At 59.9% G+C, this 59,546-nt stretch overlaps 2 protein-coding genes across 7 annotated transcripts; both read right to left on the reverse strand.

The window, feature by feature from the left end:
- Nucleotides 1–2,746: 2,746 nt before the first annotated feature.
- On the reverse strand, nt 2,747–7,650 carry ELF3 (E74 like ETS transcription factor 3). 2 transcript variants are annotated; one of them, XM_048328515.1, is made up of 9 exons: nt 7,450–7,638; nt 6,517–6,685; nt 5,706–5,927; nt 5,394–5,477; nt 5,187–5,300; nt 4,974–5,063; nt 4,290–4,406; nt 3,947–4,142; nt 2,747–3,819 (listed from the first exon to the last, which is right to left on the reverse strand). In XM_048328515.1, exons 2-9 carry the CDS (start codon nt 6,677–6,679, stop codon nt 3,699–3,701), a joined length of 1,107 nt encoding a protein of 368 aa, XP_048184472.1. In that variant the 5' UTR covers nt 6,680–6,685; nt 7,450–7,638; the 3' UTR covers nt 2,747–3,698. The 2 variants fall into 2 exon arrangements, with proteins under 2 accessions (XP_048184472.1, XP_048184473.1); XM_048328516.1 differs by lacking the exon at nt 4,290–4,406 and having other exon boundaries at nt 7,450–7,650.
- Nucleotides 7,651–11,787: 4,137 nt separating this feature from the next.
- On the reverse strand, nt 11,788–58,741 carry KIF21B (kinesin family member 21B). Of its 5 annotated transcripts, XR_007208134.1 has the most exons (36): nt 58,658–58,741; nt 43,053–43,275; nt 42,522–42,704; nt 40,292–40,441; nt 39,928–40,062; nt 39,430–39,597; nt 38,829–38,944; nt 38,079–38,274; nt 36,939–37,128; nt 36,765–36,828; nt 35,725–35,949; nt 35,398–35,479; nt 34,804–34,921; nt 34,318–34,509; nt 33,550–33,749; nt 33,288–33,395; nt 32,826–32,894; nt 32,207–32,436; nt 31,655–31,802; nt 31,362–31,556; nt 30,460–30,561; nt 30,178–30,343; nt 29,845–29,905; nt 29,481–29,538; nt 28,809–29,014; nt 28,278–28,352; nt 28,015–28,128; nt 27,346–27,384; nt 25,117–25,253; nt 24,682–24,862; nt 22,918–23,082; nt 22,239–22,356; nt 21,366–21,536; nt 20,697–20,896; nt 20,009–20,271; nt 11,788–19,432 (listed from the first exon to the last, which is right to left on the reverse strand). XR_007208134.1 is itself a non-coding variant. In XM_048327950.1 (35 exons), the coding sequence occupies exons 1-35, from the start codon at nt 58,693–58,695 to the stop codon at nt 19,378–19,380; spliced, it is 4,878 nt and encodes a 1,625-aa protein (XP_048183907.1). In that variant the 5' UTR covers nt 58,696–58,741; the 3' UTR covers nt 11,788–19,377. The 5 variants fall into 5 exon arrangements, 4 of the variants coding, with proteins under 4 accessions (XP_048183907.1, XP_048183904.1, XP_048183908.1 ...); XM_048327950.1 differs by lacking the exon at nt 20,009–20,271; XM_048327947.1 differs by having other exon boundaries at nt 11,788–20,271.
- Nucleotides 58,742–59,546: the final 805 nt, after the last annotated feature.

Consider the following 59,546-nt stretch of genomic DNA (forward strand, 5'->3'; position numbering starts at 1 on the left):
GGATGGGGCTTGGAGCACCCTGGGATAGTGGAAGGTGTCCCTGCCCATGGCAGAGGGGGTAGATCACGATGTCTGTGAATTCCCTTCCAAACCATTTTCAGGCTTTATGATCCACAGACCCTGCCTCTGCCCCAAGCCTCCCTCCTGGTGTGCCACCCCCTGAGCGATGGCAGTGGGGTGGCAGTGATGGGCAGTGGGGACACTGGGGGCACAGGAGGCGAGGCAGGCAGGTTCCCTGCTGCTGTTGGAGCTGGTTAAACATTGTCCCAGGCCAGTTAGGTAACACAAACTGCAGCGGGGAAGAAATGAAACTGCTTGAGCAAACAAGGCGCACTTGGCAGGGCACCAGGCTGCGTGACAAAGTGCTCCCCTCTCACTGCCAACCTGCTGGGGTTATCTATTTACGGAGAATAAACACCTCGCCCACAACCCCAAACTCGAGGGACAGCAGCCAGGAGCACAGCCGGCTCCTGCGAGACCCAGCCTGGGGCTGGGCTTGCCCCGCTCCCTGCTCTCCTCCCGGACACGCTGATGGCCACCGTGACTGGCCTGGCCCCTCCCCCGTGTGCTGCTTGTCCAGGCAGCAAGATCGACACTGTCCCTGCTGCCACCCCTCCAGCCTGCTCTCTGCAGCAGCTCCAGGAGGTCAGGGATGGAGCTGGATCACCCTCCACTCACTGAAGCCAGCAGACACCAGCCAGGAAAACCTGTTCCCTGGGGAGGGTTACGCAAGGACCCTGACGGAGGTCTGGCTGCAGCCCAGACCATGGACTGGCTCCAGGTTCACACCCAGGGATTGGGGCCTCTCCTTGCACCACAGGGCAGCCCTGGTCACCTCATCCTAGCGTGTATCTGGGAGCAATACAACTCAGCCCAGCATACTGGAAGGCAAGGAAGAGAAGTCTTCTGTATGAGACCAGGCATCCCAGGTGGACCAGCAGGGCAACTCCACATATAAACAGCAGTCGAACCCACAAAAAAGAAGTTGGGTCTGGCCCATGGGCACCTTCTGCCCCTGCAAAGCAGGTGGGTCATGCCCTTGATGTTGCTGCAGCATCTCTAGGAGGATGCTCAAGCCACCAACCTCACACTCAAGCTGAGGCCAGGCAGACTGGGAGCAATTCCAGCTGCTTCAGCCAGTACAGCTCATGGGGGACAGCCCAGGTGGTCTGTGAGAGACCTTGCTTTGAAGGGTTTACTGCTCTCTTTTGCAACGTGTCCCACTCCTGCAAGTGCAGGATGGGGGATGTTGAACGGTACCGTGGCTCTGGCAGTAATGAAGGGAACATGGGCAGATAGGACAGGGAGAATGGTTTAAAATTAATAGAGGAGAGATTTAGATTAGATCTTAGGAAAAAATTCTTCCCCATGGGGGTGGTGATGCCCTGGCACAGGGTGCCCAGAGCAGCTGTGGCTGCCCCATCCCTGGAAGTGTCCAAGGCCAGGTTGGATGTGGCTTTGAGCAACCTGGGATAGTGGAAGGCATCCCTGCCATGGCAGGGGTGTGGAATGAGATGAGCTTTATGGCCCCTACCAAACCAAGCTGTTCTAGGATTCTATGATTCTGTGATTCTATGATAATGGCTGGATCCCCCTGCCAAAAATGCATCTCAGGCTTTGCAAAGCACCTTTACTGTCTAGGCAGCAAAACCTCCCCTCACCCTCCTGCTGGTGGTCTGGCTTCTTTCCTTAGTCCCTCCAGAAAGTGGCTGAAACCACTGAGAAGGATGTGGCATGGCTTTTGCCTGGGCATCCCAGACCTGGTCCAGCTCCAAACTCAGAGGACAGGTCCCACGGCTTTTCTCTTTGGGGGCAAGCAGGAACTGAGCAGTGCCCAGTGCCCTACATGCCCCAAATTCAGCAGGTCCTGGTGCCCAGCAGTGTTCAGAGGGACTCATTGTGGAATGCAGTGTGTGCCAGCCAGGAGCCACGCAGGGACTGCTGTTTGCCATGTTCAGGGTAGGAACATATCTGAGAGTCTGCTTGGAGTTCAACACCCTGAACTCCTTCTTGCCACCCCAAGATGTATCCCAGCACCCCTGGGACAACCTCCCATCTCCTCACAGCTGGGCTGGATGGGGGAAGCAAGATGGCATTGGGCAAGAAGGGGAACATGATGTGTTTGGGCTGCTCACACTGCCAGGTCATTGCAGTCCCCTCTCCTGAGATCTGGTCCTTGATGCCACCCCGGTTTTAGAAGGGGCCAGAAAACAGCCAGGCTGGAAGATGAGCAAGCATTAATCATAGTGTAGTGCCTGTGCTGCTTCTGGATATCCCTTCATGTGTCCCTGGCCAGAGAGAGCTGAAGGTCCTCCCACAGGCTGTGACCCCCAGCCAGCTGGGGATGTTAATGTGGAGGGTGCTGAGAGAGACCCCTCCCCAGATCCCCCTCCCCAGATCCCCCAGGGCTTTGCTTCCCATCAGCCTGCAGCTGGTGAACTCTGGCTTGGAGCCAGTGCTCCAGGAATGGCGAGTGCCAGGGCTAGAATTCTAAAGGGTTCTCAGAGGGGCCAAGGTTTGGGAGCGGGTGTAAGATGCCCCTCCATGGGGGGCTTTGAGCCAGGCTGGGACAAGCCCACCTCACCCTGAGAAGACCCTGTGACCCTGTGCCAGGATGACCAGGCAGGTCCAGGCCACAGCAGGCAGGAGATGGTGGCAGATCACGTTCATGCCATGGGACATCCCAAGTAACACGAGCCTGGTTCTCACCATGTCTTTAAGAAAAACAAGAAAAATTACAGGTAGGTACAAAACCCCAACAAACCAACCATTTATTCATCTTATATTCCCATTTGAAATGGAGGAAACCACATGCACCTGCCGGGTGCCTGGCTTGGTTGGAGTCCCCTTCTGTGGCTGGCACAGCACCAGTCTGTGCCCTGTGACATCACTTCAGTCCAGCTGAGCATCACCACCAGCCACCACACACCCGTGTGCCCCACGATGCACACTCTCACACAGGAACATCTTACTCATGGAAAAATAGATCTGTACATTCACTCTGTGCTCTTTTTGGGTCTTACATAAATTAGAAGCTCCTTTTGGGGAAAAGGCCTGTCTCTAGACACAGCCCAGCAGCTGGGCTGGAAATGCAGCATGGCCCTGCTGTCCCACATCCTCTTCTCATTGAGGGCCTTCTGGGGCCAGGTGAAGCTCCACAATGTTCCCATCTTCTCTCAGCAGGTGCCACATTGAGAAGCTGCTACACAAAGGGGGTCTCACCCAGCCCACAGGACAGGGGGCACCTTCCTCACGGTGCAAGCAGTGAGAGGGAAGACCCCAGAGCTGGGATCTGTCCAGACACAGGTGATACAGACGTGCTGCTCCTCTGCCCAGTCAGGAGGTGGGTGACAGCAGGAGACCTGCTGGGCTCTCACAGCGGGGCTTGAAATTCTCTTCCCCTTTGCATCTGTTCAGGCTTTGAAACAGCCCCAGTCCCTGCGGCTCCAGGTGGAGGTAGGAATCCAGCAAGGGAAGTCACAGTTTGCAATAACCTACTGGAGCCAAAATGTTGGCTCTGAACACCTCGGTGCTGGCAGCCACCCGCACACACGAGCATGCCCCTGCGAGGGTCGGAGTTCCACACGCTGCATGGGGCAGCGGCTTCCAGGTACAGCTGCAGGCAAAGTTTCCTGTCAAGGAGCCCAGCTCAGGGCTGGCCCTGAGGGGCTTCTCAGACCCTGGCTCATCCAGGACTCCTACAGCTCCTTGTCCCTGTTGAGCACCTCCTCTTCCTTCCAGCCGCTGGAGTTCTTCCCAAACTTGTACACCAGCCGTCGCCCATCCACTCTCTCCAAGATCTCTCGTTTGTAGTAATATCTGCAGGAGATGGAGGTGGAATCAGGGCTCTGGATGCAGCCCCAGGCACTGAGGAGCTGCTGGAGGGCTGGTGGGGCTGAGCCAGCTGTGTGGGGCAGGTGCCCCCAGGACAAAGCAGGGCACTTACCGCATGGCTCTGCTCAGCTTCTCGTAGGTCATGCTGCTGTTTTTCTTCTTCTGGCCCCAGAGCTGAGCCACTGCCTCCGAGCGCAGGAACTTGAAGACCCCTTCCCGCCGGTCCTCCCACTTCATTAGCCCCTCATTCAGCTCGGGGTGGATCAGGATGTCCCGGATGAACTCCCACAGGTGGGTACCTCTTGGGGCTGAAAGAGGAGATTGAGCTGTAAAGGAAGGAGGCTCCTGCAGGTCCTTGTACTTTGGATCTCCCTAAATGCCCCTGCCAAGGCCCATGGCCCTTCCTCCCATCACCCCCATGAAGCCAAGAGCCAAGGGCTGAAGGGTTCACATACAGTGCTTGCTCTTCCTGTTCTCCAGGCAGTCTCTGCTCTCCTTGCTGAGTTTTCGGGGCCGTCCCCGTTTCCGCTTGCCGTGTTTGCTGTCCCCTTTTTTGCTGCCTGAAAAGTGCTCTGTGCACACAGAGAGGGGCACATGTCAGGCTGGCCAGTGCATGCTGGGCCACAGCCTCCCCCTCCCTGTCCTCCTGGGGACCAGAAGTGCCCTCTTTTCAGGCCCAGGTACCAGGGAAATACCCCCTGAGAACAAGGTCGCCCCATTCCCTCCAGCCTCATTCCACCCTCATCCCTGACAGTATGCTTAGGGCAGCATGCTGTTCCTTCCCCAAACCCTACTGCTTCCTTGCATTCCTGGTAATTCCCAGTACCATCACCAGCTGGGATCAATACCAAACACTCATTTCTGTGCCCAGGATCTCTGGCTGCAGTCTTCACCCACCTGCCACCACCCACCCCTTTCCCCCAGTATGACCACTGCCCAGCTATCCCAGTCCTGCCCTTCACCCTGCTCAGTGGAGAGAAACAGAAGCAGAGCACTCAGGGAAACAGACCTTTCCCTCCCTCCCAGTGTGAGGATGGGTGTTCAGGTGTTGTCCCTAAATCACTGCCAGGTAGGATGTGCAGAACTGCCTGGGACCCAGCCCTCTCCTCCCAGCTCCTGTGTGGAAGCTAACAACTCACCATCAGGGAAGAGCTTTGATTCTGCAGGGTCAAGGTCGAGGTCACTTCCACCGGAGTCCTGAGAGTTGGGGCTGTGGGACATCACAGGCCCTGAGAGGCAAAGGATCAGGGCTCAGACCGCTGAGCATCTGGAGACTTTTCTCCTGGTTCCCACCACTTCCCCCACCACCAGAGTGCTGCAAGACCCAAACCCACCCTTGTCAAAACACTGACCTGAGACATCAGAGCTGCCTGGGGACATGGCACCCGGCAAGCAGGTGAAGTCTGTGAAAGGGTTTGTGGGCTTTAAGTCCTCCAGGGAGTCCTTGGCACAGGGATTTCCCAGCTCTGGAAGGGGCAGAGAAGGGAAGAAGGGATTAGCCTTGCTGCCATCGGTATGTGATCCCTGGGAAAAAGGCTGGGCCAGGGCCCCTCTCTTACCCAGGTGGCTGGAGTTCAGGAAGGTCTGGGAAGTTGCATCCTCTTTTTCCAGCAAATCAATGATCCAGTTCAGCTCATCAGAGGCTACAGGGGTGAAGGACTGGGATTAGCAATGCCTGTTCCATTTGAAGGGGAATAGTGCACACTGGGAGCTGAGCCCAGCCGTGCCTGGACTCTGGTCTGTGCCCCCACACCCTCCCACACAGCCCCTGCAGTGCCTGGGAAGCAGGGGATGCTGGGCTAGTGGAGGGCTCTCAGCCTCATTCCTCAAGCTGCCAGGCCTGCAGATGGAGGAGACTTTGGTTCACTCACTGATCTCGTGCAGGCGGTCGTAGAGCTCGTCCCCGAGGGGCCCAAAGATGAGGCGCATCTGGTCTCTGCTGCAGTGGCAGAGCGTGTGCCCATCCATGTTGCAGCAGGAGAAGTCGATGGAGCTGGCGTCGTACTTGTTCTTCTCCACATGGTAGCTGATCCACTCCAGCACCTGCACCTTGGTCCAGAAGTACGGGAGCTCGCTGAACCACTCCGGCTTGTCTGCAAGGGATGGAGAGCAGGGCTCAGAGCAGGCCGTGCCGGCACCGTGTGCCTCGTGTGGGCTGCCGGTGGCCACTGGACACCTGCTCTGGTCCAGTGGCAATCCTGCGGGGCACAGCAGGGCCCACACTTGAAGAGCTGTAGGACTAAAGGGTCCTTAGCGCCCTGCCCTGCAGACAGCAGTGACCCCGCACTGCCCGCACCGCTGGTTTCGGTGCCATTTGTCCTGTTGGTGCTGCTCTGCTGGGGTTTCTCATGCCCCCCTGAGCACCATCACATGATGGGCCCCCATCACCAGGATTATACTTCCAAACTCCAGCTCCTGGTGAGCCCTGGCAGCCTGTCCCCTGGCCTGTGCTGCGGGAGGAGGACAATGATTCCCCCATCTCCTGTATAAGTCACACGTGCTCCCAGCAGCCGTACCTAGGGCCACCCAGGGTCTCCTCCCACAGCCTTTTGGCCTTTCCCTGGGGAAACTGAGGCATGGTAGAAGCTGCTGACCTGTCCCAGTGGGACAAGGACCTTACAGTGCTCTTCCTAGCCAGCGGCACTGCCTCACAACTGCCCTACTGCCACTCCCCTGTCCTACCTGTGCTCTGTGTGGGGGGCTGGCTGGCGGGGAGGCTCAGCCCCAGGCTGCTGTCATCCCCGAGGTGTCCCAGCATGTCCAAGGTTGGCTGCACCTCGTCCGGCTGGTACATGGCACTGATGTAGTTAGAGAAGATGTTGCTGATCTCACACGATCCTGCCATGGAGCTCTGTGCCGAGAGATGACAGTGAGCCCCAGCCCTGTGCAGGCAGGGGGACCCAGGCCTGCAGCACCTGCAGCACCCCAGAGTCAGGCTGGGTGAGGTTGGGCCGTCCCTCCCTCCACCCATCGTCGCCTCTCAGGTCACTTCTGCAGAAATATCCACCCAGCACCTGCTGGTTGGGGCTGGGGCCTGACTCACCACCTCCTCAGGGGCCAGGAGAGAGGGAGGCTGAGCCGGAGCGAGCTGGGGACGTGGCGTCACTGTGCTTGTGAAGAGCCCTGTCCCCAGCAGCCTGGCCTCACCCTGCCGGCAGCCAGCAAGAGGTGACAGCAAGAAGGTGGCTGGCAGAGAACAGCAACACACAGCCCCTCGGTGCGTGGGGGCTACGGGCACTTGGCCACTCCTGAGCCCCATGGCACAGCCAGCTGCCCCGCTGCCCACCGCTGGACTTCAGCACCAGCAGCTCCAGTCCTCTCAACCAGTCGCCATAAGCACATCCCAAAAACTGCAGCCAGGACAGGACCAAGCCCCTGCCCGGCCCTCACAAAAAGCCAAATCGTGCTGTCTGCTTTATAAACCCTGGGGGCTGGAGGGAGCTGCCGTCCCGCTGGCCCCCGAAGGGCATCAGCTGCGGTGGGAGAGCAAACGTGGAGCGAGAAAAGACCAAAGCGCATCCCCCGGTGAGAGCGAAGGTGCACGGGGAGGAGAGCAAAGCAGCTGTCCTGGCCTCAGGGACGTCACCAGGCCTCGGCAAAAAAAAGCTTTGGTACCTTCTGTGATGGCAACTCCAGGAGCGGCGGGTAATCCAGAGAGGAGCAAGGGGAGACGGAGGCCAGGCTGGCCGCTAGCCACTGCTCATGGGCCCCGGGAGGCTGGTGCCGATGGGCAAGCCCTGCCCGTGCCTCTGCTTTTATAGCTTGGGCGGTGTAACAATCTGGCAGCCCGAGGGGAATTCCAGCCCCAAACGTTCATGCTCCCAGATCCAGGTGATTTGCATAATATGAACCACCGGGTCCCAGCCCTGAGCTGCCTTGCCGGGAAATCTGGGTTGGCCAGTTTAATCATTGTCAGAGCCCGTGCCCCACTGGTGCCCAGAGTTTCACCCACACTGCCTTCATGGGCTGTTTTCTTTGCTGCCATTTGCCAGGCTTATGTTTGTTTGCTCACAGCAGCAGGTTCGCTCAGCTCCTGCAGCCAAAAACACCCTGGGGTCAGAGCAGGCCCTGGGGCCTATGGATCCCTGCCTGGGGTTTGCCCGCAGCGAGGGAGCCAGGACACTGCCCCTGGCCACTGCCCTCGGCCACTGCCCCCGGCCACTGCCCCTGGCCACTGCCCCCAGCAGCCCCCAGGCCTGGTGGGCAGCCCAGCCCTGGTAGTCAGCAGGGGTGTGTGGGTGCCCTGGCCATGCTTGGGGCCCAGGCTGGGACTGGCACAAAGCAGGCAGAGGGTCTCAGTGACCAAGCAGGACACGCGCTGGGGACAGGGCTCAGGTGGGGACAGTGGTCTTTGTGGGGGTGGAGCAGAGACCAGGCAAGTGCCCGAGAATCGCTGCTCTGTCTGTCAGAATGGGTCAGGTTTTGCCTGGGGGAGGTCTGGGACAGGCTGCAGAGCTGGACAGCCCATCCCTGCCGTGTCACACGCGCCTGGCACAGACAGACAGGCACACTCACCAGGGCATGTGCCAAGGGACAAGGCAGGGTTGTGGGATGCATTTGGGGAATTACCTGTGGTGGCTCTTGCCCCTCTGGCTTTGGGCAGGGGTACCTGGGGTCCTTTTGAGGTCTGTTACTGCTGGGTTTAGCCCTGTGCTGGCAAGGGAGGCCAGGCCAGTCCCAGCCACAGCTGGGCACCTCTTTGCCTGGTTCTGGTACTTTGCCGAGCCAGCCACATCCATGCCCCATCGGGCTGAGGCAATGCTGGGCACTTGGGAGCAGGGCAGACCCTGGCATCACACAGCCACCTCCTTGTCACTTCAGGGCCCTTATCACTTCAAACCATCTCCTGTGACACCACAGTGGTGACAGACTGTTTCAAACATGGATCCTGCACCTTGGCACGAGGACCAGCAAGGGCAGGGGGGCTCATGTCCTGTCCCCCTTGTCACATCCCCCAACCCCGAGGCAGGCAGGGCCCGTGTGCCAACCAGGAGGCACCGGGTCCCAGCAGCTGATCACCTACCCCAGCTTCATTCCTCCACAGCACAGTCACGAGTGCTTGGTGCTGCCAGGCCCTTTTGTTTCCTGGACACGCATCCCACAGGGACATCCCCGTGCCAGGGAGCAGCCCTGTCTGTCAGTGCCACAGGGCAAGCCAGGGCCACCAGGGTGGGCAGACACAAAGCCTGAACATGCATCCTGCCAGGGACTGAGCCCAGGGCTCCCCCGTGCCTGAGGACCCAGCTGCCCACTGGGGAAACCTGCCTGTGGTTGGAAACCTACCCCTGGGGAAGGCTTTTCCACCCACCGCTGCAATGCTGGTGTCCCTGCAGCAGGGTGGGACGTGCCCACATTGTGCCAGCCCCTGGGCCACAAGCCAAGGGGTTATGAGGTGGCCATGTGGCATTTGGGAGTCTCCTGCCCGAGCCACGCGCAGCCCACCCGCAGCTCTTCCCATCGCAGGGAATCTGGGGGCTGCCTGACAGGGCTGTCTGGCACAGACCACCCTGAGCACCCCTTTCCCAGGTCCCCCTTCCCTGCAGGCTGACAGTGGCCCTGAGGGAGGCACCACAGCCAGTCCGTGCGCCCCGGCAACGCCACCCCCCCCGTGAGAGAGCTGCTCTCAGTGGGTGATACCCTCAGCCTCTGATGTGTGCCTGGCATGACAGGAGCCCTCCAGGTCCTTCTGTGATGCAGCCTGCCCCTTCCTTCCCCTGGGGTTTGGGAATCAGGAGGCCAGTGGATCTGAGCAATCCTCCCCAAGCCCCTGCGGGTACCCTCCAGCTTTCCTGCCTGCAGGAATGCCCTTCCTGCCCCTTTGCCCACTGATGTGCCACAACCTGGGCCCTATAATGGGCCCTGGGGAGATCGCCGTGGGCAACACTCCCTGGAGATGCTGAAGCACTGTGCTGGGAGCTTGGGAGGGCATAAGCCTCTCCTGAGGTGTCCCCATGGACTCCCCAGAGCCACAGGGCACAGCAAGGTGCAGAATGGTGCCCATGGGACCCTCCCCTGCCCAGGAGCAGCCGCAGCCCTGATGGCTCTGAGCAACTCCACCTTGAGCCTGAGGATGGGCGGCACAGGGCTGCCAGCATCTCATCGCCAGAGCTGGTACCTCCCAGGGCTGTGTCCCTGCTGTCCCCTTGCTGCTAGCCCAAGCTCCCAGTGCACCTTCAGGCACGTGGGGTGCATGGCACAGGGTGCTGCCAGCTCAGGCTTGGCATCTTGCAAGAAAGAGGTGGCCATGAGTGTGAAGTGACATGGTGACATGGTGACTGGCAAGAAAAAGCGTCTGTGGTGCCACGAGTGGCTGAGACGCCAGGTGGGAGCAGGATGCTGCGGTGTCACCTGCCCTGCCAGGGGTAGTTGGGCCCGTGACACCCCCAGGTGTGTAACCCAAGGCAGCACCATGGTGGCTGTTGGTACAGAGGCTCACGCACAGGTGACAGCCATGTCACAGGCTGAGGGTGATGCAGGGCATGGTGCTGGGGGCTGGGATACCCCTGGGCACTGCCAGCCCCGAGACACCTCAGAGCTGCCTGGCACTGCTCAGCACCAGCCCTGCAGGTGTGTTTGAAACCCAGGCTGCAGCCCCAGGTTCTCAGGGTAGGGGGTGCCCAGGCAGGGGGCAGGGTTTGCGTGGGAGTGATGGCATCTGGGGGTCAGCATGGGCACAGCCCCGAGGCTGGCAGCTCCCGCTCAGCTGCTCTGTCTGACCAGTTCAACCAGTGCCGGCTGGCTGGAAAAGAGAAAATGGAAGCTGCAGGAGCTGAGCCCGGCCCTGAGGGGTTGCGGGTACAGGTCGCTGTCCCCCTCCCCACCCTGGAGGGCACCACCACACACTGGCACCGTGTCACACATCCCCCCACTGCAACCCGCCCTGGCAAGGCCCCTGCCGGCCTCACCTCCCAGCATCTCCCCCAAAATCTCCCACCAGCAGGACCCTGCACTCTCCCGACATCCCCCATCCCACAGGGCCCTGCACTGCACCCCCTTCTCCCCAGCGCCCCCCAGCATCTCCCCCCACCCCCTCAGGACCCCGAACCCCCCCATCATCTCCCCGCACCCCCGGCAGGACCCCGAACCCCCCCATCATCTCCCCGCACCCCCGGCAGGACCCCGAGCCTCCCCCCATCATCTCCCCGCACCCCCGGAAGGACCCCGAGCCCCCCCCCAGCATCTCCCCCCACCCTCCGGCAGGACGCCGAAGCCCCCCCCATCATCTCCCCCACCCCCGGCAGGACCCCGACCCCCCCCAGCATCTCCCCCCAGCCCCCGGCAGGACCCTGAACTCCCCCAGCATCTCCCCCCACCCCCTCAGGACCCCGAACCCCCACCCCCAGCATCTCCCCCCACCCCCTCAGGACCCCGAACCCCCACCCCCAGCATCTCCCCCCACCCCCGGCAGGACCCCGAACCCCCACCCCCAGCATCTCCCCCCACCCCCGGCAGGACCCTGAACCCCCCCACAAGCATCTCCCCCCACCCCCTCAGGACCCCGAACCCCCCCCCAGCATCTCCCCCCACCCCCCGGCAGGACCCCGACCCCCCCCCCCCCGTGTCCCCCCGTGTCCCCCCGGCCACGCTCCGGGCGCCGCTGTCCCGCAGCCAGCGCTGCCCTCTGCCGGCGGCCCCGCGCCACTGCCCCGCTCGCAGCCCCTCCCCTCCCCTCCCCTCCCCTCCCCTCCCCTCCCCTCCCCTCCCCTCCCCTCCCCTCCCCTCCCCATTACAAAGTCACCGAATGGTTTGGGGCGGGAGGGACCTTTAAGGGCCCCCCCTGCCATGGGGAGGGACACTTTCCACTCCCCCGGGCAGGACCAGAAGGGCTGCGGCCACAGTCCCCCCTCCCCATCTCTCCCCCAGCCCCTGGGCCAGGCACATGGGAGCAGGAGGGGATGGGAGGCTCCTGGCTGTGCTCTTGCCCTCCTCAAAGCCACCTCTCTGCTCCGTCCCTTCATGTCAGGAACATTTTATTTGCAAAGACAAAAAGGCAAGAAACAAACACAGCCATTGAAAAACGTACAGCAGGAGACCACAATAACTTACACTATTTACAGGAACACATCAAGGTATAAAACACACGCACACATCTCGTGCTCTGACAAACCCAGCCCGGGGCCGGGCTGCACAAGCCCACAGAGACAACACCAGCCTTCACAGAGCTGGCCTCTGGAAAAAGCTCCGAGTGTGAAAAGGCATCTGCTATTGTGCTCCTTGTGCGGATGGGAGTGATGGAGCAGGTGACACAGTGCTGCAGCTGCCCCAGCCTTGTGTGGGGCTGCACCTGGGGGTCCCAGGCCAGACGGAACAATTGGCAGGAACCAGGGCAGAGCTGTGATGGATGAGGGGACAAGCCCTGGGGCAGGAGGAAGGTGCAGGGCTGTACTTTTCTGGGAGCTGGGTCTGTGCTGGCCTCTGTCCCAGTTACAGCTGGAGCACCATGCAGCACCTGGAGGGGCTGGGGGTCCTCGTCCCTTCCCAGAAGGGCGAGGGGGGCTCAGAAGGGCATGCAGCCTGCAGGGGATGGTGAAGCTCCAGGGAGCCTGTGGAAAGCAAGTTGGAACCCTGTGCTTCACAGGGGTCATACCTGGGCTCTGTTCAGCATGGGGCAGGGGAGGGACTGGTGTGGGGCACTGGGAGAGCTCCCTGGGAAGCAGGCACCGGTTTTGCAGCACCAAGGCAGGAGGCAGCATCTGAGACCCCAAGGCAGCTGTGCTCAGAGGTGGTGAGGAGGAACAACGCACCTGGGGGGGACAGGATGGGAGCCCGGAGCTGCCATTCCTTGCAGCTGGCCAGCCCATCCTGTGTCATCAGGGCTGTAGGTGACAGGGAGGGGACACCGCCCAGGGGGGGCTCACAGTGGTTTGGGGATCCAGTGCTTTTAGGCTCCTGACACTTTTCCACCCCTGTTGTGCAAAGCTCAGCTCTGGGGCAGCCCTGCAGCCTCCACAGAGCCTGGAGCTGGCCCCTGTGTGCTGGGGTTGAGGAGACCCTCAGAGCGAGAGATAGGCCCTGGGGAAAAAAGCATAACCCAGCAGCTGGAGGAAGGACTGCAGGTATGATCACACCCTTGTCACAAAACAAGGTGCCCAAGGGCAAAGAAAAATGAGGTGCATGGCACGAAGGCAGCTCCAAACTGTCCTTGCCCTGAGGGGCTGTCAGAGGGGCTCTGAGACCACCAGAGGGGACTTCAGTGGTGCAGCAGGGCCCCTGACCCCTGAGGGAGCAGCCAGCACAGTGCAAAGGGATGGAACAGCTCACCCACGGCCACCGGCAGGCACAGAGCCCTCATCCCAGCCCAGCTCCTCCTCAGCTGTCTCAGCCCATGGTCCCAGTCTGAGCTCTGAAGCGTCAGAGTCCAAGGGGCCGCCCCTCCTACACCCAGCTGCGTGTGGGGACCTTGTGCTTTACTGTTTGGGAGGACCTGCACCCCAAACTGACAGGGTGGCTCGGAGCTCCCCAACCTCCCTGTGCCAGGGCAGCGAGGTCTGGCCCAGGGCAGCCCCCACCGTCAAGCTGGGGACAAGCTGGGGACTCCAGGGCTACCCTTGTTTATGTTCAGTGCCTGGGACTGAATCTAGACACAGCTACGTTTCCTAGGAATGAAAAATCAAACATCACACACCAGAATCAGCTTCTCACAGACCATGCCCAGCTTGAGCAGAGGCTTGTACAGCACCGAGTCTCTGCTGCCCTGCAGCTGCAGCAGGCTCTGGAACACGGTGGCTGGAACCAGCCCATTCCAGCAATGTGCTTTGCACAGACATTTCCCAGTCAAGAACTTCATCATATCTACAGAGAATATCTGTGAGAGCAGAGGAAGAAACACGGGCTGAACTGAGCCCTTCAGAGTTCCCTTTCCACCCTTCTGTGGGACAAGATGGGAAGCACATCCAGGCTGCCAATCAACCGAATAACCAAGGGCAACACCACAGATCCTCGGACCAAGAATCCCACTAGAAATGGGAGCAAAATCTCAGTGTTGCCACTGCACTGGGGGATCCCACTGCACAGGTGGGAACTGGCAGTGCAGGGGATGCCAGCCCTGCTGCCCTGCCCAGGAGGAGGCAGGGAGGGGAACACAGGGGGTAGTTCAGACATGCAAGGCAGGAGTGAGGCCACCAGTCCCCAGGATGAATTCAAGTGTCAAAACCGTAACAATAACAATAATTAAGAGAATAAAAAAAAAAGTCTTACACCACAAACTCCCCACCCCATCCCCAATACGAAACCCAATGACAACAGCACCCAGCTTGCACCGTGAGGTAGCTAAACCAGATCAACACCCAAGACATGCTCTTTTGCATGAGAAACAGCAGCCCACACAGGTACTGAGACCTACACACACACACACACACACGCACACACAGAGAGCTATGGGATCACAGTCACCCCTGTCCTGGTTCCAGCCAGGACAGAGTTAATTTTTGCAGTAGCCAGGAGGGGATGTGGCCAGAACCCCTTCTGTACCACCTCACGTCATTACTGGGGCAGGGGGACCGGAGTCTCTTCCAGGGAGAAGGGATCTCTTCCCATCCGGGTAGCACGGGCTGCAGTGAACATTTTGCATGCGATTCGCTCTCTCTTTTGTACACTTTTGTTGTTAATATTGTTGCTGGTAATTTGTTTTCATATCTCATTGCTGTTTCCAGTAAATTGTTCCTATCTCAACCTGTGATTTTTACTTTTTGTGCCTCCAGTTCTCCTCTCCGTTCCACTGCAGGGAAGGAAGGGGGTGGGGGGTAGTGGGCAGCACATGGCTGTAGTGGGAACACTAAATTGGGCAATACCATTCCTAAACCACAACAGCTTTTTTTGGCATCCAAGGCAGGGCTGGAATGGTCGAGATAACAACAGAACTGCCCAGAGTGGGCTGGAAACAAATTTGATCTAAACATCTTCTGTATTAGGTACTGAGCCAGTGGTCACAATGTGGCTTGGTCTGCTCATGTGGGTACCTAACCCTGTAAATATTTCTGTGTGTTCCCATCACAGTGCTCTTCCTCAGAGCAGGGAGAGGCATCAGGATTGCTCTGTTGATGTACTGTGGGATATCAGTTTATGACATGATAACATCAAGGGCACTGAGGGTCATTTGGGATGTGTCTTGAGTGTTGCTCTTCTACCCTTACATTGGGCACTCCTTTGGGAGTCCATTAACAATCATAACCAGCCTGTGGGGGGAACAGGGGAGGATGACCTCCCCCAGTCTTTCACCCACTTTTCCTCCTTGAGGCCTGTTAAAACAGCTTTTGAAGTTCTGAATTCCCTTGGGATGTTAAGAAAATCATATTCTTGCCAGGTCTCCTTAGTGAAGTCCACATCATCTTTGGAGTCAAGAGAGATTTCTAGGGAGGTTATTCAGCAATCTGCCCTGATGGGGAATAGTCAAGACTGGCATGGAATGTGGGAGAAAATGGGCCACTTCTGGAAGAAATTCTCTCCTCCAGTGGTTTGGAAACTCCCCCTGAACAAGTACAAGACGCTGAAAAAGTGACAGAGCATTGGCAAGGAGAATGCCGGGGCAGCTCCAGAGAGGAGCGACTCATTGCAGTGTGCTGGGCCCTGGTTAGCATTTATCAGACACTGCTTTTCACTAGACAGCAGAGCAACAGGGACCATGGCCAAACTGCAGCTGCACCACGGGAACAACCCGTGCTGGGAGCAGAAGAAGAAATCCAAGACCAAATCAGTTTGCACAGAGAGGGATATAGAGGAAGCAGGGCCCTCACAACAGGAGGAAGAGGCAGGGCTGGAGATAATCACCCAATCCCCATCCCCAGGTGAGCTGCGATGTGAAAAGATTTCAGCTGCCAGCTGGGTTGAGCCCCTGGTGACCCAACTGCTCCAACGCTGGGAAACTGCAGCCAACGCTGTGGAACCGGATGGTAGAGAAGCCGAGTCCTGGGATGCGGGCATTGACAGGGGGACTGGGAGGAGGACAGAAACTCTCAGCCTCTGGACGTGACTCCTGTCAAGCATGAGGGAAAGGTCTTCTCCCAAGGATGATCGAGTAGTGCACCCAAGCAGATGGAACGCCGTGGAGAAGGTACCCAGGACCTGAGGGAATTCGCTGTGTTAGAGGGAGTCCATAGGGATTCCAATAACCAACAGTCCCCTGTAGGTGCAGATGAGGTCCAGTGCACACAGTCCACATGGAGGAAGGTTGTACAGAGCACAGACTCATTGGCTCTGATGTCAACAGGAGAACAAACAGTGTTAGAGGTGGCTCCCCAACTCTGATGACGATCATCTTTCTTCCTTCCTACCAACCTGTGTCTCAACTGTGTAAAAAGACTGTCTAAGCCCGTGGACCAGCCCATGGACTGTGGACTGAGGAAATGTCCCACATCACACCAGCACGGACCAGAGAGGGGACACACCACAAGGCAACCTATGGTTTTACCTGCATGACTATGCAGAGGACAAGAGGAAGTGGGATGGAAAACCCACCTCTGCCCCGGCAGCATGGGTGTGTGAGCTGAGAGCAAAAACAACAACTGCAGGAAATTCTTCAAGGATTAATGCTGCTCCGGTTTCCAGTGGGCACGTGCTCAGACAGAATAAAAGGGCCAATGTCACTTCTGATCCTCCTGAATGCACCTTCAGTTCACATCTGCAAGAAGTGAGCAGTGAGGACCATGAGGAGAACTAGAGGGGCCCTGCCCCCAGCCAGGTGGGGAGAGCAGCAACGGGATCTGTCGGACTGTGTGGATCCATGGCCCGGCACAGCAGAGCCCCACGGGTGTAAGGCTTTAGCACAACGTACCCTGATGCCCTTGAGGTACACAGGGGCAGGATCCATTTCTTCTCTTCTGGGGAGGGGGGGTCTATTCTGGTCAGGAAAACACAGCTGCAGCCAGGTCAGGGCTCCAGGGTGAGTGATCTGCATGTGAATCATTCTCTCTTTTGTATACTTCTGTTAATATTGTTGCTGTTTTACTGTTTGTTTTTTATCTCACTGCTGTTTCCAGTAAATTGCTCTTATCTCAACCTGTGATCTTCATCTTCATGCCTCCAATTCCCCTCTCCACCCTGCTGGGGATGGGGGTGTGAGTGGTGCATGGTTTTAGTGGGAACACTAAACTGGAGAATACTATTCCTAAACCAGGACACCCCTCACTTCAAACCCCCCTGCCTTAGGGTGCTGCTGCCCCAGCATCAGCTCCCTCCCTTCACGGGCTGTGAGAGCCTTGAAGCTCCTCAACACGCTGCTGGCCACAGCAGCAATAGAGGCTCAGCATCATCCAGGACTGGTCACTCAGGCCTGGAATACTCAACAGGCACTTACAGCCTGCACATGGGAAGAAACTGGTGGCAAAAGGCAAGGCAGGTCTGACCCCAGGTCCCCCAGAGACACCTTCACCCACGGCAGCAGGGAGCAGGAAGGCTTCAGGGCAGGCACTGGAGAGCTCAGAGCAGACACAGATTCACACACGACACCTGGCTACAGCCAAACACACTCTGCCACAGACCCCCCCATACACACACAGCCCCTCCAGCCAGGCAAGGGATAAACCAGCTGAGGAATGAGTGCAGAAACCCTCTCCAAGACAGGCTTGGGGTGGGGGGACACCTTCCCCAGCCCCCCCCGTGTGTGTGTGCTACTGGGTGGTGAGGTCCCTGTGCATTTTTGGCTGCACCCTCAGCTCCACAGGTCACACGGGATGGATGGGCTCCTCTCCTCAGCACAGTCATCAGGCCTGGCTGGGCAAGGCTCAGCCACAATCACAGGGGGGCAGCGACTGTCCTGGGCAGGGTTACACACACACTCACACACACACACACAGGTACCATTTACCCTCCAACAAGGCAAGCCAGTAGGATGGAACTTTTCCCAAAAAAAGGCAACCCCCCTCCCCCATCAAACCAATAGAGATGCTCCTGTCTTTCATGATGCAGAGGAATCCCCACACTCCAGCCAGAATACTTCGAACAAGGCCTGGTGGCAAATGGGGCTGGTCAAGGTATCACTGTGGTTGGAGAGAGCAGAGGGGAAATGGTCTGTGCTTTATGGGGCAGGTCCTGGAGCCCCTGGCCTCCAAGATCCCAGTTCAGTGCTGGTGGGATCACACGAAGAAATCCTTAAATTTGAGTTCAGGTGCTGCTTCTTCTGTGACAAAAGGGAAAGGAGAGCGTGTGAGGCAAGGACACCCATCCTGGGGTCTCCTCAGCCATCCCACAAAAGCCCTGGGTGGCCCAGGGCAGGACAGAGCAGGGGATGGTCCAATGGGCCATAGGAGAGATGGAGGAAAGCTCCAGTGTGAGACCAGGGCCTTACCAGGCCCCCCCTTGAACAGGAGAGAGACAGGAAGGAGCCTGCAGAATGTACATCCTTGGGGAAACACTCCTGGATGGAGCCCCCAGACCCTCAGGGAGATGAGATTGTGCAAGATCATCCACTGCAGGATTGTCCTTGGAGCACAGGGGGAATCAGGGGACTTGTGCGAGATCAGTGTGTGCAACCCCCTCCTCACTGTGCTCCTGCCCCAGCGGCTGCTCCGTGCCTTGCTGGCTCCTCTCTGTCCTTGGATCCATGCGGGCCAGCAGGCCCAGCCTAAGCAAGCTCCAATCCAGGCAGAGGTCTGAGGGCAGAACCTAAGGGAAGGACAGACAGAGCCACAGCAGTGGGGTGACAAATCCTTGGCTTTTTTGCCCTGTAACCTCCATTCTTGCTTCCTTTCTCCAACCCAAGGGGGTTAACTCACTGCAGGAACCCACCACAAACCTGTGATGGGGGTCACGATGTCCCGAGCAGGGCTGAGCAGCCCTTCCCACTGCAGAGCAGGCTGGGCACATGGGGAAGAGCCCAGAGCCATGGGGCAGTTGAGTTTACAACTGGGGTTTGGAGAATGTCGAAGGGAACTGCAGCAGGTCTGTCTGGAAGTTGCCCGATGGAGATCTTCCCAGGCTTGCCGTGCCTCATGAGATGGGACATGGCAAAGGAGCGTAGAGGTGCACCCCTCTGACCGCTGGGGACAGGTCCACAGAGGACAGGGAAGGCCAGGAGTACCAGGAAATCCTTCTGTAGCCCCCACAGCAGAGGCGTCCCATGAGGAATGGCTCCAGAGAAGCACCCTCTGTGTTGCAGTCCTGGCCAGCAGACACCAAATGTCCTCGTGGAGTGGAGAAAGACTCCTGCAGGAACCAGCCCGGGAGCAGCACAGCATGGCAGAGGCCACATGAGCCCACAGTGGCAGGAGGGAACTGGGTGTCTCTGAGAAGGAGTCAAGGATCTCTGACCCCCAGAAGTCCTTACAGCAGGATGGGTGGGAGGAGGGATGAAACATTTCCTGTTCACTGGAGAACCATCGAGAAACCTCCGCAGGAGGGCAGGTGGAGCTGCTGGTGCCCCACAGAGCTGCTTCCTCGCAGGAGCTGACAGCGCTCAAAGTACCAGATGCAGCATTGTCCACCTCGCTGGGTCAGGCACAAAGAAATCCCTGTCCTGGGCTGAGCTCCGGGAGGTGACTGAGTCCTGATAGCAGGGGAGGCACCCTGACCTTCACCCTGCCCCCACGCCTTCCAGTCTTTCTGCAGTTCCTAGTTTGACCCCGCAGGCAACCTCCTCCCACTCCAGAGCTTCACTGTCAAGTCGCTGAGGAACAAAGGTGAGAGGGACAGCATGACCCAGGGGTCGGGGCAGGAGCCCCACGGACACTGCACCAGAGGCACCACGAGGGAACACGCTCGCTCCCCCTTCCCCCGCCACGGCAGCATGCAGCCCCCCCAGACTTCCAGGCCCTTTTCCCTTGGCAGGAGTTTGTCCGATGCACTTTGGGGAGAAGGCAAGCCCAATGGGGCTCAGCCTCCAGCTCACCCCACTGGCAGAAGCTGGGGACAAGGGGAAATGGTGACCTCCAGGGCTGACCCCACACCAGGACTCCTACCCGCCTTGAACGAGCTCCACCTAGGTCCCAGCAGTGATATCCAGGGAGCTGCTTTGCTCCTGGGGCATGGGCTGATTTGGGGGTGGCTGCTGACTCCCAACCCACTATCCATGCAAAGGCACGGGCAGGCCATGGCTTCCCACAGAGTTGCCAAAGTAGATGTGGGAAGGAAAGAAAAACAAAAAGCCAGTGAAACCAAGGCAGGGCTATGACTGGGACAAGGGGGGCGAGTCCATTCTAACAAAGACTTATCAAGTGGAGAAAAACGCAGAATAGTTTCATACCGTGAAGAAGCAGCTCAGACCAGAGAGAAAGGGGGGGGGGGGGGAAAAGAGAGAGAGGAGCAAAAGCAACAGTGAGAGGGACAGAGGGAGGGAGAGATGGAGAGAAAAGGGAAGGAGGGACGGAAGAAGAGCATATGAGCAAGAGAGTCAAAGAGCAGGAGGGTCAAGGCAGACTAGTAGCACGGCCCTTTATGGCAAGGACGCGTCGTGGAAGGCAAGGGGTGAGCCCAGGCACGTAATTCCATAACTTTACCCGGCAGTCGCTGTGGCACAGATGGGAAGTGGGGAGAAGGAGAGGCAGAGAGAGACAGAGAAAAAGGAAGGGAGAAAAGGGACATGGTCGAAAAGAGGATATCAGAGTCTTGCTGCCGAAGAGCTCCCCGAGAGCAGCAGACAATGCCCAGCCCCGAGGGAGAGGGGTCCCTGCGTGGGGAGTAACCCAGGACATCACCAGAGCGCGGGGGGGGCTGCCCAGGGACAGCTCTTGGCACTGCGGTGGGCAGGCCGTGCCGTGGGCAGGCTACAGCGGGCAAAAGGAGAGGAAGGAGCAGAGGGACTAAAAAGCTGCAAGACTCCCTCCCCGCTCCCTGCTCACCCAGCACACACCCACCCAGGCCCAGGGGCGACGGCTCAAACCCAGGGTCTCCCCCTTCCCAGGGGCCGTGGGGGCAGAACGTGCGAGGCTCACCTGGAGGCAGTGAAGATGTGCTTTGAGTTGGTGCAGATGGCGTTGATGGGGCTGTCGTGCCCCTTGATCTCCCCGACCGGGGTGAAGGTGTCCACGTTCCAGACTTTGATGACGCCTCCTCGGCAGGCGCTCAGCACCATGGGGCGGCCGGGGATGAAGGCCAGGGCACAGACCCAGTCTTTGTGGGCATTGGGGATTTGCTGTAGGTACAGGCACAGAGCAGAGGCCGTGACCAACCTCACCTGCAGCCTCACGAGCAGCCCCATGCACCCAGCCTGGGTCCTCAGGCCCTCACTGACACCCTGGGACTGACTGGGACCCTGCAACTGGCGATGCCCAGTTAGCAGCCAAGGGTATGGACTTGAAAGTCATGGCTTGGCTTCTCCCCTGGGCAGGAGACATCAACCCAGAATTCAAGGTGGAACACAAGCCCCCACATTGCAACTGATGCCACAGCCTGTCTGAAGGAGAGCTGGCGATCCCAAGCACCCTGCTGGACAACTGTGGGGGCACAGCACACCCACGCATGGCCCAGGACTGGGAGTGTGCTCCCTGGTGAGCTCCATGCAGGACACTGGCACGAGGTTTCTGGACAACCCCCCAGGCCCCAGCAGCAACACCCCTGTGCCCTGTGTCACCACAGGACCTGTGCTCTGCTCCCCTCCAGACCTGGATAAGTTCCTGCTGCTCCAGATCCCACTTCTTGATGCCGTTGTCCCTGGAGCCACTGAAGAGGACATCTCCCTGGATGGCCAGGCACTCGATGCCGTCGTAGTGAGGGGGCTCGAAGTTGTGCGTGGGGCCAATATTGCCCACCATGCCCTCCGAGAGCTCAAACACCTGGGGAAGAGCAGCAGGTAACAGGCCACAGATGGCACTGGGGACAGAGCTGGCCCTCTCCTGGGGAGTTTGGCCACCACCCTCTGTGTTCTAGGCTCAGGGCACCTACAGTGATGCTGGAAAGGGGACTGGGCATTGGCTGCTGGAGGCTTTTTGGGACTGAGGGTCCTGCCACAAGCAGAGATCTGCCACCAGGGACAGCCCCACTCTGCTGCATTTTACTCATGGTGAGCCTTCACACTCCTCAGGAGCCAAGCTGAGAGCTGAGTGGGACCCTGTCTCACTCACTGTCTCACCACCCCTCCTCACTTCCCTGGTGACAGCTCTACTTCAACCTGCTGAAACCTGACAGGAAGGGACAGGCTCCTGCTGTGCTGGAGCTGTGACAGAGTGGGCACAAGGCATCTTTATCAGAGGGTATTATCGAGGAGAACAGGGTGAGCTGCTCATCTGGGTTGGCCATCACATGCAAGTCCCAGCCATGGAGTCTGATGCATGAGAGAAATGCAACTTCTTCTCCAAAGGTGCATTGTGGACCAAGCAAAAGGCAAGATTTAGGAAAAGGAAACAAGTGAAAACCTCACATGCAGAGGTGAAAACAGAATCTGGGCTCAGCTTTCAGAAGGAGAGAGGAGTCAGGGGTTGCCAACATCTGGGCTTCCCTACAGGACTGGGGGTGCTGCTCCTCAGGGGGGAGAGTACCTTGACGTAGTGATCTTTGGAGCCTGTGACCACCAGGTCGTGGTTGCTCGCCGTCTGGTTCACCGTGAGACACATCACCGGCCCGATGTGGCCACTCAGCTTCCCCACGGGCTGCAGCCTGGGTTCAAGGGCACAGATCAGCCCCTCCTGCGTGCTGGAGCTCATCCAAAGGGCCCTCCCAAGCACAGCCTCCCCCAGCCCTGGAGCACCCCAGGAGGAGTTGTTCCCTTTGGGGGAGAGTGGGCAGGGAGACCCCATTCCCTGTGATTCTGGGGGAGGATGGCAGCCTCGGAGTGTGCCAACATCTGGCTGCAGCCTGAGAGTGTGCCAACATCTGGCTGCAGAGCCCAGGCTGCAGCACAGGGTTCGCAGCCCAGTGCCCACTGGGCAGGTAGGAGGACAAGGCAAAAGCAAGGCACTGCTGCTCATCCCACTTGCCTTTTCCCTTCTGCTAAGCTCTGCCCCGTGCACAGAAAAACCCCCCACCCCAAGCAGCTCCAGTGCTGCTCATCTCCCCTTGGGTCCCATAGGAAGGGGTCCCGAAAATCCTTATTCCAGGCAACTTCCATTGTGAAAAAGGCTTTCACGTTCCCCAGGAGGATCATTTCAGGCCCCTCTGAGCAGCCAGTGCCCACCTGGCACCCGCAGGATGTCCTGCCCACGCCAGCACTCCCCTCACCTGCTCAGCTCCCAGACGCGGACGGAGTTTCCCGCAGCGGCGTAGAGCGTGGTGCCCGTGGGGTTGAGCGCGATCTGGTTGATCTGGTGCTCCCCCTGCACGCTGGTGACAGTGCGGGTGGTGGTCCCAGCACACGCGTCCCCAGAGATCACCTGGCCAGAAGATCTGAAGCAGGGAGGGTTCAAAGGGGGAGGATGAGTGGAGACCAGAGCCACTGAGGAACCGCCCAGGGCTGTTGGCTCCAGGCTGGCACAGCTGGGTCCCACCCTGAGGAAAGGCCCTGCAGGTATCCCTGTCTTTCTGGCCACAATGGGACCAACAAGAGCTCTGTCCCACAGACCAGTGCCCGGCCTGCAGAGGCAGCCAAGGATGTAGGGTCTGTGCATGACTCGGAGCATCCTGCCTGGGTTTCCAGCTGAGGGCCACTCTGCTCTCCTCCCATGCCTCTCTGCTTCCCACAGGAAGAGCTGCTGAGTGCTGGCATCCAGCACAGGGAAGCAGAGGTCTTGGCCTCTGTACCATGAGAGAAGCACCTTCAGGCTGAGGCAGATGAGCAGAGGCTGAATGGAGAAAGGAGATCTGTGCCAGAGCTAGTGGGTAACTCTGACCTACATCCTGTCCTAACCTTTGAGTCCTACTCCAGACAGGCAGCCACAGCTGCAGTCTGTCCCATGCTCCTTTCTGGTCTGCACAGGGATCCAAGTTTCCCACTGAAGAGCCTGTGATATGCCCAGCCACGATGCAGTTTGGGGCTGTGCCCCCCTGCTGGAGCTGCCAGCTCCCTGGCCACCCCCAGAACAGCTGCAAGATCTCTTCAAAGCTCCTGACCCTTAACAAGGGCAAGCACAGGATTCTGCAGCTGGGACACAGCACCCTGGTTGTGTGCATACAGCAGGGAATGGAGGCTGGAGAGGTGGGAAAGGACCTGGGGATCCTGGTCAACAGAAAGTTCAGTGTGAGTCAGCAGTGCCCTGGCAGCCAGGAGGGACATCCATGTCCTGGGAGGCACCAGGCACAGCTGGGCAAAGGAGGGGATTGTCCCGCCCTGCTCTGCGCTGGGGCAGCCTCACCTCAAATCCTTGGTGCAGTTTTGAGCACCACAATATAAAAAAGACATTGGAGAGCATCCTAAGGAGGGCCACGAGAATGGTGAAGGGTCTGGAGGGGAAGCCTCGTGAGGGGCAGCTGAGGTCACTTGGTTTGTTCAGTGGAGACTGAGGGGAGACCTCACTGGGGCCTTCAGCATCCTCACGAGGGGCAGCAGAGGGACAGGTACCAATCTGTTCCCTCTCATGACAAGTGACAGGACCCAAGGGAATGGCTGGAGCTGAGTTGGGAGATGTTTAGGTTGGATATCAGGAAAAGGTTCTTCCCCCAGAGGGTGGTTGGGCACTGAACAGGGAATGGGCACAGCTCCAAGCCTGTGTGAGTTCAAGAAGCGTTTGGACAACGCTCCCAGGCACAGGGTGGGATTGTTGGGGTGTCTGTGCAGGGCCAGGAGGTGGGCTTGATGATCCTGGAGTCCCTTCCAACTCAGCCTATTCTGTGACTTTATGACCCTGAGTCTTTGCTGCAGGAGGTCCCCATGAGTTCCCTCACCCCAAACTCTCTCCCAGCCTCCCTGTTCCCTAAGGAAGCAGCACTGCAAACTGGCACTAAAGGAGCTGTGTCTGGCCATGTCCCCTGTCCCTGCAGGTTCTGGAACTGGCTTCTGCAAAGCCAGAGATGCCCAGAGTGCCCCAGGTCCCCCAAAGCTGCACGTACGTGAGGGTGCGGATGCACCGGGCCGAGTCGCGGATGTCCCACACTTTGATGTACGACGTGGACACGGTGAACACCAGCCCCGTGTGGCTGCAGTACTTGATGGAAACCACATTGTTTGGGTGACCCTTGAGAGAAGCGATTTCTTGGCCTGTCACCAGGTTCCACATTTTGCAGCTCCGGTCTGTGGGAGGAAGAACATACCCAGGAGTGTTGGGGGTGTCTCCTGCAAGGGCATGGTGGCCTGGGGACAATATGAGCATCTCCCCCCACTCACAGGGCCAGAGGAAAGGAGCCAGCCAGCCCCAGGGCAGGACAGGGCAAGGCAGGGCTCAACACTGAAGACAGGGATGTAATGCCCAACACCTCCCACATTCCCAGTGCCAACCTGCTCCCACAGCATCTGCATCTTCCCTGTCCCCTCTGCCCATCACCCACCTTTGGACCCAGTGAAGAGCAGCTCGTCGGTGGCATCCAGGCAGAGCACAGGCTTGGTGTGTCCCTCTGCCACCGAGACACACTGCAGTGGGGCTGTCCGGGCGTTCTTGGTGCCACCCACTGGGTTAATGATGCCCCTTCACAGGAGAGAGAGAACAGGTACAGTGCAGGGGTGGAGAGGCACTGTGCCCACAGGCCCAGGGCATGGAAGAACGTGAGCTGTCTCACACCAAGCATCTTCCACTGCCCAGCAGTGAGACGGGCTCCTCCACCTGAACGTGGCGTGTCTGAGCTGAGGTCTCTGTGGAAACCCCAGGAATCTCCCCAAGGCAGCCCCTGCCTGCCTCTGCCCCAGCAACACAGAAAGGGAAAGGGGGAGGCTGCCCAGTGGCCTCTGCTCTCCCCCAAACCTCTCATTTGCCAGCACAGACCCAGGACGGCTCAGGACACTCAGCTCATTGGCCCTGAGGTCCCTTTTGGGACAAACTGTGCCCTCTCCAGCCTGAAGCAGAAGCTCTGCTGGGATAAATGTTTCAGGGTACCAATATCAGCACCCCTGTCCCTTGGAGGCTGTCAGCCTTTGGCTGGTGACATTTGGAGACAGGGCCTCACTCCTTTACAGAGACCCCAAGGGTGACAAAGGGCAGCACCAGCATCTGCACCCCACATCCCTGCTGCAATGGCTGCTCCTGCCCCCACCACTGGCCCTGGGCAGGACAGGACCTACCCTGCCCAACCTGCTTCCAAGGGACACTACGGTCTGTCCTGGGGTACACATCATCTGCTGACCCCCTCCACTTCAGACATGCTCAGGGTGCTGAGGACCACCAGCCTGACCCTCCCGTGTGTGACCCCTGGCAGCCCCGATGTGCCTGGTCATCAAGCACAGCCACAAGACCCCAAGTTGTGCTAGTTTCTTCTTACAGGCAGGGAAACTGAGGCATGAGAAGGGCTAGAGAAGGGCAAGGTTTGCATTAGTCATGAGGAGAAGCACAGGCTCATTAATTTGGGTTTGGAAATCGCATGCACGTGATGTTCCTCAGCTCTGCACTTACCAATGCCAAGCCAACAGCCTTCCCCCCTCACCCCTAGTGCTTCCACCAGGCTCAAAGCAACACTGAACCCAAGGGGAAATCCCTGCTCTGCAGGGTGAGACATCTTCCATGGACTGTGAGTGGTTGCCTGCCTACAAACTGCCCAGGGTGACCCAGCTCAGAGTGGTCTGGTGTCACTTCCCCAGTGGCCAGGGGAGCTCAGGGCACAGGCAGAGTGAGGGGACACCTGGGTGCTGGAGGGCTGATCACAGAATCATGGAATGGTTTGGGTTGGAAGGGACTTTAGACATCACCTCATTCCATGCCCCTGCCATGGACAGGGACACCTTCCACTAGACCAGGTGGCTCCAAGCCCTGTCCAGCCTGGCCTTGGACACTCCCAGGGATGGGGCAGCCACGGCTTCTCTGGAAAAGCTGTGCCAGGGCCTCACCACCCTCATAGGGAAGAATTTCTTCCTAAAATCTAGTCTAAATCTCTCCTCTTTCAGTTTTGTCCTGTCACTATTGAAAGTTGCTCTCCCTCTTTTCTATAAGCCCCTTTAGGCACTGGAAGGCTGCAATGTCCCTAAAGGATGGGGGAAAGGTGGTCCTTGTATTGGGAAACCTCTATAGTCAGGTGGGTGCAGGGGGAGAAGCCCAGGAGAACCTTAACTCCAAGGCTGAGCTCGGCATCACAATCTGACTTCTTTAGGGAAGAGACTGATCTTTTCCAACTCAGCACCAGGGAAGCACAACCAGGCACGAGGGGAACCTGAGATATTTGCCTGGAAGAAGCTTGCACAAAGGACGTGCTGCAAGCACCCTTCCCCACCATCTCACCATCCTGCTGGAGAGCTGGGGAAGGGGTGGGACAGGGTGGGACATGGTGGCCTCATGCTGGCGAGAAACCATCAGAGATGGAGGAGAACATGCTGCCAACCCAAAGCAGCCAGCACCCATTAGTGAGCCCAGCACCGTGCACCAAGGGCTAATCCAAGCAGGAACAGCTTGAACTTGCAGCTGAGGGACAGCATCGGGCACCAGAGGCAGCATGCCAGGAGGGGACAGACACACAGGCCGGGAGCGGGGTAGAGCAGCAAGGTGCAGGCAGGCCAGGGGGGGCCAGGGAGAGCAGGCATCTGACAGAGAGAAGGAGGAGCCGAGAAAGGGATAATAAATAGAAAGTTGTCTATACCTCAGCACCTCCGAGACAGAGGAATCGCTGTCATCAGACCTAGGGGCAGAAAATTAGCAGGATTATGGGAGAGAAAACCCAGACTAGAGAAGGCAGCAGTGGAGTAAGAGGTAGAAGATTGTTATTGCATCCAAGCCAGTGTAGGACAGAGAGGAGGAGTGGAGGGAAGGAGAAGGAGAAGCACACATGGAGAACCAGGGGAGAGCAGAAGAGCAGGAGGGCATGTGAGGATCAGACAGCAGGTCTCCATCAGGGAACACCAGCGCTGCTAGCAACACCTGAGCCACGAGCAGCACCTGCCCTGCTGCCGGGAGAGGCTGGAGCAGCACTTGTGGGTGGATGCCAGTCCATCAGCTTCCTCTGAGCCCTCATCCCCTCACCCCATCCTGCTCCCTCGCCTTTCCAGGGGTCCAAGTCTGGCACCACCCTGTCTGCAGGCAGAGGCCAGGACTGTGAGCTCAGAGGGGGCACAGTGGGCAGGAGCACAGCATTGGCATGGCAGCTGCTCCACCACAGGGAGAAGCAGGGAGGTAAAGTGGTGACAGGACACTGGCTGGAGCCAACCCAAGCCCTGGTGCTCCTATAGACCCCACAGGACTCAGGTCATGCCATGTGCTATCACAGTCTGGGTCCCCCTCACTCAGACGCTCTCACCCCACCAGGACTTACTTATCCAAGGCAGATCCCTGGCTCTGGGTGCTCGTGAGACGGGAGAAGACGTTGCGGTCATTGCGTGGACGGGTGGGTGGGGATGAGGGTGGTGTGTAGCCAATGTCTGCAGGCCTGAGCCAAAAGGACCAGAGGGACACGTGACTTGGGAACTGCTCACCTGGCACACCAGGGTCCAGAAGAGCTGCCCAGACAGCATCCTTCCACACTGCTCTGGGCCACACAGCCTCCCCTGCCCACATCACCACTTCTCCCAAGCTCACCTGGCAGGTTGCCCGCGGTCATAGGATTTCCGCCTTGTCAGAGGTGAAGTGTCCGAGCCCCGAGACTGCCTGGGACTGAAGCAAGTGAAAAAAGCAGAGTGGGTGCCCACCCCTGCACCAGGATCCCTCCACAATGAACACTGGTGTCCTCCCCCAGAAGAGCAAATGAGAGATCAGGCTACCCTGGAGTGAATCTTGAGGCAGCCCATGAGCACAGAGGCTTTTGGCAACCCAAGAAACCTTCAAAAAGGCTGATAATCCCGAGCAGGGAGTTGAGGACCCTCGCACCCCCCTTCTTTCCCTCCTCCTGAAGCACCCTCCTCTCCACCTGCAAAGGATACCAACGTACTCCTACACCCTCTCCAAGCCCCGCTGAAGAAATTCACCGCTGCATGCTGTAGCCCAGCATGGACAGATGCAGGATTGGGCTCACCTTCACCCCTCTGCCCCTCCACAGGCCAGGCACAGCCTCCCACAGGCCCATGGCTCCACGGGCCTCCCAGTGCCCAGACACTATCGCCCCATGCTCACAAGGTGCTTCCTCGTGTGGGCAGGCTGATGGTGCGTGACACCTTCTCCTTGTAGTAGGGGTCTCGGATGGAGAAGCCGATCCCATCCTCTTTGATCTCCATGAGGGATGCCAAAGACTTGGTGATGTTCTTGGTGGAGACGTCCAGCGTGGGTCCCAGACACTCAGCTGACACTGCCTTCATCTGCCCTGAGAGCTTGGGTTCTCCCTAGAGCAGGGCAGAGGGCTCAGGGGTGGGCAGCAGGGGGGCAGTGGGAGCAGCCAGTGCTGTGGGTTGGAAGCGTTTGTGCTCTCTGGCCACAGAGCAGCTCCCCCTGTCCCACTGGGATGCCCATCACAGCCAGCTCTCCGCGCAAACACCACAGCCTGCACAGAACAAGGGCTGCTTCCCTCCACCTCTGCCCCACATGGGGACCTCCTTGGTGCCACTTAGTGCCAGGTTTGGGGGCACTGGCTGATGTGGTAGGTGTTTCCCAAGTCTCTGGGGCCTCAGGCAGGAGCACTGTGCCAGGAGACCTTGGTTCTGCCCATCCAGAGAGCAGCCATACTGCCTTATGCCAAGCCTGGTTCCCTGAGGTGCAGACTGCAGAGTAGAGGCCTGAAGCATCACTGAACATCCCTCCATCCCTCCTCCCAGGCTCTGGGACAAGGCCACACAAAAAAGGCCAACTAACCTTGAACTTGAAGTCATCCTGGCTTGCTGAGCCCTTCATGGTGAAAGACTGGGAGATGCTGCAAGGAGAAAGGAGCAAAGACAGACCTTCAGTGCCAAACTCTCTTCAGAAAGCTGGTGCCACTGGTCCACCAGACTCCTTGGGTCACCCTCTGCTCCCCAGCACCTTTTCTCCAAGGAATGACCAAGTCTTCACTCCCTGCTCATGTCCAAGAGACATCCTGCTCCCCCCACCAAGGGCTGGCCACCACAGAAAAGCTCAGGTGGGGCTTTGTTCATCCACGCCCCTCTACGAGGTCCCATGAATGGCACCAGGCATTGTGCCCCGGCCACCACCACCTCAGGCAGCCAGGCTGGGTGCTCACCTCCCATCTGAGGCCAGGCTGAACTCAGAAACTTCCTCATCCGTGCTGGTGTAGCCGTTCTCTGTGTGAGAGGGACACAAGGCATCAGGGGACACCACTGCCACCAGCCCCATGCGACCGCACAGCGGAGGGACAGCCCAGGCAGCCGTGGGGGGTGACCCAGCCCTTGTCCCTGTTATCCATGGCCAGGGCACATGCTCCCACCCAGCACGGCCCTTGGGGCAGGGTCCCAGCCACAGCACCTCCAGGTGCTTTCTGGAGGGCCGCTACGGGTGGGCACCCACCCCACGGGCAGCACAGCCGGCCTGAGGATGCACCTGCCTCTCGTCCCACCTTGCTGGACGTTGTGGATCAGTGCCTGCAGCTCAGGGTGTGACTCAGCCTTCTCCCGCAGGGCATCCAGGAGGGCGTGGTTCTGCGAGGAGCTGGCCACGTCGTTCTGCCGCAGCCGCCCCTCCAGCAGGCGGATCTGGGCCTCCTTCTGGGCCACCTGCAGCCCCTGAGGAAGAAATGTTGCTGCTCAGAGAGGTGCCACAGGTCCTTGCCACCACGTTCCCACCCTGGCACCCAGCAAGATACCCTGTCACACATCCACACCCCAGCCCAGCCCCACACCTTGTCGATGGAGGCTTTCAGGAAGTTGTCCAGCAGCAGCCGGGCTTCGGCCAGGGAGCAGGAGCTGATCACCACCGAGGTGTCCGTGGAGTCCAGCTCCTCCTGAAACGTGGAGAGACAAGAGCTGGATGCAGCAGGGAAGCTTTGCTGCTGGACGTGGGACAGGTGGAAGGGCCTCCATGGCCAGCACAGCACTTCTACCACCCTGCAAGCACTGCCCAGTCCAACGCTCACCCTCCCCAGTCTGCCCAGTGGCTGCTGGGGAGATCCGGCCATGGGGCTGTCCAACGCAGCCTGAAGGGCTTATGCACTGCTCCAAAAATCCTGGTTCCAGCACTTAACTGGACACTGAACAGACACCAGGCTCACCCAAATCCACAACCCAAAGCTGAGTGTGAATTAACAGCAGCCCTCCTTCCCTGCCAGTCAAGGTGACAGCTGGGGACAAGCCAGGGACAGCACATAGCCTCCGTTTCAGGCTGCAGGCATTGAGGGGAGTTGGGAGCTGCACAGTGGCATGCCCAGGATCACAACTGGACACAAAACCTAGATGGTTTCTGCTGGGAAAAAGCCAGTCCTCCTGGGATGTTTCCAGCACACGAAGCAACCATGGGGACAAGTGACCACCAGCCCCATGGGCAAATGGGGGCCACAATTCCAGGGTGGTGGGACACCAGCAGCCTGTCTATGGACATGCAAGGACCTGCCAGAACTCGTCTCTGTAATTAATCACCTAATGAGAAGTGACTGTGGGTGAAGCCCCACCAAGTGTGACACAGCTCAGAGGACTCTGGGTCCTCTGACCAGAGCCCAGCCCCAACTGGCTGTGCCCAAGGATGCTCTTTCCACAGAGGGATGCTCTCACTTTCTCCCTGCCAGCCAGACCCAGTCCCACTGCCCACCTTGGTCTCCTCAATCTGCATGATGGTGGCCTGGCAGTCCGAAATGCTGTCGTTGATGTAGTCAATGTTGGCCCCTAGCACCTCAATCTCCTCGTTCAGCTCTTGCAGCCCCTTCTGCTCCTTGGGGCTCTCTGCCTGCAGCTTTGCTCGCTTGCCCAGCAACGCCTCCTGCAGCAGTGACAGCTCCTCGCGTTTCTGGGGGAAAAGGGAAGGGGGATCAGCACTGCCCACGTGGCCATCTCCCTGTCCCACACCCACCACCCAGCCCTCTCCGTCCCCAGTGCCACAGCCACCTTGATGAGCCTCTCCATGTCTGCCTCCAGGTTGACGATGGTCATTCTCTGCATTACAATGTCAAAGATGCGCCGCTCCAGCGACTGCCATTTGAGACGGGCAGCTTTGCTGAAGGTCTGGCTCGTCCCCTTCTTGGGGAACTTCTTCCTACAGCCAGAGGGAAGAAGAGGCATATGGGCAGATGGCCACACCGTGCTGGAGAGCTGGGATTGCCCCAGGAAGATATCTGGGATCTGGCTGGCCAGAAACAGCGGATGCATCTGTGTTGTTTCCACATTGCCCAACTTTTCCGTTTCCTCCTAGCAAAGTGGGACAAGAGATGAGTCCAGCAGGGTTTGTGCCACGGCATTTAATCCTCATGGAAGGCCAGCTTTGGGCTCAAGCCCAGGTGACAGTCACACTCTGCTAGCACAGCTTATCCCAGGGTCACTGATTTAATATGGGTCAAGTGGACACTAAAAAGCCACCCTTCAACCTCTGCCACCAGCCAAAAGCCAGGCATGGGGGTCCCTGGGATGTCTCACCCCCTACCACCCAGCCCCTGCCCTGACCTGGCAGGCCGGGCCCCATTAATGGAGGACGAGGGGTCTCCCAGGAAGTTGTTGATTTTCCTGTTCCACTGGCGCACGATGGTGGAGACGGAGCGAGCGCCAGACTCGGGCTCAGAGGAGGTGGTGCTGGCCGAGACCTCTGCGCCTGAGTCCAGCATGGCCGGCTTCTGGCCCATCCTGCCCGCCACCCGGTCTGACATGGGCTTGGCCAGGCGGCGCAGAGCTGACACCTGCCCGGAGCAAGGACAGAAGAGAGGGTGTCAGCTGGGCAGCCCCAGCCAGCCTAAACCCATTGGCATCACCCCCAGGTCCCCACAGGTCTGAGAGTGGCAGCTCTGTAGACCCAAAGCCCAGGGACATTTGTGCCTCATGGGTTTCCCTCTCCTCCCTCACAGCCCACCCCTGCCCCCAGGCTCTGCTGCTCAGCACGGGGAATTCTGCTGCTGCCTACAGCCATTTCACACCCAGTTCCTGAGCCATAAAACCCCCTCCTGTCCTTTTGGGAACCTCATTCCCAAAGCCAGCCCTGTCTGGAGAATGGGATTTCTCTAAGCCAAGCACTGGGGCCCAGACGTCCATGGGAGCTGGGGGCTATGTGGAGGAAACCCCCTTTCCTCACCTCCTGTGTTTTCCTCCGCAGCACTATTTCCTGCTGCCGCTTCTGAGATTCCAGAGCCCTGATCTGGAACTGCACGAGTGAGAAAGAAAAAGACACCCCTGAGGTCCAGTCCAAACACTCCAATGGTGGTCGCAGTCCCAGTGCTCCCTTTGGCAGAGTCTCACTTCTGATTCTAACAACGAGCAGGCTCCCAGCCTTGAGCTGGCTCTGGTTGGACATCCCCCCTCCCACAGCCTCCCCCACAACTGCAACAGGAGCTGTGGGAAGCCTTTGGGAACCGTTCACCCAGCTGTGCTCTGCTAGGACTGTGCAGGCTCCAGTGAGGCCACGAGCGCAGCAGGGCACCAAGCTTCGAGGTACCTGTGAGCCCCTGGAGTGCCAGAGCAGGACAAACACCCCGTCCCCAGCCAGGCCAGCCCCTGCACGGGGCCATGGGCGGCATGTGGCCAGCCAGGCTCTCACCTCCTGCCGGCGCTGCTCCTTCTTGAGCTGCGCGATCTCCCGGTTCCTCTTGGTCTCCGCCAGCCGCCTCCGCTGCTGCTCCTCCCGCATCTGCTTCATCAGCGCCACCTGCAACGGAGGGTCCCGTGTGTGCCACTGCCCTGGGGCACCCACCCGCCCAGCAGACACGCTCTGCACTTGCCACCAGAGCGGGGAACATTACTCCAAGCGGAGAGCCGGGCTCGTCCAGGTGATTCCTCCCTGCCCTGGAGCATCCAGGTACCTTTGCCTTCTTCATCTCAGCCACTTCTGCCTGCAGCTTCCGCAGCTCCCGCTCATAGCGGGACTGGTTCTTGAGCAGGCGAGCATGCTCCTTCTGGGCCGCCTGGAGCTTCTGCAGGTCCCGGTTCATCTCCTTCAGCCGCTTCTCATAGTCTGCTTTGATCTTGTTGGCTTTCTCCTCCGTGTAGCACTCCATGGTGCCTGGCGGGTGAGGAGAGGGCCATGCACCCCAGGATCCTCCTGCACCCACGTACCCTGCCTGGAGGCACCAGGCACTGTGTCCCTCCCTGTCCCATCAGAGCCACCCTCACCCCATTGTGAACTGGGGTCTGCCTGGGAATACCCACTGGAGGAGCTCAGCACAGAGAGAAGACACAGCGGCTGGGCTGAGCAGAGCTGCAGACTGAGACCCACAGCCATATATATGGGTGACCCTATGTAAGCCTGGAGATCAGCCATGCCACTGGGTCTTTTGCCCCTCAGCCCCTCAGTTTCCCCAGGAGTCCCCACAGCTCATGAAGTGGTGCTCCAGGCTGGGAGAGGCTTTGCCTCGCCATCCTTCTCCAGCAGCAGCAGGGTCCAGAGCTGTGCAGCTGACTGATGCTGCTCCCATGGCAAAACAAGCAGAGCCTTGGGGGTGCCAGGGATTCAAGTAGAGGCAGGGGGATGACAAAGCTCTACCAGAGCCAGGGGTGGATGCTTTGACTTAGAGTTAGCTGGGCTCGAGCTGGAACTGGGGATGGGATCCCACGGGTGAGGCGGTTCTCACTGAGGTTTTGCAGGACCCGGTCCCGCTCCAGCTGCGTGTCCCGAATCTTGTTCTGCAGTAGGATCAGCTTCTCCTCATACTGGTGCTTGAGGGTCTGCAAACGCCGCTGGCTGTTCTCCAGCTCATCAATCAGCTTCTGCTTGATCTCAATCTCACAGGTCAGATCTGCCAGGTCGGCCTGGAAATTCACAGCTGGAGGCAGAGGAGAAAGTCAGGCTGGGAGGGATGGGGGAGCATCACTTCCATGGCCCCACTGAGTCACAGCACACAGAGAGGGCAGAGCGGCTGATGGCAGCCCACGCTGCTGGGGAGCAGCAGCACCCCAAAGAGCACTGCAGCAACCCTGGGGCTCTTGCAAGTCCCACAGGGCAGACGTGGCTGGGGTGTTTTGGTGAACTCTGCCTTGCCAAGAGAGCAGAGCTCATTGCCAGAGATACCAGCAAATGCCCCCCCATGCCCACAGCTGTGTGCAGATCTGCACTTTACCCTTCTCCTCTGCATCCGAGTCTGAGTCCACCAGGCTCTCTTCACTGCCCGAGTCCTCATCTTCATCCTCGCGCCCATCCTCTTCCTCACAGCCACTCTCATCCTGTTCTTCCTCCTCCTACAAAATGAGTGCCTAATCTCAGCGAGCAGGAGGGCCTGTCCCTCTCCCCACAGCTTCTCCCTCCCTCAAACCTGAGCTCACCCTACAGCAATGAGCCACAGCCCCACAAGTGGTACCCAGCCTCCCACACAGGATGCCCAGGGGCTGCAGCACCATTTCTGGACCCCCAGCACACACCATTGAGAGGAGCAGCAATTTGACCCATCCATTCTTGCATCCATCCCTTCCCAGCTGAGCAGCCTGACCCCTCTTCATCTATGCTGATTGAAACCAAGCCCCCAAAAATGTGGACTCCTACAGCAGGGCTGACTGGGGAGTATCCAACTTCCCCCTGCTCCAGCACAGAGTCCTCAGCAAAACGACCCTTCCAGGCCACTTCAGGGCCAGGCCCAGCTTGGTCCCTGTCCCACGTGTGGCAATTACAGTGCTCCACACCCAGGCAGCCCCGCAGTGTGAGCATGATGCCCACTCACCTCTTCGACCTCGTTCTCATCCGTCTCCTCCCCGTTGTCCTGCTGCAGCTTCTGCCGCTTCTTAAATGCCTCCTTCTCTGGGCTGGGGGGAGCAGAGGGGGCCTGGTGAGTCCCAGCATGGGAGAGGCCAGAAACAGCTTCTGCCGGGACCACCCTCCCTGCTGCTTTTGGGGAAAAGAGCCTCTGGAATTATGTGATGGGTGAAAAGGAGACCAAGGGCAAGGCAGGGCTGGGAGGGGAGCCCAGGCGTGCGGGGAAGCAGCATACCCAACCCCACAGGGACAGACCGGCGCTCAGCTCCCCCTCCCCAGCAGCAGCCGCCGTCACCTCTTCCTCTGCTGCCGCCGCTCCTTCTTTTTCAGGCGCTCCAGGTCCTGCTTGGCCCTTCGGAGGACATCAGAGGCCTCTGTCTCCAGCGGGGCCGCGGGGCTGCACAGACCAGCCAGGCCAGCGGCCGGCGAGGAGCCCATGGAGTAGGGGGGCCGGGCAGAGACGCGCGAGAGGCTGCGGCGCAGGGACTCATTCATGGACTCGCTCTCCAGGAGCTTTGTCCTAGGGAGTGGAAACAGGGAGTAGTCAAAGAGGGGCCATCCCACTGCCCCTAGAGGGGGGGATCTTGCCTGAGTTTAGAATCACAGAATAAATTGGGTTGGAGGGGACCTTAAACCTCGCCTCATTCCACAGCCCTGCTGTGGGCAGGGACACCTTCCACTAGACCAGGTTGCTCCAAGCTCCATCCACTTGCAGGGATGGGATAACCACAACTGTGCCATTGCCTCACCACTCTCACAGAGAAGAATTTCTTCCTAACTTCTAACCTAAATCTCTCCACTTTTAGTTTAAAGCCATTTCCCCTTGTCCTATCACTATCTGTCCATGTAAAAAAAAAATCCAGCACTCTCCCTCTTTCTCATAAGCCTCCTTTAGGCAGTGGAAGGGGCTCTAAGATCTCCCCAGAGTCTTCTACAGGCTGACCATGATGTGCTTGGATGGTGTCAGCCAGGGACAGAGTCACTACTAAGCCATTCCTGCTAATGATGGCTCAGAAAGCCACAATGCTGCCAGACAGGGTACCAGGATCGTGCAAGAGACTGGGATGGACCCAACTTTGGGAGGCAGCAGTCCCTGGAAGACCCCAGGCACTCCAAACAGGACCTCCCCCTCTATCAGTGCCCACACCAAGGACAACAATGGCCAAAGCACTGCCTGGCACCAAGGCCGGGCCTCCTTCAACACTGTATAGCAGCAGTGCCAGCAGCTGCTGTTCCACGAGGCTTACAGTTCACCCCAGCAACGCTGGAGGCACTGAGCTGTGTGAGCCACCCAGCCCCAGCCCCTGGCACCAGGACCCCAGTGTGCCCACTCACCTCAGCTCCTCAATCTCACGGATGTAGTTCTGGATGAGGGTGCCGATGGCTTCGTTGCCATCACCTGCAGCGGCAGAGGCACAGGGGGATGGAGGCAGGCACAGCTGTACCACAGCCCCCGTCCCAGCTGCTGCCTGGGCTGACCCACCATGCCACACACCAGCCCAGCCTCACCTGCTTTGGCCAGCATCAGGTTGGCCTCCTGGCTCATGAGGTAGGTGACCCTGCTGTTGATGGCATCGATGGCCTCCTGCATGGCCTTCACCCTCATGCGCAGGGCGCTGTTCTCCTTCTGCAGCATGGCGTTCTCACGGAACAGGTCACTGTAGCCCTCTGCGCCATCCTCCCCGATCACCCGCTTGCCCTGTGGGGACAGGAGGGAAGGCCCTGAGTGCAGGGCAAGCTGGGACACGGAGACCCAGCACTGCAGCCCTGCGGCAAGCCCAGACATGAAAGCAGGGACAAACCGAGGGACCAGGGAAGTCCGAGCTGAGCAGGCAGAGGGTGAGAGATGCTTCAGGGCTTCTCCCTGCCTTACCACCCCCAAAACCTGGCCAAGGTCCCGCCTTGACAGGCAGGAGCTGGGACCCTGTTTCTTAAGCCTCCTGACTCCTCCTAGCAGTGACTCCTATGCAGAGGGGCAGGGGATGGGAGGCAGGAGGGTCTGTCCCACTAACCCTGCCCCAATTCAAACACAAGGAGGGGGCTTTCTGCATGCATCTCTGCCTCCTCACCAGGGTCACTCCATCAGCTGGGTTTGCCTTTGGTGGAGCTAATTTTCCTCCCAGCAGCTTTGCATGGTGCTGTGTCTGGGATCTGTGCTGAAAACAGCACTGATCCCACAGGGATGATTTAGCTCCTGCTGAGCAGGGCTTGCACAGCACCAGGGGCTGTTCCGCCCCTCACCCTGACCCACCAGCGTTGGGCCAGGGGTGCACAAGGAGCTGGGGGAACACATCCAGGACAGCTGTCCCCCACTCACCACAGGGATATCCCAAACCATGGGATGTCATGCTCAGCATATAAAGCTGGAGGTAGGAAGAAGAAACAGGGGGTGCCTGCAGTGTTGTCCCGAGTCACTGTTACACTTGACAGAGCCCTGCTGGGCTGGGGATGGCTGAACACCTCCCTGTGATGGGACATGGGCAATGAGTTCCTTGGCTTGCTTTACTTCTTAAACTGTATCTGAGCCAACGAGTTTTCTCCCTGCTCCTCTTGGAATTCTCTCCCCCATCCCACTGGGGGGCAGTGAACAGCTGGCTGCACGGGGTTCCCTTGCTGGCCAGGGTCACAGCAGGACACGGGGCCACTCACTGCCTTGTACTCCATCAGCTCCATCTGCAGCCGGGCGATCTCAGCCCGCAGGGCGCTGATCTGCTGGCTCGTCTTGTCCTGGTTCACCACCACTTTGTTCTTGATGTTGCGGGCCCGGTTCGCGTACTTGAGCGTGTTCAGGGTCTCCATGAAATCCCGGTCAGAGGGGCTCACGCAGGCGATCATGATGGTTTGGCTTGGGGGTGCAAGGGCAGGGTGAGAGAAAGTCCCTGCGCTGTTCGGCAACCCAGCAGGTGGAAACCCAGGAGCCAGCACAGAACACACGCCCCAGACACCCATCCTGGGCCCTTCTGTGTTTTAAAACAAGCTACGAACTGGGTTCATCCCTCCCAGGGCCAGAGAACTCACAGGGCCCCTCAAGCACATCACACAGCGCTGAGCAAAGGCAGCCCTCCCTCAGTGCCTCCCTCTCTGCAGGAGAGGCAGGGAATTCAGTCCCATGCTGGGCACAACCACTTGCCAAGTCCCAGATCTGCGAGGGCTCAGGAGGATTTTGCACCACCTGATTCTGCCAAAGCTGCTAATTGCGCCTAAGGCTGGTGAGGAGCCACAATCTTTACATCTGCAAAGTCATGCCGTGCCTGGGAGAAGGCATCCCTTCCCCACCGAGCAGCCCCTGGAGCCCTGAGACAGCTCCTACACAGCTCCAGAGCCCCTCAGCCCCATCTGCAGAGGGACAGCCCCAGCAGCCCTCACCCCAAGCTCAGCCCCCACCTGGGACCCCCTTACCTGTTGCCCCCGAGGGAGTCCTGCAGCAGGCGGGTGAGCTTGGAGTCGCGGTAGGGCACGTGCACAACCTTCTTGCTCTGGTCTCCGAGGGCACTGATGACATTCCCCAAGGCCAGCTACCAACACAGAGGGAAGCCCCCCCCCAGATTCAGCCCTGGCTGAGGATACAGCTGCCAGGTAGCCAGCACGTCAGGCCTGGGGCACACACTGCAGCACAGGTTTGGGTTGCACAAGGGGCAGGCACTGGTCTTCCCTTAGCCTGGGCTGTGCCTCTCTCCCATGCTGCACTGAGAAGCAGCATCAAGCCCCAGGGTTGGTTTTGTAGCTCTGATTAGCAGATCTCACCCTTTTGGGACCTGCACCACTGTGCCCAGCTGCGCCCCTCCCCACAGCACACGTCTCCTTCGGCAGCAGAGCTGTGCTCTCACCGCTGGCACTGTGCACACTCCTGCCATCAGGCACGGGCAGCACGAACCCCAGCCAAGACAGCAGCACCCCAACAGCCCATGGTAGCTCCGAGCAAGACCCAGAAGTATCACAGGCTTTCCCTGGCAGGCCTTGCCTTGCCACTGGCCCTACCCCGTGCAGCCTGGTGCCGTACCAGCCCGCAGTTGATGGAGATCCCTTCCTTTGCCCTCTCGCCAGTGGCACCCGTCCGCTTCAGCCTCTCCGAGCCAGCCAGGTCCACGAAGTGAAACTTGGCTGTCAAGGTCTCGTACTCAGTGGCGGGTTGGGATCCATCCAGAAGGCTGCTCACCTCCCCATTCACCTGCAGCCAGGGACACACGAGGGGTCACCACCCCAGACTGGAGCAGGCAGAAGCTCCCCTGGCTTCACTCAGATGTCAATGAGAGTCTGAGCATTCCCCCTCCGTATCCAGCCCCTCAGAGATGGGGACAGGATCCCAAGAGCAGCTTGCTCTGAGCCACCCTCAGCTCCCATTAAATCCTAATGCTGGCCGTGACTGGAAAGAAGACAGAAAAATCCCTGCTTCTCTTCACCAGACTTCAAACCCTCTCCCCTTCCCAAGGGAACTTCATGCATCACTTGGATATGGAACCCAGGAACAGCCTGGCCATGAGGCAGGACCACATCTCACCAGCTCTGGGCGGGCACACACTCTCGTCTGGCACAGGTGAATGGTGAAGATGGCATGGGACCGGGAGCTCTGCACGTTCATCTGGGTGCTGGCAGTGGTGCGGGAAAGAGCTCCTTGTTTTAGGCACTGGATCAGCTACAATGACACCAGGCAGGGAAGGAAACCTTAAAGCACCCTTCTGGTGAGTCAGGACAAACCCTGTGCAGCTCAGTGGGCACACTGACCTTTTCCAGAACACCCCCAGGACTGCACCGTCCCATCCTGGGAGAGATCTCCCCCCACCAAGCTGTCCCCACGTAGCACATCCCTGGCCAGGGGCAGCCAGCTGCCACCCCTGCCCTGTGTCTGCCCCCCCTGCACCCACCTCATCCTGGGAGCTGATGAGGCGTGACGTGACCCCCGTGGTGTAGATGCTTCCGCTGGCATCCTCGTGGATTTTGATGTTGGATTTGCGGTGCCGCGCATCAGGGTCGCGGGTGCTGTCGAACAGGTCCAGGATCTCCTCGTTGTAGAGCTGAGCGGGGCAGCAGTGGGCGTGGGGTGAGCAGAGGAAGCACGAGGCTGCTCAAGCCTGGCACTGGCAGGAGCTGCCCTCTGGCACCCTGCTGCCACTCCCCCCACAGCTGGGGATGCTCGTGTGCTCACACGCGTGTGCAAGGCTGAGCAGGGAGCTAGGGTGTGTGCAGGTGTAGGAGAGGAGGCACAAGCATGTGCATGCAGAGAGGAGATGATGCACAGAGTCATGGAACCCTTCAGACTGGAAAAGCCCTCAACTGGCACAGCTTGAGGCCGTTTCCTCTTGTCCTGTCCCTGTTCCCTGGGAGCAGAGCTCAACCCCCGCTTGGCCCCCCACCCTCCTGTCAGGAAGCTGTAGAGAGAGAGAAGGTCCTCCCTGAGCCTCCTCTTCTCCAGGCTGAGCCCCACAGTTCCCTTAGCCACTCCTCACCAGACTGGGGCTCCAGAACCCGCCATGCAAAGCCCTGAGCTGCAGTCTGGGTTGGTTTCCACAGCCCAACCCTGTCCAATCCCTGGCCTATCCACTGAGCAGACACCCAGGAGCTACACATCCCCCTGACCTTCCTGGCTCACCTGGCCACAGGAGCCAGTGAAACCCCTCTCATCACAGCTCCTTGAAGTCATCTGTCAAGTGGAAAGGGGATAAGGGGGACCAGGGAGTGCTGAACAAGCAGGAAAACCCTGCTGCCCCAGAGCTGACTCCATCCTTATCTCAACTCTGCAGCATCCTCTCTCAGCCTGAGGTGGAGGGACACCCCTGCCCATCTGTCCCCCCACTATCACCATTCCATGTCACCCTCTTGTACCCCCACCCCAGTGCAGAGTGCTGGGTCACCCGAGGACTGCAGGTGCCTGGCCAGCAGAACGGATCAGGCTAATCCGTCCCTGGCTGCCCCAGGTGCCACCAGGCTCCTCAAAGGTTTAAACCTCCCAGAGCCTGCTCTCAGGAGCACAGTCACAAGACAGGGATCAGCCAGAACAAGTCCTGTGCCCCTGCCAGGACAGGAGGGTTGGTGACCAGTGGCTGATGAGGCCATGTGCTGCTTTATCCATGCAGGACTTCAGGACAGGCAGGAAACTGCCCCCATTTCCATCCCAGCACACAGGATCCCTGAAGAGAAGCCCCATGAGCTGAGCAGAACTGGGAAGGCAACCAGGAGCTTGGCTAGGCCAAGTGATGGGAATGGGAGGACGCAACAGCACCACAGGAGCTAACAGGGGCTCTGCAGATGGAGACATAAGTGGGAAGGATTTCCCCAGCAAGGAGGTGACTTTGGGCCCTCTCCAAGCCATCAGCATCTGAAGACACCAAGATGTGATGGCCAAGAAAGCCACCTGGAGGCGAGATCACAGCACGGGGTCCCTCCCTGCCCATCTCCTCTGGGCGCATCCCAGGTCACAACCTCAACCAGATGAAGCTTGCTTGGGAGCTCAGCTTTGCTCAACATCACCCTGTGCTTTCTCACTGGGGCCTTCAACCAGTTCCCACCTGCATCTCTTGGCTCTTTCAGCCCAGGAGCAACCCCAAGAAAAACGCTGCCAACACACGAGGTCCATGGGCTTCCCAGGACAAACTTCTCCAGGGAATGAAGCCGTTAACAGAAGGGGCTTTTGAATAGGAGAAGCCAGGACAGAGGCAGGAGAGGATGCATTCTCAATGTCAGAGATGCAACAAAGGACATGGAAAATAGCACAGTCCTTCTCACAACCCCACCAAGAGTGGCACCTTCTCCTCTTCCTGTTTCACTGGCAACTCTGGTCCAAGGTAGCAGGTATCCTGCTATCCTTGACCTCAAACAGGGGCAGGACAGCCCAGAGCCCCTGGATCACCAGGGAATCAAGCCATAAGACCCTTCCCATGGTGGGAGCTCCCTCCACCCAGTTTGCAGCCATCGTGAGGCCAACAACATCGAGGTGCTTCGAGTCTCCACGGCACCAGCACACATCCCCAGTCCCATGCCCACTGAGGGCTCCAGCTCTGTCGGGAAGCAGTCAGGGCACGGAGATCTCAAGGCACCCAAAGCATGGGAGAGGAGCAAGGACGGGGCAGGGTGTCCCCCAGACCTCCCACCACCCACCTCCAGGAACTGGGCGCTGACTTTGAACTCGGGTGCTGCCACGCCCTGGCTCTGGGCCGCTCGCTTGCGCTCCTCGATGCCGCTGAAGAGGTGGCTGATGGCCCGCGGGATGATGCCCTGCTCCTCCTCGGAGATGCTCATGTCGAAGCCGGTGCCCATGGTGTACGTCTTCCCTGCGCCAGTCTGTGCAGAGACAGAGAGGGGCAGCTGATTGGGCCCTCCCAGGCTCAGCTCAATGCACCCCACATTCTCCCCCTGCTCCTTTAGGCTCCCCAAACACCCTCACTGAGCCACCGTGACCCCCAGCAACACATCAGCTCCCACATTCCCGTCCCAGCCCTGCCTCTTCCCACCCAGTGCCACCCCTGCCCCAGCTCTCACCCAACCAGGGGCAGCTCTGTTCTCTCCATACCCAGGATCTCACACACCCTGCACCTTCCTCAACCTCTGCAGGTGCCCTCCCAGTATCCCCAGTGCTGCTGGAGAGCCCAACACTGGGGGCAGAGCCCTCAGAGCGGGCAGGGCCTGTACCTGCCCGTAGGCCAGCACAGTGGCATTGTAGCCCTCGAAGCAGCCCTCGATGAGCTTCCCCATACAGGTCGTGTAGATCCGCTCCTGCCATGTGTCCAGGTCAAAGACAAAGTCATAGGTGAAGGCCTTGTCCTTGCCCAGCAGCACCTGGGGCTCGCCAGGTGTCACTGAGGTACAGATGTGACATCCCTCTATCTTCTCTTTGGGCAGCTGCGGACGGATCCTATGGGAAGAGAAGCAGGCTGAGGGCAGCCCAGCCTTGGGGGACACCAGTCTGGTCCTGAGGATGCGAACACAGCCCATGCTGGTGCCGTGTCCTAGAGTGTGTCTAGTCCAGCACAACTGGAGGCAAAAGACTGTTCCCCACTGCTCTGCACTGGCACAGCCTCACCTTGAGCGCTGTGTGCAGTTTTGGGCACTGCAGTGTAAGAAAGACATAAAGGTATTAGAGAGTGTCCAAAGGAGGGACAGGAGAACGGCGAAGGGCCTTGAGGAACCATATGAGAAGCAGCTGAGGTCACTTGGCTTGTTCAGACTGGATAAAAGCACCATGAGGTCAGACCTTATCGAGCTCTGCAGCTTCCCCACAAGGAGCAGCTCCAATCTCTGCTCTCTGTGACAGGGACAGGACCCAGTGTAACAGCTGGAGCTGTGCCAGGGCAGGGTCAGGCTGGAGATCAGGGAAAGGTTCTTCCCCCAGAGGCTGCTGGGCACTGCCCAGGCTCCCCAGGGAATGAATGGGCACGGCCCCGAGGCTGCCAGAGCTCCAGGAGTGTTTGGACACCGCTCCCAGGGATGCCTAGGGTGGGATTGTTGGGGTGTCTGTGCAGGGCCAGGGGTTGGAATCAGTGAACCTTGTGGGTCCCCTCCAGCTCAAGACATTCTCCAATCTCTGCTGGAAACATGGCTCATGCAGGCAGGGCACAGGCAGCACCTCTGCCTGCAACATGGAGCATACAGGGCAGGGGAAGCCTCAGCTCCTGCAGCCAGCCATCACCCTGACCTCTTTGTAGCTGAGAACAGAGATTGACACATCCCAGAACTACCAGCAGACACCTCCACTCCTGAGGTGACAGGCAGGGCTGGGCACAGAACCGGTAGCAACACACTGCCTGCACCCAAAACTGCCCCTGGACCACCAGCCCGGGCCAGGCAGCCCCCACGCCTGTGCTGGCTCATGCACCCCAATGCCCCCGGCAGGCACAGACACGGGCCATGGCATCAAAGAAAGAGGGGCTGGGCACAGACACGGGCCACGGCATTGCAGCAGGGCTGGGCACAGACACGGGCCACGGGATCGCAGCAGGGCTGGGCACAGACACGGGCCATGGCATCAAAGAGGGGCTGGGCACAGACACGGGCCATGGGATCACAGAGGGGCTGGGCACAGACACGGGCCACGGCATCAAAGAGGGGCTGGGCACAGACTCGGGCCATGGCATCAAAGAGGGGCTGGGCACAGACACGGGCCACGGGATCACAGCAGGGCTGGGCACAGACACGGGCCACGGCATCAAAGAGGGGCTGGGCACAGGCCATGGCATCGCAGAGGGGCTGGGCACAGGCCATGGCATCGCAGCAGCCCCGTCAGGGACCGGGGCACAGTCAGGCAGCTAGGCCACAGCACAGCCCCGCTCGCTGCCGACGCAGACACATCAAACCGCAGCTACAAAGGCTTGAAATGCAAAATGCAGACACATGACAAGACAGTCCCCACCATTTGAACCAAACCCCTGCCCAGCCCAACAGCTGTCCCCAGCCATGGACTCGACGATGGGATCGCGACAGGCGAGGCTGCGCTGGCTCCTGGCTTGGGCAGAGAGCGTGAGCCACCCATCGCATCCCACCCACGGCACTCAGCCCCTGCCCGAGAACGTGGGAGCGGAGCAGCTGGACCTGCACTGACACTGCTCCTCTTCAGGGCTGTCGGTGGATGCACTGGCTGCAGGAAGCTGGGGGCTCCCAGGGGACTCATGGAGAAAGGAGTCTGGAGCCAAGCACCATGCAAATAGTTCTCATTAGTGCTAATGACTGCACAGCTCTCGTCCCCGGGTGCTCCATAAACACAGCTATTAATTCCTTCAAACCACATCCCTGGCAAGCCACATCGAGACCTGAGCAGCTGCTGTGTGGATTGGGACTCAGAATCATGGAATCTCCTGAGCTGGAAAGGACCCACCAGGATCACCCAGTCCAACCCCTGGCCCTGCAGACAGCCCCAAATCCCACCCTGGGCATCCCTGGCAGCGCTGTCCAAACGCTCCTGGAGCTCTGGCAGCCTTGGGGCTGTGCCCATTCATTCCCTGGGGAGCCTGGGCAGTGCCCAGCACCCTCGGGGAAAGAACCTTTCCCTGATCTCCAGCCTGACCCTGCCCTGGCACAGCTCCACGCCTGAGTCACCACTCCTCACCCACCCAGCCAGTGGCACACAAAGCCCAGGAGGGCCCAACCCCTGGGCTGTGTTTGGGGGCACAGGGTGTCCCTGGCAGGGCAGGCAGTGCACAGGCACCCCCTCACCCCCTCACAGCAGAGGCATGGGAACAGCTCTGTGCCTCTGTGGATATATTTAGCTCAGCAGCCACAATAAAAAGCAGCTTCTGATGTGCTCAGTCCCAGACTCGTTCCTGTCGCCTTCCCAGGGTTCCACCCTCCTCCAGAAAAATTATCCCTGACTTTAATTACTTTTGGAACAAGATGATGTGCTTCCCCCATCCCCACCCTAGACATGCACAGCAACTGCGGCCCCAGGGAATGGGCAGAGGAACCAACTGGAGCTACAATACGTTTGGGAATTTTTTTCCTGTCAGGAGAAAAGAGAGCAGGTTTTCAGCAAAATATTTCTTTGTCTCTCCATTCTCCCTCCACTCCCTCCAGAGGGTTAAATACCTGCAAGGAGGGTTTGCAGCAGCATGAGAAGCAGCACTGGAGGGGTGTGCACACATGAATTTTCCACAGGGCATTTAGGAACTCACTTTGAGCCTGGCCATGCTGGGCTGTTCCAGTGTCCATACACCAACATCTGCCCCACTCCCATTCCCCAAACCTCACTGCCCAACCAGCTCCAAGCACCCAAGAGACCCATTCCTCACCCTGGCTCTCCCAGCCAGGGGACCTGTGGGGCTGGAGAGGACCCAGTGTGCCAATACCCGGAGTGCTCCCCCATGCCATCCTGTCCTGGCTCCCCAGCACGAGAGGCATGGGAGATGCAGGAACCCCCCCAAGAAGGTCTTGCTCTTCAGGCAATTGCCCGAGCATCACCCAGGGATGTCCCTGGGAGCTGCTGCCAGCTGGTGGACAAATACTACAGACTCTGCTATGAGAGTGGGATGAGTGGAGCAAGAGAGCAAGGACAGGCACCAGCTGCCAAAACTCGTGTGGGAAAGCACAGAGACATCACAAAGCATCATGGGGGTCTTATGTGGCCACCAGGAGACATCTCAGAGGGTTTCTCTAGGCCAGTGCAGCTGCTCCTCCTGCTCCCCAGTGTGCAACTGGCCCAGCTCTCCTGTACCAGAGTGTGGCACCCCTGCCCTCTCAGGAAGCCCACCAGGCTGGGCACTGGGCAACATGAGACTCTGGTTGGGTTAGGGAGGTGTTCACATGCAGTTCCAAGTCATGCCCAGGCACCATGACACCTCCTCCAAACATGGAATCATGGAATTGTTTAGGTTGAAAAAGTTCTCTAAGATCATTGAGTCCAACCATTCCCCCAGCTCTGCCATACTCACCACTAACCCACGTCCCCTGGTGCCACACCCACACATCTTTTGGACACTCTCAGGGATGGCGACTCCACCACTGCCCTGGGCACCCTGTGCCTGACCACCCTTTCAGGGAAGAAATTTTTCCCTATATCCAACCTAAACCTCCCCAGGACAACTTGAGGCCGTTTCCTCTTGTCCTGTCACTTTTTACCTGGGAGCAGAGCTCAACCCGGCTCCATGCTCCTGTCAGGGAGTTATAGAGAGCAAGAAGGTCCCCTCTGACCCTCCTTTTCTCCAGGCTGAGCCCGCCCAGTTCCCTCAGTCCCTCCCAGTGCTCCAGACCCTTTTCTAGCCCCATTCATTTCTCTGGACATGCCCCTTCTCCAGCCCCTCAGTCTCTTTCTTGTGAGGGTTCCAAGGCTGCCCTCAGGAATGGAGGTGCCTCAGCAGTGCCCAGCTCAGAGGGATGAGTCCTAAGGCTGGTACAAGCCAGGTCACCTTCTTGGCCACCTGGGAACACCTGGGCTCATGTTCAGCCACCACTGACCAGCATCCCCCAGGTCCTTTCCTGCCAGCAGCTTTCCAGCCAAACATGACAACCACCTACAGAGCCAGCCCGGGCTCTCTCCTTGGCCCTGTTTTCAACCCCTGCTGGTGACACTGTGGGAGGTTGCAGTGCTGCCATCCTCTGCCTCAGTTTCCCGTGTTCTCCCACAGATGAGCAACTTTGGTGGCCATAAAGTCACCATTTGAGTGTGTTCTGGCACTCCTTGTCCCTGCCACACCAAAGAAGATCCTGGCCACATGCTGTCTGTTCATAGGTCCAGAAGAACCGGGTGTGATGCTGTCAGGGTCAAACCTGTGAGTGATGGAGATGCTCCCTCACCCGCCAGCCAACCTGCTCCACACCCAGTCATGAGCCCCCAGCCCTGAGCACAGCTTGTGCCAACCAATGGGACCCACAGCAGAGCCAAACGCATTGGGGTGCCCTGGCCTACAGGACTGCGACACCCACCGAGAGCCTTGCTGCCCTCCTGAGGGTCCATGGCACAGGCTCCCGTGGTTATGTGGCCCTTAGGAACCTCGCTGCCAAGCGCAGCCAAAATTAACCAGCAGTTAATTAACCAGTGAGGTGCTGCCTTCCACCCTCCAGCTTGGCAGGAGTGACCCAAGCCCCAGCTCTCCCAGCCAGTCCGTGCCCAGCCAGCCCCACACTGGCACTGGTGACCACTTGTGCCCTAAGTGGCTGTGGGGAGGATACAGCCTGTCCTGAGGCCAGCAAGGTGCTCAGTGCTCATCTCCCTCCTGCCCACATGAACACACCGGCCTCAGCACAGGCAGCACCCCAGGAAGGAGAGAGCCAGCAGGACCTCAGCCACACCAACCCCCACCCCCTCAGCTCCCCCCGAAGGGACGGTGACAAGGAATGGAGAGCCAGGACAGAGCTGCACGCTCCCAGCCAAATGCTCCTGCCAGGAAAACCTTCCCAGGCACCCTGTCCCCCAGGCAGGAGGTGGATGGATGAGCACACAGAGGAGCAGGTGGGGGTGCAGAAAATCCCTCCCCAGCCAGCAGCTCCCGCTGGGCATCTCAGCAGGAGCCTGATCCAGCCTCAGCATCCACAGCCATCAGCACGAGCTGTGCTGTGCGTGCCAGGAGAGCCGCAGCCACACAGGGACACACACAAAGGGGACCTCGGCTGGAGCGTCTCCACTGCTCCCCTTCCCATCCCTGCCAGGCTGGCAGGCTCTGAAAGCGCTGTCTCCATGGCTGAGCTGCCAGGGAGACCGAGCATCTGGGAAGAGGGCGGGGAGCGGGTCCTGCACCCCGAGGAGCAGGAGCTGAGGGGCAGGAGCTTCGGCAGGCACAAAGGGTGAGCTGTTCTGCACCGCTGCCCTGTGCCAGGCCTGGGGGAGCGGAGGAGGGGCTGGGAGCCAAGTGCCAGGTGGGCACTGTGAGGCAGCTCCACAGGCAGGGTCAGCCTGGGGTCCCTGATCGCAGCAGGCACAGCCTCCCGGGGAGGGAGCTGCCCATCCCAGCATCTCAAGCCCTACAAGAGGCCAGGGGATGGGGTTGACCACACCAGGCACAGCCAGTGTCCCCACTGCAGGGCTGCACACACCACCAGCCTCCTGCACTCCGAAGGGAGGCTGTCTCCTCGCAGGGGACAGCACAGTTTGGCTGACGGGGACTGCTGGGTTCATGTCCTCCTCACCCAACTGCCTCACCTTCCTGTCTCCCAGCCCACCACCATGGCAGCCCCAAGGGGCTCGGAGCATCCTTGGCCCCCAGCACTTTGCCAAAACCATGGCAGCACCCTCCCACAGCCCTCCAGCACAGAGCCAGAGCCATGACAGGTGCACCCCATCAAACTGCCTGTGGGCACATGCTGATGCCATGAAGATTTTTGCCTTTTCTTTTATACCCCTGTTATACCTTTTTACAACTTCTGTACTCTCAGTGCTTTTTGCCTACATTCTTGGACTTGTTTGTCAAGCTAAGAGACTCAACATTTTAGAAGCTTCGTAGCTGAGGATCAGTGTGCCCCAGACCCCAAGGTCCTCTCCAGAACACACACTGTAAACCAAGATAGAACCATCCAGGGGAAGGTTCCTTGGGGAGGGGGGGCTCACTTGAGCCTCTCATTGGGGAATCTTTGATAGATATGCTAATTAGTAAAATCTATAATGTTATACCCAATGTTGGGAGGGGAAGAGAGACAGAGACACAGAGACAGACTCGGCGGAGTGCATCTCGATGCACATGACCTGGATGTGTGCATCTAAGGATCCTTAAAAATAAATACCAAGGTAAAATCCCTTTTCCCCTTCTAACCGTGTATGCCTCTTGATTTTAAGACCAGGAAAAGGCATCATGCCAGGCCATGCCATCCTGCTGGGACACAGCTGCCCTGGCACAGAGACAGAGGGACCCAGACCCATCACCCAGGATCACCCACGTCACACAGGGGCTGTTGCACCTTCCAGGGAACCTGAGAACACACACCTTCCAACATTTCCCAGCGCTGTCAGGGGTCTGTAGGGCAGCTGCTCACAGACTGGGGGGGTCACAAAGAGTTCCTGTCCCTCCGAGACCTCTCTGCAAGCCGCCTGCAAACCCTACAAAGAGCTGTTCCTCTTCCCTCCCAAGGAGGCTGCCCAGCCAGGAAGGGCTGGCTGCCCAGGGAGCAGAGCCAGAGAGCTGGAGAGTGATGGGTGGAAGAGCTCCACGGGACTTTCCCTCTCTGTGCCAGGCCCCAGATGCTCATAGCCACGACCTCTTGTCCACTTTGCCTGCAGAGGGGCAAGGCTGCCCACTGCGATGCTGGGGAAGCACTGCCCCTCACCCAGCCACAGGCACCAGCTGCCGTGGGCTGGCAGAGGCTGGAGCTGGCAGACCCCACCAGGGCACAGCCCAGCTCTGTGAGCCTGTCAGAACAGCTGGGCTGGGCAAGCCCAGACAGCACCTGGCTCTTCTCCCCGCACTGCCTGCACGCATTCTGCTCCCTTCTCTGTTCCCACATCACCTGTGCTCACCCCACTCCCCACATCATCTGCATTCACCCCATTTCCCCTCCCCACACGACCCTGCTCGCACGCCCACATCCCCTCTGCTTGCCCTGCTCCCATCCCCACTCCTCCCATGCCCCATCTCTGCTCCCTCTGCCACCGGCTCCCTCCAGCCTCCCCAGCTCAGAGCTGCAGCAGCACCAGCCCAGCAGCCCAGCCCTGCACACAGCTCCCCGTGCACCTCACTCTCCTCTGCCCCAAGCCTGCCCCCCACGCTTTGCTGCTGCCCTGTCAATCCCACCAAGCAGCCCAGGTCAGCCAGGAGGAGCAGCTCTTACATCCTCTGATGCTCTTCCAGGACATCTCATGGGTCTTGGACAGCCCAGGCACCACAGACCCAGCAGGTGAGGTGGGGTGTGGTACATGGGGTGCAGCACGGCAGTGTGGGGGCACTCAGCTTGGCCAAGCAGCTCCCCAGGGCAGGATCAGAACAACGTTCTCCAGGTTTTCCCACATCTCCAGGCCAACACAGCAAGCATGCCTGGGGCTGCCTGCCCTCACCAGTGGCTCCCCAGGCCCAGACCCCATGGGGGAATCTTCCCCCTTGCCTGGGGAAGGATCTCCCAGCCCCATTCCCCCTGAGCATGGGGGCCCGGGGGAGCGCTGGCTGCCAAGGGCTGGCTCTCTGCACACAGGTTATGTTGGACACAAACCAAGACAAAGTTCAGCATTTAATTACCACGGCAGGGAAGTGGCTCAGCAATCAGAGAAAATTGAATCAGGCTCCCCAGAGACTGCCAGGTCTGGTCAGCAAACGGTCCAATTAAGAGATAAAGCCAGGCACCTCCCAGCAGAAGCAAGCACAGCACAGAGCCCCCCATGCCACTGTGTGTCCCCATCAGACCCTACCGAGGCAGGGGGTGCCACAGCCAGCACGACTGGATCAGCACTGGGCAGCCTGGGGACACCCCATAGAGCTGGGGTGCACCCAGAGGCCCACTGGGCACAGCTCAAAGGGGGGACATGCCTCCACACCACATCCATCCCCCAAGGAAGCCATCCCAATGCCACCCAGCCTGCTCCCCTGCAGGGCAAGCCCCGCTGCCTTGGACCCCAGAGCCCCCTGGGGCTCCCCCTAATCCTACCACTCCAGACTTTCCCAGGCTTAGGGAAACCTTTAAATCAGGCCCTGGCAGGCAGCATGTGCTGCTCATTAGCTCTGGCAGGAGCACGAGGCTCTGAGCTGCACCATCTGCTCTGCGCTGAACCCATCGTGGCGCAGGGATGAGGGATGTGCTGCCTGCACAGGCCAGCACTGGGGACACCCAGCCCTTGGCAGCAGGCATGGACCAGCAGGGGCCAGGGGATGCACGGGATCGTTCTCTGCTCAGCCCAGAGGGGAGCAGGAGCCAGCCCAGTTTGGGATCTCCCTGGACTCCACCTTCAGCCCCATAAGTGACTGATGATACCTCCAGCTCCTCCCAAGGGGAGCACCACGAGGATGTTTGCAAACAACAGACCCAGGACAGTCACCTGTAAAGGGGTGGAGTGTCACAAGACCCCAGGTGGGGTGGGAAACACACGTGTGACAGCACACACGATGTGACACATGCCCCAGCAGGGCCCCCACTCCCCTCCAGCCATGCAGGAACGGCCCCAAAACCACTGGCTCAGCAGCAGTATCAGCAATTAACAGGGAGTTAAAAGGAAACCATTGTTCACCGGTAGACCCTGGGCCTGATCGGCCATCAGCCTGATCCTGCGAAGCACAGACATCCCTGTGGAGACAGACGGACACATTTCCCCACCCAGCTCTGCACCCCAGTACTGAGGCTCCCATTTCCTCCCAAGTCAGTGAATCACATCCACAGGATCTCGCCCTTCCCCAGGTGCCCCTGCAAGGTCCCCACGTCCCACTTCCACCCCAGTACCAGTATGGTGTGCCCATACTGGAGATCAGGCTGCCCTAAAGCCAGCACGCTGGCAGCCCCCAGTGCACTCTGACTGCCACTGGGAAACAACAACCTGACCTTGGCAGAAGATACCACAGCCCACGGGGAACGCCAGAGCAAATTTGCTTGTCTTGCCCACAAGACGCAGAAGTAGATGGCACAAAAGAGGTGCCTCTCCAACCCCTCCCCAAAATACAAATAAACGCCAAGCCCTTGGCCAGCAGGATGGGAGATGCTGTGAAGCACCCAGGAGCAAACCCAGTCCCTCACCTGGGCAAGGAACAGGGAATGTTTTGACCTAATGTCTCCCTCAGGGAGGTGCAGCCTGAGATAATGGATGAGCAGAGACCTCAGCACCACGGACCCAGAGACCCCCTCCCCCATGGAGGGGCTGGGTTGTGCTTTCCAGCCCTGCAGCGCTGGGCCAGGGAACTCAGTGCTTGAAGGCTTAGAGGAAGAGGAGAAGCAGCAGTTCAGCTCCCTGCCAGCATCAGCCAGCATCCCAGACCAGAGCAGGGATGGAGACACCTCACTCTGCCAAATTCAGACACAGGCAGTGGGCAGGAAGGTGTCCACAGCCCCACACAGTTACATGGGGCAGGTGGACCATGGACGGGGAGCTTGGCACCAGGCTCCACTACAGCAAGCTGTGACAAGAAATCATCCCCACCCACGTCAGGCTCCAAGGAGCTGCAGAGCAGGGAAAGGGACTGCACTGGAATCCCCAGGTCCTCGGGCCCGGCTCTGAAGCCTCACTTGGCAATGGGGGTAATGACTGTACGGCATCCGTATGGAGAGGGACAGACTCCAGGCAAGGTGAGGCAGCCTCCACTCACACAGCAGTGCGGTGCCAGTGGGGACACAAGCACGTACCAGGGCAGCACTGGACCGGCTCCTGCTCTGCCCAGAGAGGGAAGGGGTGGTGGGCAGGTGGCCAGTCACTGTCCCTTCCACCAAGGCAAAGTAAAACCCATCAGCAGCTGACCAGGGTGCAGAGTCACCCCCTGCAGACTGATCTCCTGCAGCAGATCCCAGCGGCAGCTGCCCTCACAATCCACCACATCCCAAATCTGGCGGCTGTTTAACCAGTGGCACGGAGTGTTTTGACAGCCTCCAGCAGGAAATAGCCCTGTGGGACCACCGGGGCCAGCCCCCCACCCCCAGCGGGAACAGCAGTACAGCCACTGGCCAGGCCTGGCTCCGTGGTTCACATCGGGCTCGCAGGGGCTATCACCTTCCCTCTCCTGGGGCCAGGAGCCATGTTCCTGACAGCTTTGTTTGGGGCTTCATCTGCAATTTTCTCCTGCCTCCAATTTCACTGCTGAGGCAGCAGCTGGCTCCGTCCTCTGGCTGATCCTTGGGAGGCCCTGGCCTCCCAAGCTCCTGAGGCTCCACGGTGCTCAGTTAAATCCCCTGCCGATGGGTGATGTGTGCAGGCACCAAAAGCCTCCCCAAGCAGCTTTGCTGTGGGCGATGGCGCATCCGGCGGGACCGCGGGGCGCAGCCCTGCTCCCCCCTCGCACCGTCCCCATCCCCTTTCTGACATTTCCGCTGTAAAAGCCGATTGAGAGCCTGATTGAAGCCAGGCACAGAACGCCCTGCACCCACACACCTGGGCTCAGCACTGCCCCAGAGCCCGGGCAGTCCCTGCCCTCCGCGGTCCCCGACACCTCCCTCCAGGCTGGGCAGCCGCTGCCTCGCCGCTCTCTGAACAGCAGCCCCGAGCCACAGCAGGCTGGGAACCCACAAAGCGAAAGCAAAGAGCAGCAGCTCCTCTGGGTGGGTTCAGCCCAGCAGCAAAACAGTCACAGAATGGGGCAGGGGCCGCTGCCAGGGCTGAGTTGCCCTCAGTAGGTGCAAAGGGTGGAGAGAAAGGGGCTGGGGCGCCCACACCGGTGGTCTGCCAGCCCAGCACCCTGAGGATACAGCAGCCTCCTGAGATCTTTCCTTCCGGGGATCAGGGCTGCCCCCTGACCCTGCAGACGGGAGACAGAGCACCCCAGGGCTGTGCCCAACACCAGGATGGGCTGCTCCCCTCCCCCCTTCCCCTTCCCTACCCCTCCCCCTCCAGGAGACAGTCACATCCCATGCCTTGGGGTAGAATTGATTGCCTTATCTCTCCCTGCACGGCCCTGTGACAGCTGAGCAAAGCCAGCCCCACACCAGCAAAGCTGGCAGGAGACAGTGCCCCCCAGGACCACACAAAGGGGCTCCAAGCTACAGCAGCAGCAGCAGGTGACGGTGGGCAGCAGGTACCAGGGCTGCAGCCTCCCTCTCCCCACTGGAGCCCTTGGGCAGCACAGACACTGGCACGAGTTGGGTTCATACCACCTTTCCAGCTGGACCCAAATCCATCCCAGAGAGCTGATGTGGAAGGGCTACAACTTCACTTCCTCGGGGACTGACCCCAGCTGGTTCCAGACACTTTGGATTCACAGAAAGCATCCCAGCAGGCAGAGAGCCCCAGCCGTGTGGCAGTAGAGATGCCAGGACCCTGGCAGGGCTGGAGCCCAGCTGATCCCACCACCAGGCCTTTGCCAGCTCAGCCACTTGGCCGAAGCACTCCCAGGGGTACCCGATGATGAGGGGAGGGGGGACTCCGAGGAGGAGCTGGGAGTCACTCCCCGAGGCATGAGCCAGCACCGGGATGTTGGCGTGGACCACAGAGCATCGCAGCAGGGGCGTCTGCGAGAGCAGCAGAGCACTGGAGGTTGCAGAGTTTAAATAAACTTGAAATACGACTCAACTTCCTTCCCCAATTTCACAAGCTCCGTTTCCTGCGTCTCTGCAGTGGGCCAGGCATGCTCAGTGCCAGGGGCAGCTCTGGCACAGGGGATGCCCCTGTCTCTCTCCGACGAGCCTGCCAGTTTGGAGGTGCCCTCAGGGAGCAGCTCTGCAGCCAGCCAGGCCACTCAGGCCTCCAGCCAAGGAGTTTAATGGTTTCTGGGGTCAATACATGCCATCAGCCCTTCCTGACACTGCAAAACTACTGGGCTGAGCTCTGCTTCCTGCAGCCAGCACAGCGAGTCGCACTCCCCGGCTCACTGTGGCTGCAGGAGCTGCAGCACCTGTCTGCAGTCTTGGAGGGGGCTGTGGCGAGAGGGGCTGCCGAACCTCAAGGCACAAACCTCAAATTTCTGTCCCAAGCCTCAAACCAAGGCTGTGCTCCTAGACAGAGGGCAGGAGTGGGGAGCTGCGGCGCTGGCTGCATTGCAGCCACCCGCTTGAAGGTCACCTCCAAGAAGGAAGCAGCGGCTGCTGTCTGAGGAGGGGTGGCCCCCAGGCCCTGCTCAGCACCATTCTGGCAGGACGCAGCTTCCTGCTGAGGCCGCTGCCCTGGCGCAGGGCACGCGGGCACGGCCTGACTGCGGTGCCAGCTCGGCCCTGCTGGTCCTTCCCCACCCGTGGAGCCACAAGCCACACTTGGGGGTAAGGGGCAAGCAAAGGCAGACCCTGCTGGCAGGGAGGGCAAGGGCCGGGGCAGGATCCAGCCCTGTCCTTGCAGACAGTGCAGGTCTGAGCTGCAGGTACAAGGTATAGGAACAAATCAGCCCCTGAGCCAAGAGGAGCTGCTGGGCCTGCATTTCCTTCTGCTGACAGCAGCGCTGCCGCAGGTACCGGCCATTTCCCTCCCAGCACGTGGGAAGCCTAAATAATGTCCCCGCAGCACAACTGGGGGCTCAGCACCCGGGTTCTTTGGAGCCCAGCACAAATGGGGCAGATGAGGGCCTCGAGGAGAAGATGGGAGCCTGTAAGGCTGAGAGTGAAACACCACAGCATCGCTCCTGCCTTCCCCTGCCACACCAAGACAATCAGCAGGAACTGGGGCACACAGATCCAGCATCTCTGTTCAACTGTCCCTACTCCTCCCACCCTAAGGGCTCTGTGGGACCACAGAGATGGGTCCTGATGGCTCTGGCACCTCTTGACATCAGCTGGATCATCCCCAGCTGTTTGACCCCAGCAAATAACAGTGCATTCCACCAACACCACCCAGTGTCCACCAACACTTCCCAGTGTCCTTGGCTCTTCCCCAGGTCCCACCTTGCTCCCACCAGCAGCACAGACACAGAGACCCCAAAGAAACAGCACAGCTGGCCCATTCATGTTATTAACAAGGGACAAAAGGGGAGCTTTGATCCGTGTCCTGCTGCATCCCAGAAACATTCAATCCCCCCCATGCTCTGATGGCTGAGAGAGGTGGGATCTGGGGCAGGTTTACTTCAAGGGTCTTAGAGAATCCTGCAGCCTGGCTGCTCCACCAGCAGGGTGTCACCAGCACTGACAAAGGAAAACCTCGCTCTCCCCCAAGTCCAGGACAGGAGGGGATCCAGCCCCAGCCCCCCGGGGCTGCTGTGGCAGAAAAGGTGGGTGGTCTGCAGGGAGAACAGTTCAGCCCTTGCACACTCAGCTCAGCATCAGAGCCACCTTGCTGCATGGCGACCTGACGGCTTTGTTTTGCACCCTCCTTGTTCCCAGCCTTGCTCCTTTGTCCTCCCGACTCACCTCCACCACCACATCCCCCCATCTGCCCAGCTCTCACCAGCTGCACTGAGCGGGATGTTGGCTCACTCCCTCAAGGGAGGGGTGGAAGAGGGTTGGACCTCTCCCCCCTCCCTGGTTCCTCACCATGACCACTCCAGCCCCACTGCAATGCTGCATACCCCAGTCGCCTCCCGGCTGCGATCCCCTGCCCCAGCACCAGCCAGCCCAGGACCCCACTGCTGGAAGGGACCTGAGGGATTAGGAGAGCCCAGCAGAAACGACTCCACAGCCGCCATCCCGCGGGGCACCCACCCCATCTCCAGGATGATGTTAAAAGGCATCATCTCGAGAGAATGCAGGATGGAGACGGGAAGAGTCTGGCCAGGAGGAAATCTCCACCCCCAGCGACGGCATTAACTCGGTTCCCAGGTCAGTGTCCTGGCACAGCCACTCGATCTTGGCACAGCCCTCCCTGCCCCTGTGCAGGCACCCCAGCAGCAGCCGCAGCAGGAGCTGCCGTCACTCCTGCAGCTCCCCCATCCTTCACAGCCAAAGCCCGGCCTCGACCCTCGGCCTCTCGAGAGGAGAATGGCAAAAAAATCCCCTCCGGCTGCTCCCAGGGCGAGCGGACTGGAAGGGCAGGGGGGCCGGGAGGTGTGGTGGTGCACACACACGCGTGCACACGCACACAGCCCTGCACATCGGCGTGCACACGCACACACAGCCCCACACCCACCCGCTCTCCCTCCATCACTGCCGCTGCACCAGCAGCATCTTTTGTGCTCCCGCTCCGACCAGGCAGGGCGCGGGCAGTGCCCTCCGAGCCCCGCGCAGTCCCCGCAGCCACCAGCCCTCTCCTGCCCGTGCCGGGGAAACCGGGGACAGACGGGGGGAGGCACGGCGTGCCCGGCCGGGTGGGACGGGCTGCGGGGCCGGGCTCCCGCGGGGTCCGACCTGCTCCCACGCCACGGGCGCGGCAGATGCGACTGCCCCGGCACAGGCACGGGGTGAGCGGGGACCGGCCGGTCCCTTCCCCCGCGTGACGGCGGCTCTGCCGCGACAGGGTCCCGGTCCGGGCAGGGTCCGGCATTGCCGGAATCCGCAATTGCCGGAATCCCGCTCCGTGGGATTCAGATCCCCTCCTTCCCCGGGGACTCCTTCCTCCCGAGGGGCAGGGAGCGGCAGAGCCCCTCCGCCCGTACGGCACGCACCGGCCCGGGCATGGCGCTCACAAAGACGAGGGTGACACTGGGGGGTGTCACCCGTTCCTGCGGGGCTCGGCCTCGCCCGGCCCACGCCCCCCGAGCTCCCGCAGCCCCCCGAGCCCCGGCGGGCTCAGAGGCAGCCAGCAGCTCCTCTGTGAGGTGCGGGTCTGCAGGCGCATTGTTCCCAGCACAAAGGACACCGAGATACCGCATCGTTTCCCACCACCCAGCGGGGGGGGGGGGGGGGGGGGGCGGGCAGGGAGCCCCCACAACCGCCGGCATCCTGGTGACACTTCGGACGGCCAAAGCCACCCGCGCAGCAGCCGGGAACTGCCCAGGCTGGGCGCCAGCCGGCTCTGCAGGTGGAGAAGCCGGGGGCTCCCGGCCTCGCCCTCCGCCGGCCACGGGGGATGGCGGGCGGTGGGGGTGGGTGGAGGGAGAGCAGTGCGGGGCTGCGCGGCGCCGGAGCCGGTGGGGAGAGGGGGGACACATCCCGAAACGGCGGCGAGCGGGGGGTGGGGAGGAGAGCGGCGGAGGGCGCGGGGGGTGCGGCAGAGACCGGCTCGGCGGGGTCTCACTGCCCTGGGGGGGCTCAGAGCCGAGCGGGCACCCACCAACCCCCGCTCGCACCCGCAGCTGCAGCGCCCGCCTCGCCTTTCGGCATCGGTCCCGGGCGCACCGCGCTCCGTGCGCGCCCCCCCCCAGGACGCTCGGCCCTCCCCCGCCGGAAGCAGCGATCCCCGCGCTCACCTCACGGCCACCTTCACGCAGCTGTCCGGGGCCGCCATGGCCCCGCGCCGGCACCGCGGCCGCCGCTGCCCCGGAGCATCCGCGGGGCGGGAGGGGCGGGGCCGCGGGCGGGGCGGGGCCGGGCCAGGTGCGGGGCGGGGCCGGTCCGGGCCACGCCCCCAGAGCCGGAGCGCGGGCACGGGGCGGAGGGAGCGGGATCGCGCTCGGAGGGGGGAGGCGCGCGCACGGACACACGGACACACGGACACACGGACACAGCTGGCACTCGCACTCACTCACGCTCACTCACACTCGTCATTCCGTGCTGCCCCCTGCCAGGCCCGCGGCCCCACCGCCGCCTGCGCTGCTCCGGGCTCTTCTGGGATTTACCGGAGCTGTACCGGGGCTGTACTGAGGGCTGTTCCGGGCTGTACCGAATGGCGTGTTTCCCCGTGGTTGGCATCACTCAGACACCTCCTTGGCTCCGGTGGATCCCGTCCCCTCTGTGTGGTGTTGGGGGTGGCACCATGGAGCAGCAGGATACAAAGCAGGGCGGGGGTGAGCTCAGTGCTCCGGACAGAGCCCCTGGGCCGGGGGTCTGGTAACCGTCTGGGCTGTGCAAGGCTGTGGTGAGGGTCATTCCTAAGAGGACAGGGCATGGGGCCGGTGGCACGGCAGGATGGTGGCCAGGTGCCAGTACGGCTCTCCAGCGTGCACAGTCCGTACTGCGGGGCTGGGGTCCCACACAGCTCAGGGCACTGCCCACAGAGCCGTGCCCACAGGGCCATTGGCTCCATCCTAGGAGCTGGTCCTGGGAGGCTGGTGAGGGAGACACATCCAGAGGCCATCAGGGAGCAGGACTGGAGACGGGCAAGCACTGGGGAGCTGAAGGAGCTTACGGCTTTCCTGA

Source organism: Corvus hawaiiensis, chromosome 24 (assembly GCF_020740725.1).
Source record: "Corvus hawaiiensis isolate bCorHaw1 chromosome 24, bCorHaw1.pri.cur, whole genome shotgun sequence".
Taxonomy (NCBI): Eukaryota; Metazoa; Chordata; class Aves; order Passeriformes; family Corvidae; genus Corvus; species Corvus hawaiiensis.

Bases quoted from the DNA above. Each gene is read 5' to 3' on its own strand.
- ELF3 (XM_048328515.1), bottom strand. From the start codon at position 6,679: ATGGCAGGATCGTGTGAGATCAGCAACATCTTCTCTAACTACATCAGT. The intron at 5,928-6,516 runs GTAGGACAGGGG...CATCCCTTGCAG, and splicing joins GCCCCCCACACAGAGCACAG to ACAAGCCGGAGTGGTTCAGC. The intron at 4,407-4,973 runs GTGAGTTGTTAG...CTGTGTGCACAG, and splicing joins ATCAAAGCTCTTCCCTGATG to AGCACTTTTCAGGCAGCAAA.
- KIF21B (XM_048327947.1), bottom strand. From the start codon at position 58,695: ATGGCGGCCCCGGACAGCTGCGTGAAGGTGGCCGTGAG. The intron at 30,562-31,361 runs GTGGGCAGTGGG...TCCACGTTTCAG, and splicing joins TGCAGATTGAGGAGACCAAG to GAGGAGCTGGACTCCACGGA. The intron at 22,357-22,917 runs GTGAGGGGAGTG...CCTTGAACCCAG, and splicing joins CGCGTCTGGGAGCTGAGCAG to GCTGCAGCCCGTGGGGAAGC.